Source organism: Tachypleus tridentatus, chromosome 9 (genome assembly GCF_004210375.1).
Source record: "Tachypleus tridentatus isolate NWPU-2018 chromosome 9, ASM421037v1, whole genome shotgun sequence".
In the NCBI taxonomy this organism is placed as follows: Eukaryota; Metazoa; Arthropoda; class Merostomata; order Xiphosura; family Limulidae; genus Tachypleus; species Tachypleus tridentatus.
The window spans coordinates 112,013,824-112,085,912 of NC_134833.1; the positions used below are offsets into that span (position 1 = coordinate 112,013,824).

The 72,089-nt window shown below is 33.7% G+C and overlaps 1 protein-coding gene across 1 annotated transcript; it reads left to right on the plus strand.

Annotated features, from left to right (window-relative positions):
- Positions 1–246: 246 nt before the first annotated feature.
- Positions 247–27,870, plus strand: LOC143226063 (protein Wnt-11b-like). Its single transcript, XM_076456502.1, has 5 exons — positions 247–945; positions 15,940–16,178; positions 18,401–18,678; positions 21,877–22,169; positions 25,960–27,870. Exons 1-5 carry the CDS (start codon positions 869–871, stop codon positions 26,132–26,134), a joined length of 1,062 nt encoding a protein of 353 aa, XP_076312617.1. The 5' UTR covers positions 247–868; the 3' UTR covers positions 26,135–27,870.
- Positions 27,871–72,089: the final 44,219 nt, after the last annotated feature.

Genomic DNA, 72,089 nt, shown 5'->3' on the forward strand with positions numbered 1-72,089 from the left:
GACCTTGTTTGTTTTGGAATGTAGGAGAATATCAGGTCACTTAACTGATTAACATAATGCACATCTTTACTTATTTCCGACATTAGAACATTTTGTGGCCTTATTCAAGATGAGGAGCTCAGTTTATTACCAAGAGGACAAGATGGCGCTAAAGGGACAGCTACATAATTGGAGAAAACGATTGGTTAGGCAGAAATACAGATAAAGTGTTTACGGTTAACTTAAACCAATACTGACACAACATGACAGCGAACCACACACGTGAGGCTCCGGAAGCTGTAATTGGACTTCCCGCTGAGCAAGAGGCGGCCCATTAGCCTTGTACTTTGGACCTTCTATAACATACTGTTGAGCAGAGGTATGGTGTCAGTTTTTGGTGTTATCTCTCTTCTGGCAGGTAGAACACAACCACAGTGGAGCTGGGAGTGTCGACACAGTAGGAGAGCCAATTGCGCTTAATTTGTCCCAGTGCCGCCACGGTTTATACTTCATATTGCCAGCCGTATTAGTGTGTTGTAGAGCAGTCGACAGTCATGTCGTGACAAGATGTTATCGTTTTTATCTTACGTCTAAACTAAAGTTGTTAGTTCCAATCTTTAAAATAAACTACTCACGATCATAATATCATATTTGGGAAGTGACCTCTTTAATCTGTATGAAAAGGAATAATACTGACTGTATAAATTAGTTTCAAATTTGTATTTTATTAGTACGTTATAATGAATGTGTATATAATACCATGTTGTATAAACTGACAGTCTAATAGTTTTTCCCAGGATACTAACTTTCCCGTGTTTCTGCTTCCGGCAAGGTTTCGATAGCTTAGACAAGGAACTCTTTTATTTTTTTTCATTCTTGAATCAGCGCTATGCAGACAATAAGAGTGATCATAGCCAGCTTTGTTTCGGTGGTGCTTATATCTGACGTCATCACTATTCAGTGGCTGTAAGTATTCTTTAGTATGTTGCCTGTTATAACCATTGGTTAATTATTCTTTTACGTTAATCGATTAGTTAAAATGGGTCAATACTAATTAATCTATAAATTAAACGAAGATTCTTGCATTTTTATTGTTTAATTAAGTCTAGATACCAGTGATCAGATTTAGATGTGGTTCAGTACATTCATCATTTCAATGGTGAATTCAGATTATTTATAAATGAATATTCATTTACGTTGAGCAATATGTTCATTTATCAGGTAAACCGTGGCAGAAATTATTCAAATATTATTCACAAACTTAGCCAATTGCTTGTTGTTTAATTGTGTTTTTTAAATAATTTAATATAAACTAGTTGACTTTACTTTGGTATCAGTTGGATATCCATTGTTTAATTAAATTGAATTGTTTATATACGAATACATTTAAATTGGATTTGACATTTATTAATTCATTGAATTTACATACAGTAGAACATTAATTGTTCAAATCAGTTTACACCTGGTTGAAATTTTACCGGATCAATACATCAATATGCTAGTTTGATGCTCATTAGCTCATTCAATTTAATACGATAAAACACTTATGGATTCATTAAGTTGAAATGCTACTGTTTGAATAAGATTACGGAGGGCTAAGTGTTTTGATTTTACGTAATATTGCTCGAAACTGTAGCCATGATAGATATCATTTCTGTTGCTTAACGAAGCCTGTTATATGTTACTTTACAATATACGAAACTTCAAACTTGAACAATGTCAGTTTCTTCATCAATTACTAAAAACATATATCTATAAAATTATGAGGCACACGTGGAGAACAGTTATTTAGTTTGATGACTTAATGAAAGCAAAATAAACTGGACATGATTTAAACACATGAAATATTAATTTCTCGCTTATTATTGTCCCTCGGTCCGATAACTCAACGCAAAAGTGGTTTGTATTCATGAAATGATAAGTATTATCTCATGTTACGTACAAGGTTTACATATACAAAATATTTTAGATTATTATGCAACAGATGTGCAGTGTAATTTGGCTGACAATTTGGATAATTATAGGGAAAGTAAGCTTCATTATTAACTTATAAGAAACTCAAAGCAAAAAAGAACGAAATATTTTGCATAAAATACGTTATGTACAAAAACGTTGAATTTAAGGTTGTCGAAAAATAGATGAGAGTGAAGTTATTACAACAACACACTTTTCAATAAAATTGGTTTTAAACCGTCAAGTGTATATTCGTACAAATGTTAAAAGAGCCAGTGTTATGTGGTCTGGAAGCGAGAAATTGAAAAGGGTATGTTGACACTTTGTATTCGCAACCATTTTTAATTAAATTTTAAAAATAAACATTTTTGACTGCTATAAAATTGAAATTGTAACTCTCAACTTTTCCAAAACGGTGTTGTTGTTGTTGTTTTTTTTCATTTCTGTAAACCAAAATCTAAAATCGTAAAAACTGACAATGTCAAATTGAGAGGTTGCACTAAGTAATTTGCCTGGTTCTAACTTTACAGCTTTCACAAAATTCTAGTTGCAACAATTCTTTATTAGCCTTCTTCACAATGTTGAAATTTCGAGATCTCATTGGAAATAGGAACATTACGTTAAAATGTGATGCGACAGCCATGCGGGACATACTCTCAAAAAGAACAGAAAATTGTCTTTAATTTATTTGAACATACACCCACTGTATACGTATCCGTAGTACTGAAAATAAAGGAACATTTCTGAACATTAGGCCAACCAGTATGTTTCAGTTTAATTTAAGTACGATGTTTAGCTAATTTTTCTTTAAACATAAGAACATTTATTCTAAATGTGCTAAAACTGCTATTGCCCCAGTGGCACAAGTCTGTATACTTTTAACGCTAGAAACCGTGTTTCAATACCCGTAGTGAGCATAGCACAGATAGCCCGTTGTGTAGTTTTATGTTTAACCTTGAACAACAATAAAACTACTGTTACAGGTTTGTTAGGATAGCAGTTTTATCTAAATATTTTTTGTGAAATCATTAAAATTGTCATGAAATATATTAAATTAAAAAATCATAAAGAAATATATGGTTGAACAATTTGATAAATTTAATATATCATGAAGTTTTAAGTAATTTAACTTTAAAAGTAATATGAGCGAATAAGCTGAAGAATAACAGCTTCAAATAAACACAAACGCCAAAATAACGGAGTTGACAAGAAACCAAAATATCTGTAAATAAACAACAACATGAAAAGAAAGCAGTTTTGAAATATGTTACATTCTTCTGCGACCTACATATGTATAAGTTCAATGCTTAAAAATTACAAATCATCTCTAACTAGTTCTTATACTTTGGGAACAACAAATATATCAAAAACATAATTTCATAAATAAGCATTTTAACTTGTTTGATGGCCAGCTGGTTAAGGCATTCGAATCATAATATGAGTGTCGCGGGTCCGAATCCCCGTCACACCAAACGTGCTCGCCCTTTCAGCCATGGTGGCGTTATAATGTGAAGATCAATTCCACTATTTGTTGGTAAAAGAGTAGCCCAAGAATTGGCGGTGGGTGGTGATGACTAGCTTCCTTCCCTCTAGTCTTACAGTGCTAAATTAAGGACGGCTATCCCAGATAGCCCTCGTGTAGCTTTGCGCGAAATTCAAACAGTCAACTTGTTTGTACATTTTGTTTTTCATAGTAACTTTAACATAAACTGTTTAATATATGCAACTTGAATTCTACGCTAGTTCTATCTATTGGATTTGTAAAGTTTAAACCTTTATATATTATCCATTAACGCCATCTTTAAGCTTGATTGTCTTAAAGTAGTCTCTTAGTCATCAAATTTAATACTGGTTGTATATTTCAACAATGAATTATATTAATTTAAAAACACATGCCAAAGAAATCACACAACAAAATAAGAGTATCTTGCATTAAAATAAGATGTGTTAATAAGGTTTCATAGGGTGAAGATTGTTAGAACATTAACAAATGCTTATTTAAAATGTGTTATGAGGTATCAAAATACTACTTATCACAGTTTTAGGTTAGGTGTATTAATAATGTATAACAGTTTTTAGGTAAAATGTGTTAATAAGTTATATTTTTTGAAGAAACTGTAATTCTTTTTTCATTAGTGAGTGACGAACGCAGATTTTAACTTCCAATGCAGTAGAAAGGCGTCATAAAATTTTATGCACTTGGCACAGCATATTCTTTTGTTTATGTATGTACACACACACACACACACACACATATTTATATTTAAAACTATTAATTTCTGTTCCATGTTTATTAGTTAGTATATAATGTACAAATAATGAATTTTGTTTTTAAAAAATAAACAGGCATAATTTAATTATGAAATAAAGTACAAAAACAAAGATACACCTAATTCGGCCTTAAATTGAAAATTTAAAAAAATGCTATTACATCTAGACGTATTCGTTTCCGATTTATGCCTCTAAAGAAGGACTGTTTGTCAGCTTGAAAGCTTAGGCTTAATAATTGTTTATTCTTTTATCATTACATATTCTTTATTTTAATTCCGAGAACACAATTCTTACTCAAATATTGTGTGACGTTGAAGTTTTTACTAGCTGTAGGACCCTACATATGCAAGAACATTTGCTGTTATATCCCCAAGCACAGCTTAACACCTAACATTTTGACATAAAGTGACAAGAATAGCTTCAACACTAAAGTGTAAAACTTGAGAAAACCATGTAAATTTGAAGTTACTTTTCAGTGAGAACAAGTTGATGTATCAGGATTTACAATGTGTAATTTTTTCTATTCTAGAAACTTCATTTTTGTTTTTGCTGCAAACCTGTCTTTTAATTAAACTTATGTTCCTGAAATATTTATCAATTACTTTTGATATGGAACTTACAGTTATGTATTGCTCCTTAAGCATACTATTAGCATTTGTAAATTTTATACACTCTTATTACAGCAGTTACTTATACCTCTCTTACGTATGCATATTATAGACATAAAAATAAGTTTTATATATTTTTAAATTAGAGATACATTGATAAAAAATCCTAAGTTAAAATACATTTTAAATCGAAGATCTAGATCCAACACGTTTCGGTGCCGATTGGCTTTTTATTTTCATTTGACGAGAATCGAAGTTTATTTATAAATAACAGGACAACAGCAACGACAACGAACATTTGACAACTGTATGTCCAGGAACAAACATTTAATTCTTGGACGTTTTGGAATATTCATAATCCATCTTTAGCAAGCTTCTATATATGCTTTTTAATTTTAATTTGGGAGTTTTAACCTAGGATTTTAAACCAATGCGTTGTTAGTTTTAAAGATGAAAAAAGATCCAAATATTTGAGTCTAAGGAGTTTTTCTTTTTCAAAATAAAACAGCGTCATTTGTAGTTCAATGAATTTATTAAAAACATTTTATGAAGGAAAACAGCAAACAACAATGTATTACTGTCGACACAATTATCAATTATTAGAATCCTTCCTCTTGCTGAATCATTTTTTCTTAATCTGTTAGTATATGCTAGTGAATTGCTTAATAATGCTTGCAGTATAACTTATTTTGTTTCTATTCATAGTGCATCAAACATTTGTTAAAGTGTCTTAAATTAATGAAACATTCTAATTTTTATTAATATCTAAATACAGTTATCATTTTTCAACAGTTCTGTATATTCCATTAACTATTAGAAAACGAAAATGTTAAAAGAGCTCAGTAAAAGTATTCATCGTCATATTACTGCTTTATTTGAAAAATTGATGTAGCCAGTGGGATGTTTTCCCGAACTCCAAAGTACAAAAGAAAAGTTGAAATGAACATGGCAAAAACACAATGAAATAAAGAGCTTGAAATAAAAAATCAAAGTTTCGAAGAAAGAAAGAAAATACAGTGTAAATTAAACGTGTTTATAACAGGCTAAAATTCCTTTTTGATAGAACAAATTCCAGAACAACGTGACTTATGAATTAACAAAACTACAGTGAAGTGAAAACTTGTAAAGTTTGGACCATATGAAGGAATTGTGACGTCGCAAGCTTCTGCTAAAATTAAGGCTAAATGATTAGAATGACCCTAATATACAAATATTATAACATTCATGTCTAGAAGATTTGTTTTACCGATAAGTCAAAATTTTAAAGAAGTATGTGAGGTGACGATCAGGTAAGACAGGAGCACCAGTTGCATGAACTCTTTTATTAATTGTTCCCCGCTAGGACAGCGGTGCATTTTTGGATTTACAACGCTAAAATCAGGTATTCGATTCCCATCGTCTGATAACCCGATATGGCTTTGCTATAAGAAAACACATACACCTTTATTAATTATGGTGGAGAAAGAAAACTTCTATAATTCATCTATAGCCCATTTTATTTTGAACAACTGACCAACAGTAATTGTTTCCATAAGGGTTTTGTCCGTCTTTCTTAACTAAATAACTGGATTGACCATCTTCTATAACGCGCAACAGCTGAAAGTGCGTAGCGGGTTTAGCACCATCACACTCTCGAACCCTAGACCTGATGATGCGCAATGAAACAAGCAATCACTAAGCTATACTCCACCCGTTTTCTAAAGACTAAATGTACAAAAATGCGAAGGTAAGATTGAACACAATTTTTCCAAAATATAAATCAAAGAAAAAAATATTGAAGGTAACCATGAAACATATAAAACGACGTTAAGAACAAAAATCGGCGACATTTCTAGATGGGTGAGGCCAGGTGTGGCTGCGTAGTTAGCGAATTTCGATAGTGGTTTTATAGTCTTACACATAAATAAATAAATAGTATAAATAAACTAGATAGTGAAGAAGCTGTATCCAGATAAAATAGGAACAACATTTTATATATTTTGGTTGAAGATTATATTTATCTATATAAATACTTTCTGTTGTGGGCCCGGCATGGCCAAGCGTGTTAAGGCGTTCGACTCATAATTTGAGGATCGCGGGTTCAAATCCCGGTCGCACCAAACATGCTCGCCCTATCAGCCGTGGAGGCGTTATAATGTGACGGTCAATCTCACTATTCGTTGCTAAAAGAGTAGCCCAATAGTTGGCGGTGGGTGGTGATGGCTAGTTGCCTTCCCTCTTACACTGCTAAATTAAGAACAGCTAGCGCAGATAGCCCTCGAGCAGCTTTGCACGAAATTCAAAACAAACTTTCTGTTGTCTTTCTGTGTAATTGCCTCACAAGGTACGGGTGGATCTTTAACAAAATTGATATGGATGTTCATTAAGTTAATGGGGGATCACATACACAAATTTGTATTGAATCCCATGCCTCACTGTTGACGTTGTACACTGACTATGAAACCAGTCTCTTCTCTGTCATCGAGCAAGTGGATATATGTTGTTTTTGAATAGTTTCACATTGGATTAATCTGTAAAAGAAAACATCCATTTTCAACTTTACTCATTCCAATGTTTGAGGATTCTTGTTCATCAATATTTTGGTTTAGAACTTCAATTTTGCTCGTTTTTAGCAGCTTAGTGCACACTGGACCATTGGCACTAACATATACCTTACTGCTTCCGAAGTAACATTAACATCTAAAGCTAGGTTGAGGACAAGCACTGTACTCTACCACCGAGTATTAAATTTATTATATTTCTGAACACTACGTTCGTTATTTATCTCCTTATAGATTTCCTAGGAGAAGAGAGTAATAGCATGCCATTCATCTTTTACCATTAATGTTTTGTGTGGTTCTAATGATGCATATTTTAATAGTATCATGCAGGAGTTGCTGATAAATGTTGATTTAATTTGGAAAAGAACAAAATGTTAGTGTATAACTCTCACTTCATTTCTTTCAGGTAGTAGCCTATAAAATTGTACGCATCAATCAAAGCAAACTTAATTACACCCAGTGCTACTTGACATAATGTTCTAAAGTTTTTGTAGTTATAGTCTTTGTAGCTCTTCTCGTGCAGAACAATAATTCTCTACGAGTAGTAATGACCATAAGTTTTCTGGGTTATAATAATTATTCTTTAAGCAAATTTATTTACATGTTACGGTGAACATAGTTGTCAGAAACGTCGAAACCTAGGGTGCTGGGGATGCAACTTATATACAGTGAAGCGCCATTAAGCCGCGGACCAGTAAACCGCGAAATCGCTTAAGCCGCTGTAGCAAGTCTTGTCCCAAAATTTCTGATGTATTAATCAAAACGTTTCTCACACTCTCCTTGTCTTTATAACTTCAAGGGGATATTTAAAAAGGATTTGCTTTAATTTGGGAAATAAATAAAATATATTACAATAGAAATCGACCATTAATCTACCTTATCCGCTCTCTATGTCAGCTTTATGGAGGCTGCCATTGTTACCGAATCACACCACTCCATACATTAAAGTTAATCCGCGGTAAATCCGTGAAAAAAGTGATCCATAATTAAAGTATTATTTTTAATTCGATAATCCGATATTTCTATGGAATTGTATAAATATTGGCCACAAACCCAATAGAAATCACTTCAGTTTCTGAATTAATAGTGAGCATATCATATTGACAAGGCGGCCTGCATGTAACACGGGAAGACGAAATTTTACAGGGAAAAGCGAACCATCGCAATGCATTGGTCGTTTGTGTTAAAACGGCACTTGTCAATTGTATCTGAATAGTCTATACATTAATATTATAATGATCACGCAATGGCCCGGATGAGGCTTTTCGGCGGAGCTGTTGGCGACTTCGGCTTTTCAGTAGCAAAGGTTTAAGCCGCGGATCACTTAAGCCGCAATTAAACAGGTTGACCCCCCAAATACCGCAGCTTAAAGGCGCTCCACTGTATCTAGGAGCATGCTACCGTTAGACTGACAGCACGGGAACTGCTAAAGTCAGCTCCTCATACTTCCATTTTCTCATTGAAAAATCTGTATGTCTACAAAAACCTACACTTTCAAACTGCTTGTTACACCCATGATTCGTCAGGTTCTTCAATAATAATTCTTTGAGCAAGTTCCTCTAAAATTTGTAACAATCGTAATTATTTATGTTTTACAAATTAAACAGTTCAACGTTGTGGTAGCTTGTTTCACTGTTACTTTTTGTAGTAACTGAATAACAAAAGAAATAATTTCAAAATTTTAAGATGCATTTCTTTAAAAATTATTTATTATTGAGAACAGATATATGTAAGTTAAATCTATAAGACATTTTAAAATTTTCTGAAGTGTAAAACAAAACTTCCAACCACAATTAAGCAACAAAAATAAAGTAATGATTTTTTTCTTCTAATTTCACTGGATTTATTGAAAATAACATAACTATATATCGTGTGTATCAGTATTATTCAAGAGTTCCCCAGTGGCACAGCAGCATGTCTGCGGATGTACAAAGCTAGAAACCGGATTTTGATACCCGTGGTAGATAACGCACAGATAGACTATTGTGTAGATTTGTTTCAAACAAACAAACGAAAATTATTCAAGAACAGAAAAATATATTCCAAAGTATTGCTAATTTCCGGAAAAATAACCAGTATTTAGTTTTCATTAGCGGTGAAAAACTAAAATAATAAACTTTAATCTTCCTAAATATAAAACTAATCAATCAATTTTTACTATAAAACAAATAATAAAACATTAAATATATTTTAAAACTCTAAATCGTCGACTTGTTTACTACTGATGGGATTGGAATGTTGCAACAAATTCAATAATCTCACTTTTTTTATTGTTAAGACATTCAGTGTAAAGAACTTACAAAAATAATTTGGCAAAATTACTCTCATTTTCTATATAAAATATGTAGGAAATATCAGTAACAGTTAGAGTGGTTATTTGTATATTAACTGTGTTTTATTTACCAAATTTTTATGTTACTCATTTGCTATAGAATTCTGTTACCAAAAACGTTACAGACCCACAAACCCTTTGGCGCAGTAATGGTTTATAAAAATGTGTTTAAATATTCAGTTAAGATTCATTACCGATCGTTAAAAGTTTTTCGAGTATTAGTAAATTCAAAAAATGAAAAAAATTACAAAACATATGTTTAGAAATTTGTGGTGAAATAATATTGAAGTTAAAGGAATTAATCAAATATTTTAAAGACTCTTTTGGTGGCGTATGACTTCATAAAAAATAGTCTTCACTGGGTGACACTAGGGTGCTATAATAAATTTTGTTCACAGTAAACGCAGTCTTGGAGTAGTTCAGTTTTTATCTAAGCAGTTTATGCATTATATGTTAGAAATAATTCATTATATCATAAAAATCTTCTGTAGCTATATCTATTTTTGTAACAAAGCTGTGTATAGGGGGCAGAATCGGGGACCACTGGGAAAACGTGTTCCCAATATTGAGTAGATGAAGAAATGCCTCCTTTGAATGGGAAATAAAGATTTGCGTATAACTAATATAGAAAGTTGTTGTTTAGATTTTGAATTTAACAGTCATGGTTAGCACAGCAAATAAGGTGCCTCCAGTCGTTGATGCTCACTCCACACCAAAATAATTCAAATATGTTCCGTTGTATTTGAAGCTATGCAGATACGAAACTATGTGATTTACCTAATCTAAATCTTGTATTAATTAATTACACAAAATAATTGACAAACAAGCTACATTGCCTTCGCTGCAGATTAGGTTGGGGGCACTCCACTCGTAATATGAGGGTCGCGGTTTCAAATCGCCGTCACACCAAACATCTTCGCCCTTTCAGTTGTGAGGGCGTTATAATGTTACAGTAAATTCCACTATTCATTGGTAAAAGAGTAATCCAAGAGTTGGCTGTGGATGGGTGATGACTTAATGCCTTCCCTCTAGTCTTACACTGCTATATTAGGGACGGCTAGTGGTCACTCCCCCACCTGTAGATTTATGCGAAATTCAAAAACAAACAAGCTCACAAAATTCAGGTCGCAGCTGAAGCAACAGGTTATTAGCGACTTTGTTCTGTAGTTAAAAGTCAGCCAACTCTGACTGAAGTTAATAATTAGAAATCTTTTTCTTGTGCACGGACTATTTTCATACCAGCTAACAAGTCAAATTTTCTGCACCTTGGTGGGACAGCAGAACATTTACGATTTGATTTCCCATGATAGACATAGCCGAAACCTAAATGTGTCTTTGCGCTAAAACAAACAAACAAATTTCCTTAAATACTAGATAATTTTTTCTTAACTTTGATTGATATATTGAATTATGGAAACAGACTTAATGAGCTACACTTTTTTTTCGACGAATTTCTCATATTTCGTTCTAAATAAAGGGAACGTGTTTAAAAGCTTAAATTATAAAGTATAAAAATGATTGTTTAACACGAATTATTTTTATTGCTATATATTTTCTCAGAAATTAAGCGAAAAGGATACAATTACTTGAGTGCATTAAGAACGTCCGTTCACGTCATTATGGAATAAGTACGATATTTAAAATATTAAATCCATAACACGAAGTACTTCTTGTTCTTTACGTTTCTTAGAGAAAGGCATTCCACAAGTACCATTCCAATGGTATTTGGCCCATTGTGATCCTTCTAAAGGACTAATAACAGCATAACACGTGATATTTAACTTCAGGCTAGTGGCTGTAATGACCCAAGTTCTCAACGGTTCGTCGGTTTCACACTAGGTTTTACAACAACCTCTAATTTCTTCCCTTCCGAAACGTTTGAAATGGAGAAGGAATGTGAAGGTAGCACGCCCCTGGGGTCTGACTCACTGGGAAGTGGGGGAGGTATATGTACCTTGAAACAGGTGAAGGGAGGGAAGAAATGATTCTGATTTCAGGACCTAGTAATAAACTTAGTCAACAAAGCCACTGAAAAAAAATAAAAAGACGGTCATATTGAAAAACAAAGGAAGAAACAACACGTGGCTGGTCATAAAGATGAATTTTTGTTCCTATCATTGGTGTGGAATTCCTTGCAAATGGACAACACTGTTTACTATCCATTAGAGAACGACTTCTAAACCATTGTATTCGACAAATCTTTCCTGAAAAAAGATTGTTTGGATGAGTGACGAAGGCTAGGGTTATGCAGATGAATGTATTGGCTATTTACTGGTATTCTCAAGTTGTTAGATATTTTTTCTATTTCATGCTAGTTATCAAAATCATGATTTAAGATGACGAATATAAACGTTGTTTTAACTGTAACGACACACAGTGTTTGAGCTTTTTTTTATTCTTAGATAGCATAATTTAAGTGCGCTTTTAGCATCGTATAATAGGCCATAGTGTTTAATATTACTTTACCTATGACATATTTTATTATTATTTTCCGGAAAACATATAAACATAAAGTTTTTGTGTTTTGGTAAGTTCTATAAAACTAACCGGAAGATGGAACTGTTTCAATGGCACTACGGTTGTATGGTTAACTAGAGGGCGTTCAGTGGAGCGCATACCTCCGCCGCGCAGCGTCAATCTCAGTTAGTCCTCAAAAAATTAAAACATATGTCCATATGTCCGTCGTTATCAACACGCACAAACCATTTGAGTAGAACAATGAAAAATAATATTATATATATGTCCACTAAGTTTAATAAAAATTCGATCTTTTTTGACTGTGTTATAGGGTAAAAATAGTGTCAAAAATCGTTTCCCATATTAATAGATGGTACAGCGTCTTTGAATTAATTTCCTTTGCGCTTCAGTAAAAATTATTAGAGCATACTAAAGTTTTAGTTTGTTAAAATGCATAAAATGCTTTATTGTTTTTGACCCACTGCATAATTTGATTACTTTTTTATTATTATTAAATCAGAAACTACTGAATTCACAAGGTTACTTGTATATTTCCCGTTACACAGAAACCTGGCATCCTGAACACTACGCGCATTTATGAATTGATGGTTAGGGTGTCCGACTCGCAATCTGAGAGTCGTAGGTTCCAATCCACTTTATCGACCGCGCTTGCTCTTTTACCCGTGAGGCGTTATAATGTCACGGTCAGACCCGCTATTCGTTGGTCTAAGTCCTAAGAGTAGCCTATAAGTTGGCAGGCGGTGTTGACTAAATGTCTTCCTTCTGATCAATCGGTGAAGATTTGTGCACATAACCTTCGTTTAAAGAAAACTAAGATTTTGCTTCTATAATACTTTTACCATTAAATGAAACATAAACTAATGACTGTTATACAAAAAATAAGTTGAAAACGTATTTTAAAATTTCAAGACGATGTTGTCTGTAAAAGTAATAATAGAGTTTGTTGGTCAGGTTTCTGCAACTTAATATTAAAATATAAAGTTTTCTGGGTTGTTTGTTTCGGATATCTACACAAAACTACACAGATTTGCTTCTAATATCGAACTGATAGGTTGCACTGATTGTTTGGAATTAAGCACAAAGCGACACAATGGGCTATTTGTGCTTTGCCCAACACGAGTATCGAATACAGGTTTCTAGCGATGTGAGCTCGCATACATACCATTGTGCTATTGGGTGTGAACTGACAGACAAGAGGGAAGGTGACTAGTAAACAACACCCGTCGCCAACTTTTTGACTACTTTAATCGTTTAGTGGGATTCGATGTTTACTCTTAAAACGCATCCATGTTCCTATGAGCCTAGCGTAATTTTGAGAAAACGGGATACGAACGTGGGTTCCTCATATTGACAGTCCAGCACGCTAAACACTAGACAACGTTAAGTTCAGGATATATTAAAATGTTCTTTTTATATTTTTGCTATATTTTGTTCAGAAAGAACCAGTAAATGTATCGTGCCATTCAAGTTGAAATATTTTTGTTCTTTTTAATAAAAATCTCATTATAGAGATCAAAACAGCATTCAACCAGATGCTGCAGAAAGACAGCATCAATTGAAGTTTTGACCCCAGTAATACCAAAATTGCCTACCTGGTAACCATGTACAGAATAAGCCCTGATGTAGTAGTACTTAGGAACGTTCACTTTTATGACTAACTCTGGAATCCAACTGTTTGTAGTTTCATTCACTGAGATCAGAAAACTAATTAAATGGCTTCACATACATGAAGCGAAGTTTACAGAATTACATGGTTACCTAGCGTAAAGATCAATAATGAGATAACCAATAATCACCTCTTTGAAAATATAAACTGTATTATCAATATACTGAGAAACTAGTGATAAACCCATCATTACTAAATATGGGCTTAAATTTTAAGGTTCACTGCAACGTAGCAACTGTTTAAAACACAAAGAAAGTACTCCAAAAACTTTCAATGAAAAAACATATGTTGGTAGAACCAATGCAGATATAAACGATCCGAACATTTCAGCAGACTTATTCATACATGGTAACGTGCTTAAGAAATAGAAGACTATTAGACATGCTAATGAGTAATACTAGTAAATTATCCCTTAAAAATTCAAGAAAGGCATTACTGAATAACGCAAAAACTGTTACACGTCCTGTTTGAATTACTGATCACTTATTCGTTCTTGTACGTGCTTAGTCGAATTCGTGTTCACAGGTAGGATGTCGAAAAATTCTCAGAAACGAAGATTCATTAGAATGAATGAACTTAGGTTTTCATCAATATAAAGAACTCTACGTCTACTGAACCAGGAAGAGTGGACAGAGCCTATTTCATCCTGATTTGAAATCAGTAAATTAATAAATAGTCAGTGAGCTATAAATACCTTGTTATATTGTGATATTCTAAGCATTCCTCTATCTGCATTCAGGCAATTCTATAGGGAAGATGTGTGTGTATGTGTTTTCTTACAGCAAAGCCACATCGCGCTATCTGCTGAGTCCAACGAGGTGAATCGAACCGCTGATTTTAATGTTGTAAATTCGTAGACTTACCGCTGTACTAGCGAAGGACGTATAGGAAAGGACAATATTAATTCAGTTTAAATGTTAATCGGAATTGGTCATTAACTTGTACATGTTTGATTCTTATTTTATGCTAGTCATTTTATCGTAAATTCAGTATAACTTATGTTATTATATATATAATAAGAAAGTTAAAATTATATTGAATTTACGATGGAAATTGTTTTATATTAATTATGAATTTTATAAAGTTGAACTTCATTTGTACTTAATAATGACTACAATATTACATTTGTTTCTATAGATTGTTCATTAAATCTAGAATTTCTATTTGTTTATTGTTGCCTTAAATGTCATCGGCTAGCCTTGTAACAATAAATGTATAGAATCTGTCATTTGTATAGGTATATGGGAAAAGAAAAAAACGCCCAAAATATTAATCTTTAAGTGTTTGTTATCATTTACTTTAACAAACCCAACAAATTTAGTTTATAACTTGTATGACTGACTGCATGTGGTACTTGCGCAATTAAAACAATTTTTTTTTGTTAAAGAAATGCGCAGAAAGTATTTCATAATACGATTGCGAACTGTATTGAATTTTATGTGAAATTAGTAAAAATGATACTAGAATATAATTTTTAATTTATCCATTTCGAAGTTTGAGTTCGAGAATCACAGTATATTATATGTAGTACGTTCACATGTAAATAATGTCTCAACCTCTTCTGTATCTGTCGTACCTCAGCTGACCTGAAGAGCACTGGCTATTACGTGGTCATTACGTGGTTCATATATCATATACTATATTTTTATTCAGAATTTTTTGTCAGTAATTATTAATATTGTCTTCTCCCTTTGACAATGTGGTCGTTTTATCCACTCCGGGGTCAAGAAGACTAGCTTACTGGTTCTCCAGTTTTTATGAATAATGACCAAGTTAATTCGAGAAAATGATAATGATAACTAATAATACACAGTATTAAAATAAATAAATAAAAAAGTGTTAAATAATCATTACCCTAATTCTCATACATTGTGACATAAACGAAATTGCTAAAAATTATATTTCACCAATGAATCCAGTTCACAGTATAACAGCTACAGTCAGGTAATTTGCTAATATAATGGTTTCTCAACCACTGCTATGTTCGTGGTATTCCAGCTGAGCTGAGAACCTCGGCACTCTTTATGATAATATAAGTATGGCTGGAACTTTATTAAACACTGTTTTTCTTTCACTCAAAAGTTGTTAATAAGAGTGTATTGTTTTTCACAGCGCTATTGGCAAAACAAACAATACCTGGGATAAAAAATTCCATTGTGTTCGCGCCCGAAGACAAAAAATTCTGCAGGGCAACCAAGGGCGCCTTTGTAAACGTAATATGGAACTTATGCCTTTGGTCGTAAACGCTGCCCAGGTGACCATGAGAACATGCCAGGAAACGTTTGCGGACAGGCGGTGGAACTGTTCCTCTATTAATGTTATTCCTAGCCTTACCCACGATTTGACTGCAGGTACGTACGTTACAAATAAACTCTTTGTTAATAGTATTCCGAGTTTTGTTATTCCAGACTCTTACCTGTAGACATATCTTTTTATCTCATGCTAACTTATATTATACTTTCAGATATGCATACTGTAATATTTTCCATGTGTTAATTCATTTTATTATTAAGTTACAATCAACTTCACATATGTATCCTGTAACCATTTACCTGTGTTTAAAGTACAGCTTGAGGCTCATATGTCTGTGTTACTTTCTTTTATTACTAAATAGATAACACATGACTTATAACCCTCATCTTTAGTATCCTGTTTTGTTACTTCTTACACTGACACAATATACAATTTCAGGTATACTTCGTGAAACAAACCTTTCCGTATCTCGCTTTCTATTACTTCTTTCCCCGAATACTACAACAACGACAATGAAATACGAATTCTAGCTTCAGTTACAGTTCCTGTGAATGTACTGTTTGGAATAATACATAACCTATTTCAAATACGCATAGTTAAGTTATATATCTGTTTTATACTGTATCTCTATTAATAGGTTTACTTACTCTTAAACTTCATTTAGGTAGCTTGTGTTAATAAAAGACCTGTTTTTAGGTAAGTATCCTGCGATGTTAGGCAGCTTTATCCTGCTTAATTTAACTTTCCACTTTTTTATGTATTGTGTAATTCAATTTCAACTAATGAATGACCATTATTTGCACTCGGGCCATCATGGATTGTTTGCTTTCCTTATCAACCATGTATTTAATATCGATAATTTCGTCACTACAAGCCCCCAGTGGCGCAGCGGTATTTTTCTGGACTCACACTGCTGAAAACCGGGCTTTGATGCCTGTGGTGAGCACTGCACAGATAGTCCATTGTATAGCTTTGTGCTTAATTCCAAACAAACAACAATACACAGTGGATTTGTTTGTATAACACTCATCATAACATCTACAATGTTTTCTCTAAGGTTGTTTTAATGCAGCTACTCTATTTTTCAGTCACTGGTAAAGTGTATTGGTGTTTGCTTTACCAATTTGTTAACAAGCTCGTGGCCTTGATTTTACATTTTTGTACTATTCTTTCAATGCTTCTTTCCGTTTTTTGACTTCATGAATTTTTATATCTTTGCTAACAATCTTCAATTTTTACGACTCTTTAGATCTATTTTTTCATCCTCTTAAGATCACATGATATGCCCCGAACTCTCAACCTGATACATAAGAGGTCAGAGAGTCGCGAGTTCGAATCCCTGTCACACCAAACATGCTCGTCCTTTCAGCCGAGGGAACGTTATAATGTGACGGTCAATCCTACTATTCGTTGCTAAAAGAGTAGCCCAAGAGTTGGCGGTGGGTGTTGATGATTAGCTCCCTTCCTTCTAGTCTTTCACCGCTAAAGTAGGGATGGATAGCGCACATAGCCCTCGTGTAGCTTTGCTCAAAATTCAAAACAAAACCAAAAGAATCATAATCTTCATTACCTATTTGCAAGGCTACCAAATCATTTGGGGGTACTAATATATCTTAAGATGTCACATAAGTAATGTAAGAAAGAAAACGGTTTTCTTTTGGCCTTCGAGCGATAGAAGTCTTTAAGCATTTCCTAATTTCATGCTTTTGTCGGAGAAAACTCTCAGTTTTTCAAAACTGAACTAAAGCTCAGTCAGCATGCTTGGTTTAAGGATTACTAATTAATTCCTATTCAAACCATTTTATTTTAAAATGTAATTATATTTATTACCCAGTTAATTAGCTAAGAATTATTTAAAAACAAACAATCAGTGACATCTGTTCATTCCAAGTCACGTTGGCAGCTCACTATAGTAATTACTTGATGTAGCATCTGATACTGCTTTAACAGCTTCCCTGTATTAATTACTTGATGTAGTATCATGAGACTGTTTCAACAGCTGGCACAGCTTACGACGTTATTTTCAACATTTTCCAGTGATTCATACCACAATATTTTTCTGCTGTTTATAGATCACAGGTCCTATATTTTCCTGAAATGAACTCTAGTAGTTTTATAACCTATGTCATTCATCAGCTAGTGTGGTTAAACATGTTTCATTTCTGCCATGAAGCTTTGGTAAACAAAACAGTTGAGAATTCTTTGTTTCGAATAAATGAGATTTTTCTAACGTTTTCTGAAAGTATCATTATGTATATACATATATTCATAACATTTCTTGGCATTATCGGTAACTGTTATTTACTTGTTCCGCTTTTAGGTACTCGAGAGCAAGCTTTTGTGTTCGCGCTAACGTCCGCTGCTGTTGGTCATACCATAGCACGCGCTTGCAGCTTGGGAACGTTTATTTCTTGTAGTTGTGGACGCGTGCCTCGAGAACCACCTAACGGAAACTTCAAGTGGGGTGGATGTGCTGATAATTTACGTCATGGCCTCAAGTTTTCACGTTCATTTTGTGATAGTCCTTGGAGGCAGAAGGAGATAAAAGAAAAAATAGAGGCTATCATGAACAGACATAATAACAAAGTAGGAAGGCAGGTGAGTGACAGAATTTATAATATTATGTTATTTCTAATTCTGTAAACAACTGTGTTAAGAAACCTATGTTGTCTTATAATGAAAAATCAGAAAAACGGCAGAGCATTAAAGTTATCTCAGGTAACTCATGAATTCACTCGCTTCCTAGCTCATGAAATATATTTTTCATCGATAAGAACTCACTTGCGTAAAGCAAAAAGTTAATATCCAATGGAAGTTAAGCTTGTCGTCACGAATGAAATCCATCTGAAGATTTTGAAATCATTCTCTCTGCATATTGTAGCAAGGTATTCACCGTACTGTTTTTCAATACCTTGAATAACTACAACAGTATTCACGATTTATGATCTCATTGATTGATGACCCTAACAAGGCTGAAAACTACATATAATATGCAATACTCAGTTTTCCTTATAATCGTATTGTGAATCAAACTAAAAGGTGATTCCACTTACGTTATAAAGAATTACAAAAAGTTTACTATCAGAAGACTAAGGACGCATCGCTTCTTACGGAAGACTTGTCTTGTAATAGGAGAAGTAATAAGACAGCATCTCGGTTTCTAACGGTTATAACTATTTTCTTTTAATATATAGAATTCGTTGTTTTACGAACTATAAAGTGGACAGCTGAGGTTATAAGAGAGAATGATACAATTTTTCACTACTTACAAGTGAATTCTCTAACAATTAGATATCCCGTTTTTCACATCAAATGATTGATTTCTGATTCATTTTGAGGTTTTGAATAGAGAAGTGATGCAAAATTTTGAAATTTACTTCCTTGATATTTTTTACTTATTATGTTTGTCTGTGTCCTTCATTGAAAGTGCAGTAAGATTACGGACTTACTCTAAGCTCTGGGACTCGATTCCTTCTAATGAACACAGGAAATAGCTCATTGTAGCTTTGCTCAGAAAGAAATAATATTTTTTGTGTTACTCTTAAGCTTACTTACATGGTTTTCACACCATGATGTCTTCTGTAATTACTGACAGATTACAACACTCTCTTTCTATCCATTAGATCTCTGATTTTATCAGATACCACAATTTCGGTGTTAAGTTATTCATGAAAAACACACCTTTTATAGAAGGACGGTTTTATCACATTTCACTCACTCACGTTCACATTGCATTATTCCATTTTTTCATTTTTATTGGCATTCTCTTTCAAGAAATTCTGGCCTACTTAGTGCCTTTATTTTTAATGTTGACCTCAGGATTTCAAATGACGAGATTAAGACACTCTAGGAAGCAGTGCTTTTTTTTATGTTCACGCTGTTTATCGGATTACTCCTCGTAAAACCGGGCACTTATTACCCTTCTCAAAATTATGGTCAACTCTAATCATTTAGCAAAACCTCTTTCATAAAGGCCTGTTTTTTTATGATTTCTCTTTAAAATCCAAATACTTTATAGTACAAAAAATAATAGGTCTAGTACACTGAGCATCTCTTCACTCCGTGACAAATTCATGTTTCTCCCTTTTAATACATCTTAAATCAAAATTTAAATACCCAGTAAAATTCTTACTATCAATTACACAGGCGTAACAATTTAAATTTCTTAAAATTGGTTTGATTTTAATAGCGGATTTTCTTAAATTTAGGCACACAAATTTCGAAAATAATTTCGTTTTTTCTATCACGTAAGAATTTTTACAAATCGAGATGAGCAAAAAAAAAAGCAAACAAACAAACCGTTGTATAGATTAAGTTATTATTTCGTTTACCGTAACGAACATTTTCTATCATTATGTTTTTGTTCTAGAACGATCGATAAGAATCACACATCGCGATTAGTCTAGAGAAATCTGTAGCCAGTGGTTTTCAGCATTTTAAGCATAAACAAAATGTGACCCGAGATCAATTAAAATGATTCATTGATGTCAAAGTACATATGACGTTTTGTGAAAAACCTGTACGTGATAAAGAGAAATGACTATCATTTTCGAATTCAGCGTAAAGGAATTGCTGTAGAAGATGTAAACATTTCAAGACAGTAAAACCATCGCAGGTCCGTGTTTGTGGAGACCGTGCATTGTTGGACACAGGAGCGGATTGACACGTTGCCAATAGCTTTGATATTCTGTCGTTGATAGTTGAGATATCTTGAACATTAACACGTGCCACTTGCTGTTATAGTTTCATTGTTATTGGAAGTCTCTTTGTGTGTTTTTTCTAATTGCAAAGCTACAACGGGCTATCTGCTGTGTCCACCAAGGGGAATCAAATCCCTGATTCGCTGTCACAAGTACAATTGAGTATGTTGTACAGTATGTATACTTCTGCCTTTTTTTTGTTAGTGGTTTGCTTGATATATATATATAGAGAGAGCTAGAGAACCAAATGCACTTCATTCATGTTGATTTTAATTTGAACGTCTATCTTGTGTATTTAAATGAGTCTAAAATAACCACATTGCTCAGCTTACCGATGATTATCACTTATGTCTTTAATATCTATACAGCAGTGACAGTTAAGCCTTATTGTTCCATCTGTTATTACAGGGTTTGCCAGTGTCTAAGTCTCTAAACGAGTGCACAACAGTAACAACACGATAGGTCCGACATGGTCAGGTGGTTATGGCTGTCGACTCGTAATCCGAGAGTCGCATGTTCGAATCCACGTCACACCAAATATGCTTTCCCTTTCAGCCGTGAGGGTGTTATAATGTTACGATCAATTCCACTATTCGTTGGCAAAAGAGTAGCCCAAGAGTTGACGGTGGGTGATGGTGACTAACTGCCTTCCCTCTAGTCTTTCACTGCTAAATTAGAGACGGCTAGTATAGATAGCTCTCGTGTAGCTTTACGTGAAATTCAGAAACAAACAAACAACACGATATGCCTGTTTTTCTACTCATAAGACTGATCAGTTATTCATCTCCTGACTTAGAGCTCTTATCAACACTCTTAAAAGCTGATCAGTTCTCTAACTGTTAACAAGCGACCCGTGCACATAGAATCACAAATATATATGGTTTAATTTGTTGACAAGTTACCTATACAAGAATAACCATACAGCTTAGGTTCCAATTTAATTACTGATAGGCGACCTGTACATGTATAATAACACAACGTAAGTGTTATTATTTAATTGTTGACAGGTGATCCTTACATGTATAATCTTACACCACAAGTGTTATAATGCGTCTGATTATCCTAGTATGAAACTGATCATTTTATTTTCTGACAGATAGCTCGTAACAGTGTGACTACACAATGTAAGTGTCACGGTGTATCTGGCTCTTGTAATATAAAGACATGTTGGAGGGCTTTTCCGAAGCTTTTGGAAGTGTCTGAGTTCCTAAAAAGGAAATATTACATCGCTACAGAAGTTATCAGCCAGAGAAGAGGGGAACAGCAAAAACTGATTCCAGCCAGTAGTCAAATGGGAATGTATGGGAAGACCGATTTGATATTTATCACCAAATCTCCAGATTACTGCCTACCTAATTCAAAAGTTGGATCTTTGGGCACCAGGGGGCGGTAAGTCAAGTTTCCTACTACACTTAAGAAAGCTAATTAATTAACAAAATCCTTTTCTACCTTTATGTTATCTCATGATTTACGATCTATGTTTTTATATAATAATTCTGTATCGAGATGATACTCAAAGATTACTTTCAAATGTTTGATATCCTTAAATGTAAAATTCAAATGACTAATTTTGATTTCCACAGCTATTTTATTTTAATATTATTTCTGAATAAAATCGCTTTGATGCTTTTTGTAGATTGTGAAAAGTTTAACTTTCTGAAAACCTCACTGATTCTTAGTCGAGAAAAAGTAGTTACGGATTTTTTTTTGCAGCTAAGTTCCTCCCCTTCCCATGTGACACAGCGGTATGCCTGTAGACTTACACCAATAGATATCGGAATTCGATACCCATGGTGGGCAGAAAACAGATAGTCCATTATATAGATGTGTGCTTAACTTCACACAAAACAAACAATTTAGTTAAGATGTTTATTTTATTATGAACAAACAATCCAATTACTTAGCTGTGAGAACAGTTTCAGTTGAGCTTTATGTATACTAGTTAATGGTTTCAAGCGTATTTTAAATGGAAAGTCGAACATATCTGAGTGTGGGAGAGCACAGTTTATTACAGTAACGAATTAAATCTATTGAAGTGTAAAAGGGGACAAGAGGGACACAAAATAATTTGCACGTAATTTATTTTGTGCACCGTTTACGTAATTTAATACATAAAAACACAATACAGAATTTACATTTTACCTAATTCTCAAGTATTTATTATTCACTGTGTTGCACCTTTTCTAAGTTGTTAAGAGAAAAATTATGCTTTAATGTATTATTGCCTTTCATTATACCTATTATTATGATATATATTGCACTGTAATAGTGCATTCGGACAACTAATACATCAGTCGTAAGATGGATCAAAATATGGTACGTAAAAAATAGTGAAATATACAGCTGAGATGTTATTGAGATAAACAAAACATCAAGTATTTAAAATTATCATAATTTGTATCAACTTTGATGTAACATTTTCGAGATTTAACATTAGTTTAAAATGATTTTTTTTTAATCTCGTGGCTTTCCGTTTTTGTTATAGGTTTGTTATTACATTTGTCATTGATCTGTATATAACATATGGCCAACACAACATCGTATGCATGTTTCATGGTAAGAGAAGGTTACGTGATGGAGAAATATTTCAAATGTTATCAATCATTATTATTATGGCAGATGAGGAGGTTCATACTTCTATTTGAAAGGGCATAAAAGGAACTTCGGGTGATGAAGATGTCTTTTCTCACCATCGTTCGGATTGGTGATTTTGCGACTTTTGTTATTAGCGTTACAATAGATAGCCATGTCTTCACGTTTTTCAGAGAACAGGTTCGCCGGCGGCAAAATTGTTTAACCAATCCGAAGAATACAGTCCTCTTTAGCTAATTCAGCCTTCAAGCTAATGGTAACAGAAAATAATGAGCGTTTTCATTCCGGGCATTACATAAACTGAAGACAAGACTCCATTCTTGACGTTTCTGAAGCGAAAATTTCTTGCTTCCGTTCAGCAGGTGTTTTAATGAGTGCATCCAGGTGCAAGCACATTTAGTGTGCGTTGTAAAAAGTAGACCTAGGTTATACAATATAATCAACTAGGTTATACAATATAATCAACTGCTTTCTTTTCTTTTTCTTCTTCTTTTTTAACATCAAAAGCACAAACGCTATTATTGCATTCTTTTATTGTAACTTAAAGTCTCTCAATTAACTCGCAGGTGTTCTCAAGAGAAATGTGTACCGTCTTGTCGAATATTTGAACACTCGTTAATACAAATTCTTACAGTCAGATGGGATGCCAAAAAACTTAAAATTGCTTTACAGATTACGTATACAAAAGCAAGCTAATTGTTTCGTTTGATTTATAAGCATTTTTCTTTTCTATTAACAGACTGGATTCGCTAAGTACATCCATATTTTTTATTTCCATAGCTTAATCAGACATGCCAAAAACACGTTCGTATTTTTCTCTGACCTCGAATTCATAGGATGTGCTATAAATGTTCGGATGAGCCTTAAAATATATAACAATTCGTTGTGCAGAGCCACAAAATAAGAAAAAACCAACTTGGCAGGTTGAAGAATTAATGCATTCATACGATTATGGTGGGCTACAAAACTACCACATCGTTGAAGCTTTGTATGTTACAGAACTCTTTAAATCTTACTAACTTCTTCAACTATAGAATTACAATTTTAGAAGCTTGGAGTCGCAGGGATCGACTCCATTTTAAACATGCTATTGGTCTAAAGAAATACAACATTTTTAGTTGGTTGGTAGATTACAGAACTACAAAAGTGTTTTTCAAACTTGGTGGGCTTCAGAATTGCAATATTTTCGTAACGAGCGATTCTGACATCTATCAGTTTGTTACTCTTAAACTCGAAAAAGGTGTGTAACATTAGCAAATTTATAAAAGTTCTGAAAATATAATATCACAAACCCAGGAGAAGACGCATTATCAGTGTATCATCTTTAAAGTGAAGATGTGTATTATCCACGTAATATCACTACGTTATTGATACGTGACTTATATGAGTAAATATGACGATGTAGCATCATTAAACTATGATCTTATGTATATTTCTTTGCAATCTCATTAGATTCAGATTATTTATATTTATTTTCTCAGCATATTCTGTGATCCAGATATTGATATTTCTTTAACCTTGTTTAGACAACTTTAGCCTTTAAAATTCGTCACATAATTGTATTTTTTCGTGTAATTTGTGCCTGAAATTTTAGAAGAACGACAATTTATAATTGTTCGTTATTCTAGAACATAGTTAAATTCATAGTTAACTACACGCATATTCGTCGCGGCATAACGGCTCTGAATTGTTTTTGTTTTTTTTAAATCAAGCACAAACTTCAGCTTTGCAGGTCCACCAACTCTTGACCTATTTAAGATCTAATTACAGTTTTGGACTCAAGAGATCAAATCCTTTCAATTGATTATTTAACGACGCCCAGGGTTCATAGATTAATTTACTCTAATTCTGTTTGAAATAATTTTAGTTTTAGGATAGGTTAGTGGAGATCTTGATTAGTAATAACATCGAATCGGGTATACGTGCACCTTACGATAGTTATCGCTAGGGCACAAAAATATAGTTAATAAAAGGAAAAAAAAAAAACATCTCGTAGATTTATTTACTCCTGCAAAAAATAATTTCAAGTGCAACGGCTATTGAGCATTCCGTCTTGTTTATAACTTCAGTTGTTTGATTGGTTGTTTGCTTTTAGTGCAAAGCTACAGAGTAGGCTATCTGTCTTCTGTCCGGCGTGGGAATTTAACTTAGGAGTTTTACGTTGTAAGTCTGTAAATTTACCGCTAATCCACCGCAGGGATACAATTATAAAGCAACAGTTTTAATATTTTTCTTTACCATTAAAATAGTTCAATTATATCTTTCTTTAAAGCATGAATGCTTTGATTTAATTTAATCGAAACTTGTTTCAAGATAAACATTTAAAAAAATTGATTGGTTAATACTTTATTGAAAAACAACCTATTTATGTTTATTTTTATTTTTAAATTAAGAAAATAGAATGAAAATTATGAGATGGCTTGAACTTTAAAATTATGCGGACAGTCTAACTTGGGATAGGATTTGGATACTTGTCTGGAACCAGATTTATGAACAGCTGTTTAAGAATCACAGTTGTATTAAAATCAAAATATGCTTGACGAAACTATTTTCTTACATACATTAATTCAGTAATATTTGCTTACAGGTCATGTAATAGAAGCTCTACCGGCACTGATGGCTGTGATTCCATGTGTTGTGGGCGTGGTTTTAGCACCGAAACAGTTGTAAAACTAGAACACTGTCATTGTAAATATTATTGGTGTTGTTATGTCAAGTGCAAAACTTGTCGCAGTTGGGTTGAAAAACAAAGGTGTCTTTGAAGGACATGGTATTCCACAAAGTGTATAAAATATTATTCTCAAAGATTTACTCTCTAACACCTTAATGCTATACAAGAACGGCTGCACATCGACTTCAGGAACTGAATTTAACACAAGTCTCATTTGATATTATAATTGATGACTGCAACAATAACTGAGAGATTTCGCTTGAAAATCACATGTACGTGTTAGTGCTATATTTAAAGATCTGGACTTTCGACAAAAGAACATCAATTCAACGCTTCAAGTCTCATTAGGTAATATATTTAAACAGTAGAATCTGACTTCAAAATTACCTATTGTACCGTCGATTGCAGGGCCTGACTTAAACACAACAATATTGTTAAGCAACATTTTCGAAAGTTCATAAAACTGGCTGTATAAACTGGCTACAAAAAACACGTGTTTCTTGGTATTGTGTTTAAACGATTGCACCATCAACTGCAGGACTTGGCTTTAACACCTCAAGGGTCATTAGGCAACATATCTCAATTACAATAGCATCGAGAAGAAGACCTGGTTTCAACATCACAACTTTTGGCAATATATTTAAACAATTGCATCTACAGTTTCCAGCTTCAACACCACAAACGCCATTAGGTCGTGTATTCAAATGATTAGGTCATTATGCCTCCACACGGGCGGTGTCAGTAGGTAATATTTAAATAAACAAATAAAATGTCAAGTAGACGACTTGATTTTAATTAAATAGGCGTCACAAGGTGGCGTATTTAAAAGACTGCAAGCTAAGATGCAGGACTTGGTTTAAACATCACAGATCTCACAGTCCAATAAAGTCGAACAGAGGTCCCCAGAAGTTCTGTTGAACACCAGTTTACTGACAAAGAAAGTACTCGGCTACTCAGTTGACTGAATAATCATGGCAAAGAAAACATATAATATAGCAACCGTGTGACGCGTTAGCTTGGAAATGCATAAACGACATAACATATCGTTTAAGATATGAGGGGTGCGAGATTGAGACTGTTACTGTAAAATAATAAGATTTATTACTGAAACGTATTATAGAACATAAGAATACAAAACAATCCCTGTATAAGACATTAAAGTATGTTTGAACAAAGGTTTAACTAATAATAATGGAGTAATTAACCTTAATGCATATATTGACTGTTACACATATCATAAAATTTACCTATTTCATAAAGACATTATATTTATTCTTCAGTTAAAAACGAATTATTTTATTAGTACGTATGTAAGACTTTTTATATCTGACAATCCTAAGTCTTTTTTAATATTACCAGCAACAAAAAGATGTTACTGTCAACATTTGTGAAAAAGTTAACTTGTTAAAGTGTTTGATAATTATTTCTTTATATATTTTTTTACACATTGTATAATATTTTAGTTATCAATATATATCCAAGCATTATTAAGAAACCCAATGATCCAAGTTTTGTTGGATGAGGAATATTTCTTCATCAGGAACGATAGGAGTATTCAGAATGACATATGCAATAAATGTAACGAAAAAACACAAACAACAACAGACAAACAGAGAAAGAAATGCGGATATTGTGATTGTATGTGAGTGAATTATGATATTAATCAGCATATAAATGGTTCAAATTATTCTAGAACCCTGTTATAATATTTAACCAAGTAAAATATTTTTAATATATATTTTCTGGAACTTAATTGTACTTTTGCTTAATTTGAAAAGTGTTCTACAATGTGTAACATAAGAGGGAATACACGTGATGACATGTAAAACCAGATAATAAAGTTTTGTTTCTTATGATTGTTGAAAGATCTGATGAGGTTTAAAATTAAAATAGAACAAACTGGACGAACAAAACTGATATTAACTTCTTTTTTTTTTCAACTTCACTTCCAAAAATTGAATGGGAAATATTTTATATTCTCATCACCTCATTTTAAATGGAGTATATATATATATACATTAGTTTTTTGTCCAGACTACGTTAGAAAAGTTCTTTGCTAATGATGTTTTTATTTTTGCTACTGGATAAAAGATGGGCAGTTTGGAATTGTCTTTTAGATATTATTAACCCAATTAATTTTAATAAGAAATTATGTTGAATTACTTATACTTCGGATTTAGCCAATATGTATGCAGTATATGATTTATTGGTTCTAGTACTTTTCAAAATACCTGCCGTATTACTAAGGAGAAAAAAAAATCGTTATTGCACAAGAAATAAATTTAACTCAAAAACTAGTTGAACTAAATGAATATAATATTTACAGAATTCAAATGTTACTTTTCAACAATACAATTCAAGACATTCCGTGTATGTCGTGGCTTTATTATTGGTAAGAAAAAAAAACATAATCTAATTTAACATTGAGTAATTAATTCACAATAAAGAATTTCTAAAACTGCTGCTCTTCTGGTGGCCCCGGCATGGCCAGGTGGGTTAAGGCGTTCGACTCGTAATCTGAGGGTCGTGGGTTCGAATCCTGGTCGCACCAAACATGCTCGCTCTTTCAGGCGTGGCAGCGTTATAATGTGACGGCCAATCCCACTATTCGTTGGTAAAAGAGTAGTCCAAGAGTTGGCGGTGGGTGGTGATGACTAGCTGCCTTCCCTCTAGTCTTACACTGATAAATTAGGGACGGCTAGCGCAGGTAGCCCTTGAGTAGCTTTGCGCAAAATTCTAAAACAAACAAGCTCTTGGTGGGTAAATTAATGCTTTGTTAACTGATTTCTTACAGGATTGAAAATAAAGGTTCAGACTATAAATGAACTGAATATTTTATGTGCTGATTTTGAAATTATTTTGAAGTAAAATAAAATTGCGTCAAATAAAAAAATCATTATAAAAATAGAACCTATGTATGAGCATTGGGAAATAATGTAATTTTTATTAAATATGAAACAAAATGTAAAATATTACGATTATTATTTAGTGCATCTACTCTTTGCAATATTTATGTCAGAAACATAGTTTCGTATCATATTTACTTGGTCTGAAATCTGGATCTGAGGGACTCCACTCCTGGCAAGAAATGTGGTTGAAGATGTCTCTAGAAATATTTTGTTTGGGACACTTTTCTAGGGATATATTAGAGCTCAAACACACTTGGCCTGTGATTTAGGATTCGGACTGAATGACCAAGAGGACCTACTTATTTTTTATGAAGCCACTGTTGTCTGATAAATTGGTCATTGACGTAGACAAGTAGAAAATGTGGTTCGAGAATTATGATGTATCGAGCAGGATTGATCATTCCTTCGCATATTATCAGCTGTGAACCTCCATTTGCTAAAATATCATCCCAAGCCATACAAGAAATACCACTAAATTTATTGTACACAGTTCAACAAATGTTCATGGGAGTTAGTTGTAAAATCCAGATTCGTCCACATTTTTCTTGACGTACGATATTGCTGGAGTGAGAAGTTACTTCAATCTAGGTACTCTGCCATTGTAGCTCACGCTGTGGACATAACTTCTGGTGTAACTAGAGCACACTAACATCTGTTCCACAACACTACTGGCCAAGTCGTACAGAATCTGTTGTTTTTCTGGTTGCCATATTCACTCTAGACAGCTATAGTGCAAGTGATTTCGTAATGTTACGATTAATTCGTTAGAAAAGTGCGTTCGTAGAATGGCCGTTTGTATTCTGTGGTTTTAATAAAATAAACTGTATTTATACCTCGGGAAAAATGCATATGGCATCTTTGAGAGAATCAGTATTTACTACCGTGTGTGTTTACTTATTGGTAGGATGTGATTCTTTTTACATCAATTTATACACTCATTTGAACCTATCTCATATGCGCTTTATTACCAAAAGAAATAGAAATGTACACCTCCAGGTGCTAATGAACTTCCCTTCCCATTGATTCTACAATTGAATCTCATTGTGCAGTTAAAGAGGAGATTATAAGGGTCAGCAGCTTCAAACCTTACAGCCCTACAATCCGGATTTCGATACCTGAAATGGGCAGAGCACAGATAACCTATTGTGTTGCTTTGTGTTTAGGTTCAAAGAAACAAAGCTCCGTAGTCACCTAGCTGGAGTCAAAATGTCACAAGGAAAGCACCTCACAAGCCAATGAAAAATGATTACACAGACCTGTAATGGTTTTGTTGTCTTAAAACGTTTACATGTTTTATAGTAATTCCTTTACGCTGAATCCGAAAATAATACCCATTTCTCTCCATCGCGTATGGATATTTTACAAAACGTCATATGTACTTCAATATAAATTAATCATTTTCATTGAAATTAGGTCACAATTTATGGTTAAAGCATTGACTGTAGATTTCTCTAGACCAATCGCGATGTGAGAGCCTTATCGATCATTCGAGAACTCAAACATAATAAGAAATTTTGATTGTTGTAAAGGAAATAATAATTTAATCTAAATAAGAGTTATTTTGCTCTTCCTGATTGGTAAAAAATCGTTGAGTAATAGAAAAAATGAATATTATTTTCGGAATTTAAGTAGCTAAATTATGGAAAATGTGTTATTAAAACTAAACCTACTTTTACGAAGTTTGAATTCGCAGGCCAGTGTAATTAAATGGAGTGCTCCGTGTTAGTATCTGACACAACAATCTTACCTGTTATACCCAAATTCACCTTCCATATTATGGTAAAGTTTGGTTTGGTTTGTTTTGAATTTCGCGCAAAGCTACTCGAGGGCTATCTACGGTAGCCGTTCCTAATTTAGCAGTGTAAGACTAGAGGGAAGACGGCTAGTCATCACCGCCAACTCTTGCGCTACTCTTAACAACGAATAGTGGGATTGACCGTCACGTTTTAACGCTCTCACGGCTGAAAGGGAAAGCATGTTTGGTGTGACGGGGATTCGAACCTGCGACCCTCAGATTACGAGTCGAGTGCCTTAACCACCTGGCCATGCCGGGGTCACAAAGAAATTACCGGTATTTTGATACTGGAATTAAATTGTTAAGATGCTTTACAATCATGGCGCCTTATTATCTGAGGCAAGTGAGAAAATGTGAATATCTTAACATTTAACGTACTCTTTCTCTCTTGGAGATAAATATTATTTTTACTTTAGTGATTTTATAACAGAAACAAAAAAAAACATTTAAGGACAATTTATCAAAACTTGCGAAATACCTAAAAACTTTCATGACAGTAGAAAAGCTTGTTGAAACAGATCTTTTGTGTGTCTGAAAATAACTATTCAATGCACATCTAACCTTAAACTATAAAATATTTTATTAGTATGTTGTTTAAGAATGAGCCCATAAGGCTTATTACCTAACGATTTTATATGCCAGCTTATTTCAGAAATTACTTAATGTTTGTAAAGTTTAAACCTAAAAGTATTTAGAAAGCAGACTTAGATGCTGTAAGTATAGTTACTTCTAAATCACTCCATATATTGTTTTTTTTAAGCAAAGAAGCTAATAAACAAGTCGAAAAATCAATAATCAGTTAATCATTTTGACCGTAATTAAATACTGATTTTACCGACATAATGGTAATAAACAGCAAATGAAAATTCAATTTCAAAAGAAAAATAAGTACATTTGTTTTTATTTCGAGTACTTGGCCAGGTGGGTTAAAGCATTAAATTCGTAATCTGAGGGTCGCGGGTTCGAATCCTTATCGCACCAAACATGCTCGTCCTTTCAGCTGTGGAGGCGTTATATAGTTACGTTCAATCCCACTATTCGTTGGTAAAAGAGTAGCCCAAGAGTTGGCGGTGGCTGGTGATGACTAGCTGCTGTCACCTTTAGTGTTACACTGCTAAATTAGGGATGGCTAGAGCAGACAGCCCTCGTGTAACTTTACTCGAAATTCAATAAACAAACAAACAATTTCGAGTACTTTGGAAAACATCAAGAAGAATCTTTGGAAGTTTTTATTTCTTATCATTAGGCGCTCCAAACGATTTTCTAACATCAAGTAGAAAGAAGAAAACGCCACTTTTCTTTTGTTTTTTCGTCCAATGTCCATTCAAGATTGGTTCTCACAGGTTTTATAGTAGCTGGAGAACTTAAAGTTTACTCACATGGTTAGAATTATTGTAATAATTCATATATTAAAAGATACTTTTGATGCCAGTTCGTAGAATATGTTACTGATGTGGGTTTGTAATTAAAAAAAAAATCTGTGATTTTTACGCCTACTTTCGTAAAAAAAAAAAATTACTTCACTAAATCAAATACGTCAGTGTATCGAGGATGTGTAGAAATTATAATTTGTGATATAACTTTGCAATTACTATTTACGTACTTTTATAATTACGCTATTATCATTATTACTTTAAATTTCAAGAACTATCTGCTATCCTTAATTTAGCAACCATAGACTAGACCACCCACCACCAACGCCTGAGCTACCCTTTTACCAAATGAACAGTAGGACTGTCTATCACATTATAATTCACCGGCTAAAAGTGTGAGCATGAGTTATGTCTTACGTTCTATATAAACATATCGTTTGATATGTTACGTGCATCGTATACGACGTCACTCGGGAACTAAAGACATATTTCTATAAACCTGGGCAGCGTGTAATTAATTAACGGTTTGCAACAAGTGAGTTTTATAACGGTAAAAAAAAAAAGTTTCAGTTTTGATGACAGTTCAAGACCATAACGAATGTAAATATCTTCAGTTATAACTGATATAAAATAAAGGACAATCAGTAAGCATTGAACAAAAGATTAAAATAAGTCACGGGGTATATTTGTGGTCTTGGAGGATTTTAAGCTTTTGATGTTTGGGAGGAAACAGGTTTTTCCTCTTTCTGGATAAATCCGAGGGCTTATGATGTTTAAATATGATGTTTGATCCCAACTGTGATAGGTCGTTGTGCAGCCTTGTGCTTTACAGTAAACACATTTTCTTTAAAAAAAAACGGACCCCTTTATAACATCACAATGTTGTTAACACTTATAAGGTGGTAAATAAAAATGTTCAGTATTCCAAGAACTGCAAGATTCAGTATCAATCTTTCTCCCTTCCCCTCAGCAACCAGTTGGTAAAGAGATAAAAACCTAAAAAAAAAATACGTGCTCAGCACGTTGTGGTCCGCTGACTAATGAGTTGAGTAACTCTAAGAAATACAATCACTCCTTGGTGGTTTTGTATTCTATTGTTACTTGTTCAGTCATGTCAAGGTTATGAAGATCTTTTCCTTACTAAATGGCATCTCAATTCTTTGATGCCTAAGGGATTCTTAAGACTGAGTTCTTTTTCATTAAACAAGACAGAAAAACAAACAAACAACTGAGCGACCTCATACCCAAGGGTAGAGCACAATAAGCTTCATCTTACTTCATCATTAGCCTTAAGAATAAATAACAAGGCTTTTATTCACAGTACTCAAAGTGAGATCTAACTTACTTTTATCATAAGCAAGTGTGTAAGAAACAACAACAAACAAAACACACTCACTGAACTAATGTCTGTAAGAAGATCAGTGAACAATAAACTGGGAGAAAATTTAAGACAACAATATTTGTTTCGATAGTAATTGAACATTGAATAGAGTACTCATTAACCCTCTATTGCACATTGTAACCTACAGTTAATGAAATTATATTTGTTGCATAATACACATACGGATTATTTAATTACGTAGGTGAATGCGCTTACTTTCAGGTAACAGTCTAAATAAACCATGCAATTATTTTTACTGGTTCTCAACTGAACGATTTTACTTCTATGTAACATACCCATTTATATCTTACCAAAATACATTTCTCACACATATTTTGTGCAATAAATCTTTTTCAGTAAAAAAATTAAACAGAACATTTTTTGCCATGTTTTCATAATGCGTGCAAAAAAGGGATAAAACTAATATAGATTTCAAAATATTCAACTCATATAAAAACAAAGGAAGGATATTCAATACATTCAAAGCTGGTTGGAAAATAAGTATTAAAACAAACGTGTGTACAGTTACAATCAGCATTCCTGTTTGCAATGTGTTTGGATACTTTTTTGTAGATCTTTAAAGCAAATTTAGTTACTGAACGAGCTCATCACCAGTAAAATAACTTTGTAGTTCATAAGATACAGATGACTTTATTTTAGGAGTCGACTAAAATAAAATAAAAATTCCCTTCTCGTCTAAGGTGTTAGTAATGGATGTAACAGTAAAAACATTTCATTGATGTTGTGATATTCCTATATTGTCGCTATTCTCTTGCAGAATTCTTCTGCTCAGTAGAAAAACCTTCCTCTCTAAACATATCTCATTTATTTTCATTATTTTTCAACAAAGACCTCAAGTTCAAACACTTTATGTTTCATCCATTTATCTTTCACTAAGTACGTGTACTACACTTTTTCTCTAGAGTTCATCCAGCTCATAAATGCTTTCTTCCCCGCGACATTTTTTCACTGAATGTTCACTCTGTTCTGTCAAAACTTCTATTCTTCTTGCCAGACATATGATTCAGAGATTCTGCTCGTTATTTGATATTTTTCACCAAACGTTTTCCCATTAGTATACTCTTCTTTAGTTTTTTTCTGTTCTCTACTTGTATTATTCAACTAACTTCTGTTCTAAGTCACACTTCGCGTTTTTCTCTCAACGTATTGTTTTCTCTTCCACAGTTTCTTTTACCTATAGTTCCAAGTTTCTTGGTATTTTGTACTTATTTTATTATTTTATTTCTAGATATGTGTTGCTTGGTGTCGCTTTTTGAATTTAGGAATTTCTCTCTCTGTGGTCTGTTTTATTTGGACATATTCCATTTAGTGTTTTGTTTCTACTATAGCGTATTTTCGATACACTTTCCTCTTCGATTCAAGTGTTCTCTGCTTTTCTATAATTTTTCCACAAACACTATCCTTCTTCTGTTCCAGAACTCCTATAAATACTGCCTCTTTCTCTTCCGTCGTTATAATTCAGATTATCTTTCTTCTTGGCAAGTGTTCTTCTACTAACAGTTTTCTTCCTACTCTAGTCCTCTTTTTTTCCTTCTATATATTTCTAAAGCTCTTCTATATATCCTCACTGCCTCCTTTGTTTTCCACTGCTATCCTCCTGCACTCATTTCTTCTCCTTTCCCAGTTGTCTTTGCTACATAATGTTTTACTTTTCCATTGCTCTGTTTCAGGTTGTTTTTTTCTCTTCTAGTGCTTGTCTATATTTTTTCCAGTTCTTCTCCAGATACTTCTTAAATTTTCGATGTTCATCTGTACATTGTCACCCTTATTTGTAGTGTTTTCTTATTTATTTTACTTACTTTATAGTATTATCATACTCAGTATGTCCCTTCTGCTCTTCTCGTGTTTTATGCTCTCTATTCATTTTCATTTTCTATTATATACTATAACTATATTTTTCATCACACTGTTATTGCCTGTTCATGTGTTATTTTATACGTTGTCCCGTATCTTCAACATGTGGTACCACTTGTAACATTATGTAACGCTCTTTCATCCACATTTTCCTGTACATTTATTGAGGGAAGTCGCATGAGGAATTACTGTCAATTGGAAATCGAATAATATCGTAAGATCAAAAGCAGTCGGCAGATAATTGTGAAATCAGAGTATTCTAAAACTACATATTTAAAACTATAGTGCTATAGCAGAAAAAATACTTTGCTTTAGTACATGTTTATTAAACAAAAACATATATGCCAATCATGGTTTATACCCCCAAAGTATCAGACTCAAAGTATCAAAGTTTAAACTGGAACGCGATGTGAGTTTAAAGTGCCTTTCATGTGAGACAAGTTTAGCTTTAATTTAGTATTGGACGTACAGGCTATACCAACACACTGCTCAGAATGTTAATGATACAGAATCTTGGCAAATTATGCTTTAAACATTGCAGGGCGCCATAGATTAAAGACATGGTAATCAATAGGTTTGCTTGAAGTAACTAATAATTATTAATTGTTATTTCAAGGTCGGGTATAAATATTATTTTTCACTCTCACTACTCTGTTATGGGGGCGTCACGTGAATATTTCTAGAGGCAAAAAATTATTCAAGAAATAATTTAACTAAGTTCAGTACTTCTTCGAACTGTCAGAGAATTACGCCTATAGCGTAACTTAAGTATGTTTGTGTCAGTTCATGTTTAAAAGTAAGAAACAATGTTTGTTAGTGATCAACTATACATCTATATTAGAAAAGTCGAAAACACTTTGATGCAACTTAACTAGTTTGAAATATTACTCAGCTTCGTTATTGTTCATGTAGCGTGTCTAAAACATTTTTCATCATGAATTCGAATGATAAAGCAATTCATGTATTGGAACATTAGATAAATTAAAGCAGTTACTTCTAATATTCGCAAACAGTAGCTCTCCCACTAAAGAATGAAAACAAATTAATGCAGAATTCAAAATGCAGTGATAATGTTTTATGTCTTCTGTTTTAGGTGGGAAACAATATACTATATAAAACCTGAAAAATGAAACACAATGAGTTTAGATTAATATGAAAGGCCATTAAAATCAATTGGATTTTACTCATTGTTAACTGATAAGCATGCATATCTTTATTAGGAAGGGCTTCTTTCGCGTTTCCTTTACTTTAGTTTCAGTTTTCCTTTACCGACCAGTAAACGGTCAGATATGCTTTTATTTATCTTATTATTTAAATCTGTTTAAAAATTTAAAAGCTGAAACTGAAAAGCCCAATATATTATCAACTTTTAAGAAATCAATATGATGGTTTGTTTGTTTTTGAATTTCGCACAAAGCTATTCGAGGGCTATCTGTGCTAGCCGTCTCTAATTTTGCAGTGTAAGACTAGAGGGAAGGCAGCTAGTCATCACCATCCACCGCCAACTCTTGTACTACTCTTTTACCAACGAATAGTAGGATTGACTGTCACATTATAACGCCCCCACGGCTGAAAGGGCGAGCATGTTTGGCACGACGGGGATGCGAACCCGCGACCCTCGGATTACGAGTCGCACGCCTTAACGCGCTTGGCCATGCCGGGCCTCACTAAGAGGGACCTATAAATTGTTGGATAAATCTTTGAATAAAAAGATTAGATTATGTTATAAATATGTGATAAGAAATATTATAAATCACTTTTCACACAAGAAAGGTAATTTTGATCAGTCTTTTTGTAAGTTGTTTGACTTGGTATCTACTACTGCTAGAATAGATTACAGAGAGTAAGTTGAACTGTATATTCTCCATGTGCTTGTAACGTATTTTTAAGGACAAGCATAAAGCTGAAATGTATAGAAAAAGAGTTTGGAAGTTGGAAATTCACTTCTGAAAACATTACTTAGCTGTAATCTTATTTGTAGAAAAGTCTAAACGTTCAAGATAAACTTTTCATAACAGGAAGCAAATGCCAGGTGGTTAGGGCGCTCGACTCGTAATCTGAGGGTTGCGGATGCGAATCCCCGTCCCACCAAACATCTAGTCATCACTACTCGCTGCCTTCCCTCTAGTCTTTCACTGCTTACTTAGAGATGGTTAGTACAGATAGCCCTCGTGTATTCAACAACAACAAAAAGAAAGCAAACAAGACAGTGGAGATGGCATTTGCATCACCCCCACTTAATAGCGCAAACACACAGGGTACCAGAGTGATAACAGACACACACACACAAAAAGAACAAATTACACGCAGTTATGCTTGATAACTCATATATGTTGCTATATATTTACCCCCCCCGCTAGTACAGCGGTATGTCTACGGATTTACAACGCTAAAACAAAGGGTTCGATTCCCCTCGATGGGCTCGGCAGATAGCCCGATGTGGCTTTGCTATAAGAAAACACCCGCATGCTATACATTAATTCTTTACTTATTTGATTGTTTTTAATGCAGTCTTTCAATAGACATAGGAAGGTTGTATTTGTAACCAAGTTCTAAATACAATTAGATTCCCGCTGTAATATTCATTATTTATCTTTTATTGGCTGGTAACTACTGTTTCACCCTGTGAAACTATGTCGTCGCAGTGATATTTTTGACATAATTTTATGCTTTTAGAATTTTCATGTAATAAAAAGAAGCCAAAATAAAAGAAATTCAAACTTCTTTATTCTGATGTTTACAAACATTCCCAGAATTTGTGATTCAGTCTTTATATAGATATTGTTATAAAAGGAAACCCCGTGTAGTATTGTAAAGTTCTAACGACCTGTTTAGGAGATATTTAAAATACCATTTCAATGAATAATACGAGCCATACCTACATAGGGAGTACTATCGCCTGCGTAGTAAATTATTCATCACGAAGTTTATTTCTATAGATCACGTGAGAAAATTATATGTGGGAATGACAAATGACTTGTGTGAGAAAACTGTATTCGTGAGAAAAGTTATTCAGATTTTATTGGTGAAATTAAATATTACGCAAATACCAGATATAACTGCAAATTTTAAATATTCTCTGCATGGGTTAACTTGCTTACAATATAATTTGATATTCATTGACCAATCTAAAACTTAGTTAACGAAGATACTGTCAACATAACCTTACAATTATCAATCTTTAAGTAAATATACATATTCAAAAACTGTTAAAAAGTCTATGGTTATTGAAGAAAATTGTTTAAAATGTGTTTCGGTGTTGGTTGGATAAATATAAATAAAAATTTCTATTTGTAATCAAGTATTTCATTCAATGTATTAAAGGCTTTCATATTACGACTTCTGCTACAATATTAATTGGAATGAGAATTGAAGTACAGAACTGTGGAGAAACACATACATGGAGCAGGACAGCTTCTAAATAATTTATGCCCCCCGCTAATACAGCGGTATGTCTCCGGATTTACAACGCTAAAATCAGGGGTCCGATTCCCCTCGGTGGGCTGAGCAGATAGCCCTTTGTGGCTTTGCTATACGAAAAACACACACACACTAAATAATTTACAATTATCTTTCGAATTTAGTTTTGATTTTTGATTTTATCACCAATGTTATTACTTAAAATTCTAATTTTTAACCCCAAATTGGTTTACTTAATATTAACATGTTAAAAGTTTTTTCGTGCTTTCAAAACATTTGTTTGACATTTTAAACACAAAGCTACAGAGTAGGCTATCTACGTTATATTCATCAAAAATTTTGAAACCATGTTTTTTAACGTTATAGTCCTTTAGACTTTCCGCTGAGTCACCAGGAGGCCCATTTCAAGAGTAATATAATTTTTAAAGTACTTTGATATTTTTAACACCAAATTATTTCGTCTTTATTTTTCTTCAAATATTTCTGAACAATGGCACCAAAGTTACGAGCCATTCACCTAACAAAGTTAATATTGAGTGGGTATTTTGTTACTTTATATACATATAGATACTTCGAGTGAGCGATTTTCTATAATTATTATTGTATATTCATATATATATATGTTATACATACACATACACAACTTATTTTGTAGTACGCGCACTTTGAAAGCGAAAACCAAGAGACTTTCTCGTTTAGGTTCTTCCAGCTCTGAGAGTACACGCAAAAAGTAGAACAAAGTTTATTCGGTCCAGCCTTTTCATACCTAACAGTCCATGTGATGCTATAGATAAGACGTAAAGGCTCAACGTGGATAATTCCATTCAATCCGTTACTGGGAGAAGACCTAGAAAAAATGGAAGAAAAATTGTCTACTGTTCTGTTGTCATCAGTACTTTGTTCACTTCAGAGAAGCTGAAAAGGAGGTAAAGAACCGTTTTTTTTTTTTTCAGTATGGAACAGAACTGGTATGTTTGTCATCGCAACAAGAAGGCATTGAGATGAACTGGAAACAATTAACTGATAATCCTTATTCAAGAGAGTAGCGCTTTAAAAAAAAAATGGTACATTCTACCTTCTTATGTGCGTTCTGAGAGGCAGGCAAGACCTCCCAGCTGTAAACACAATTAGCTACCTTACTTACTCATACACGTTAGAGTCCATGGGTCATCCGACAGTCTCAGCCAATCAAAGGAACGTCAGAGATCAGCAGAACAGCTTTAGGCTGACAAACCGGCGATTATCTCTGGCATTCAGTCCGGTACATTGACTACTAGAATAAGCCATTAAGCGAAAGAAGATGAATCAATTGAAGATGAACAATAAAGGAGAGACAAAGATTTGTACATTCAAATATGTCATCTTGATGAAAGAAATTAGAAGCAGTTTGAAGTGAAGTATTTTCCTCTGAACTAAGATTTTTTTTCCTTGACGTTGATCACAGACTATGTTTCTTTTGGTTGTCTGGATTTTTAAATAGATATTCTAATTTTTAAAGCCCAGTCATGTTTCTCTAAAACATCCTTATATATTGCTCTTTCAATGTCGTTCAAATACCCTTCTTTTCCTGAAACAAGTGGCTAACTCTATTAAGTTTATTCATATCCTCTAAAAAATTGAGTATATAAAACATATACTCAATATAGAGAGCTACGTAGATGTATAGTTTTAAAATATTCATTGTGTATTGTTGGTGTTTCAGAGATCTTTTAGTGATATATACACGTAAGTTAAATTGGAACTCATTTCTGTAAGAGGAATATTGCATTATAGAATAGTCTGATCTATTTAAGAGTATGTCACGATGTATTGAGGTTTTGATACTTATAAATAAACATCTTTAGTCGGACACACTTTATGAGAAAATTCATGTATGATAATACAGCGATACGTTGATGCCAACGTGAGCCGTGACTTACGAATTACATTCTCTGATATTGTTACTCATGACAAAGAAAAAGATAAAATACAGGTCTATTTTTTTTTTAAAGTTATTATTCAAATGTTTTTTATTCTGTTTGTTTCTTATTATTATGAACATGGTTAGTATGTATATTTTTGGTCCACAGCGGATTTCCAAACATCGGACAGGTAAATGTTGACTGAAACAATATGTTACAACCCTTTCTGAGAAAGGATGCTTATACAAACAGCATGTTAAACAATGTAAGCCCAAAATGCAATGTTCCAAAGAGAGAGCCTAAAGTTCTTTCCATGGAATACAACAGAGCTTTAGAAGAGAAACGGACTTCATAAATCACATGTGATTTAAATCCGAAACAAAATCCTCACCTGAAAAATAAAGGCCATATTCACGAAAGAGAATCCTCTAGCTTAAAACCTTGTTACCAATATAAGAAACGAGGAGTTTGAGGCTGAGTCAGGTTCACAAGCCAAAGTCTTCTTGCTAGCTTTCACGGATATCTCAAAATCAACAACGGTATTCATAAGAAACGTGACCAAAGAAATTAAGATCACAGTAATTATGCTCTACCACATACCTATCAAATCCTTAAATGGAGCTGCGATGGAGTTTTATTTCTTTTGCCTGTTTAAACAAGGTCTTGGGAGCCGACGTTCAAGTATAGGTTAAAGGTCTGTGGAAAGTTAATCAAAATATTTGTTGTCTATGATTGATCTTTCTGTCCTTTATGCAATATTGCAACATTGGAAATTGTGGTGTTTGACTGACTTTTTTGTCCTCCACGGAAACTCGTAACAATGAAAACTGTGGTGTCAGACAATAGTGCGTAATCATGGCTGTCAAAATTAGCACGATCCACAGTGAACGAGGTAAATTTAAGGAAGTGAAACATTGCTCTTATAATGTGCTGTTAACCTCAGTAGTTACTAATTTTCAACTTGATATGTATAATCGAAGCTATAAATTAATAATACGAGGCAAGCGTCCTATTTTAAGTAAAAATCGGAAGCATGAGTCTGGCGATTAAATCATATTGAAATATAATGTTTTAAATGATTTATTATAAAATGGTTAGTAAAAGTAACAATATGATTTAAAGTGTATTTACGATAGCCATATAACTCATATTTAAACTTTCTTATATATACCAGAAATAAAAATCTTATAATACGTTTTCTAAGTGAATGGATCTACTTTCAAGAATTTTTTTTTAAAAGTTTCATCTTTCTTTTATGCTTTGAACTTTTTTATTAAATAAATACAAATAAAATTATTGTGTTATATGTGCATCAAATGAATATAAAATTTCTTTATAATAGCAACAAACGAAATCCACTACAATCTGTAAGTAGACCTACTTACTAGGCTCTGCATGGCCAGGAGGATAAGGCACTCGACTCGTAATCTGAGAGTCACAGGTTCAAATCCCTCTCACACCAAACATGCTCGCCCTTTCAGCCGTGGGGACGTTAAAATATTCGGTCAATCCCACTATTCTTTGATAAAAGAGTAATCCAAGCGTTGGCGGTGGGTGGTGATGACTAGCTGCGTCTTACACTGCTAAATTAGGGATGGCTAGCACAGATAGCCCTCGAGTAGCTTTGTGCGAAATTCGAAAAACAAACCTACTTAATGTCAACGTAGGGTAAAACAATATATACAAAAAAAAATTAAATCCTGTTTATTGTATGAAAAACCTCAACATAGTTTTTACAATGCTTTTCGATCACCCCTTCAAAACGAAACAACAAAAACGCAGTGGTTAAAATAAAAAGTTAATTATAAGCAGTATTAAAATGATTCAATTCTGCTTTTTTCTATTTTCTAATCTGGTTGAAACTATAAAAGCCTCAAGATAGTCATATTTATACTGTTTTCTATAGATATTCGTGGTACATTTGCAGTCTTACTATAGAAATAAAGATATCAAACATGGTTTTCAGTGAATACATCATAGTGTATCTGTGAACAAAATGAATTATTGAAAAACAACAACAAGAAAAACATTTAAACTCTGGTTATCAAAGTGAGTACTCGACACTGTCAGATAAGAGTGCATGAAATTAATAACCCACGACTTTGGTTCGTCACGACAGAGCTTGGATCTCAGTTTTTTAATACTGAGAGAAAACACTGTAGGCTTAACAAACTTTATTCTATAACCCCGCCTCGTGAAGGGGCAAATGAATAGTGTCTGCACCCAGCATTTAGCTCTCTTTTACCCAGCACATGACCTCCGACTGGGTGGTCAAAGTCTTCATCTACATTCAAACGATACCCAGGAAAAAAAAACCTGTTGTCGAGAGATGAAATCTCATTATGACGGTTTCTTTCCTTGTAGACAAGGAAGGTATTACACTGAACAATCTCGCCACTAGGGTGGCCTTAGAAAAGGGGATGTACAGTTCATTTGTCACAAAGACAGGGGCCTGGAGGTCTTCCCTACCACACATCTTAACACAGCGTAAATTTAGTTAACTTTCATTAGGATAATCAAGTGATCCCGCAAGATACATATAGTTTCATGTTTTTTCTTTTATTTCTGTTGAAATTTCTCAAACTGGTGGTTTGTATAAAAGAAACTAATCTGAAAGAACCAGACTTTAGAGATTATGTTCAGGCGACTGCTTGAAAAATTATGTTTATATATATAATTTAATGAAGCGTGATATATATTGCCAATTAAATAACAATAAACTATTTATTAATAGAACTGTAACATTTAATGTTAGGCGTAATTTGTGTTACTTTTTACGTAAAAGTGACGGTTATAGCGTTTCTATAACAAAATGTGAAGTGAATTGCGAAAATTAACTCAAAGAATAAATATCATGTGTTGCTTGCGCAACTGTAAAAAAATATTCAAATCAATTTTCTTCACTGTTTGAAAGATCAAGTGTGTGAAGATTCATTTGTTGTGTTAAAATTATTTAAACTAATAGTTGTTACTCGTCTAAAGTTAGTATGCTTAAGATACGGACTGACCATTTCGTGATGACGAGAAATGTTAGTATTTAAGCCCATAGATACATAATAGGCTATCTGTGCTCTGCCAACCATAGTATTGAAACTCAGTTGCTAGCGTTATAAGTCCGTAGACACACCGCTATACCTCCGGAGGCCCCGCGAACGATAAAAATTGTTTGAAACTTGTAATACATATCATTTACATGGAACCAAGGTTTAATCAAAGAAAAGTAATTTTTCAGTTGGTTCCTATGTTTAGCCGCAAAATAGTGGTCCATAGAAGGGCTAAGAGTTTTTTGTTTTTTTCTCAACCACAAACTTGTAATTCATAGGTTGGTAGAAATCTTCATAAAATTAAATTAAATTGAGTACACGCACACCTAACGCTTGGTATTACTGGCGCACAAACATACAGCTAATAAAATGAGGAGAAAAAGGTTTCATAGATTAATTTCAAGTGCCGCGGCTATTGAGGATTCCCTCTTCTTTCATCTTAAAGTTATATGATACTGTTTACTGACATAATCACTATAAGTTAGTTACAGTATAAGTATTTAATTGTTTATTTCGCCCTAGTCATAAGTTCTTATGACTCGAAATCCAGTACAGCAGATGTTTGTCACAAAGTGCCGAATGCCGATTTCTCCCCATCATTTGTTAAACGAAACACTTTAAAATGTCCTTATCATATAGCAGTAGTGAGACAGTAGTTGTAATGTTGGCTACTTTTAAGCTAGGCAGCAGACTCACTTATACTTGCAAAAGCGGGCTGAACGTTGGATGTGTTTTGATACGTGCATTGCAGAAATAGTCGTACGCGTTTCTGCCAGCGGTAACACTCCTATTTTCAAACAACAATAAGTACAAAGTAGGTAGATCAGGAGAAGGACAAAAAGTTGGAAGTAGAGAGTTTTGAAAGTAGAGATAATAAGTTGTTGAATAAATAAAACTTGATCAACTCTTACACATTCTTAAACATGCCTGGTAACATAGGTTATACTTATAATTGGATATAATATCGATTAATTAAAACCATTTTAACTTCACTTTGTTTGTAGTTAAACTCAAATCTATAAAATGATCTATCTGCTGTGTCCACCACAAGTATCGAAACCCACCTGACATGGACAAACAGATAAAATGTTGCCTATAGAACTTTACTCTCACAAACTCAAAAAACATCACACAGTGTATGTGGAAACAGAACAAAGGAAGGTGTAGTTGTCAGAAAATGGTGTCTAACTCTGGCTTAATATTATCACGATATTTACTGGACCATTGTCCCAGAGCGTTTACTTTGTGACATCTCAGCAGGACCGTTTAGGTTTCACACAACCTCTAGTAACACTGCACAACAAAGTTTTTGCTTCTTGAACACTGTTGGGTGTTCCTTATAGATTTTTGGCCGCTGATCAGGAAAATCACATGCAAATTTGCCCATCACGTTCTGTTTCATCGAAATATTCAGTTTCACCAGAATATTGTTACAATGGAAAAACGATATCAAGGCAACTGGAATCCATCAACGCTTGCTGACTACTGTGGACACTGCAACGTGATGCACCGGACATTGAATACAAACGAAAATCAGGAGCAAAACACTTTTAATTATATTGAACATAATAGCGTTTTAGAAACATAAACGCAATTAAATAAGTTATTGCCGGTAAACAGTTAACTGTCTATTTCTCAGAGTTCCTACGTGATGAAGCAAAACCACAACTATATTTGTGCATACCCACCAGGTACCTGTCACAATGAGCAAAAACTTTTCGGGAAGCAAAACGTTTCAAAAAAATTGTTGTGCAGTGTAATCTATGACATCTCAGTGGACCCTTGTGATGTCCAACCAACTTGTACTGGCTTATTGAAGATCACAGATTCGGAGCATATACTCTGTTATATCTCAGTAGGACCCACCTAAGGCCCATTATATCTTTACTGTTTGGTACAGGAGAACAGAAACAAGATGTTCAACTAGTCTTTGTTTGTTCAATAAGCATCTTTAAATAATGCTATGTGAGCAACCAATGGTACTGAAAAAGATAAACGGGTAAAAATAAAACAAAAACAGAAAACGAATTTACAATTTGAAAAGAAATGAAAAAGTTTAATTCTATTTTCAGACAGTTTTAAGAATGACAATGTTTCTAACTCAAGAATCTTCAGCTGCTAGTTCCCCTCCACTCTCAGCCTCGTTAATTCTGGTGGTGAATACATAAATTTTGAATTCTCAGTTAGAGTGGTACAAACTCCTTCGGGTGCAAGGACAAGAAAACTTATAAGAGTGAATTAGTGCATATTATTGAGAATCAAATTAGTGATAAGAAATATTTTCATTCAAGAAATTAGTTTTCACTTTATGATTAAATCCTGCTTTGAAGAAAATACAAACTTTCGATCGTATAAGATCATACTGAAGCTGTTATACAGTATTACTATTACAACCAGGTTTTTGGGAACTCCAAAACGTTAATTTTGAAAGTACTGAGTCCGACTTAGCTGTGCATGCAGCAAAGTGTAATAATCGTTGACGATCCTGTGTGAATTATTCAGTTATTCCATAGATTTTGAATTTTAAAGTTTATTCAAATAAAACCCGTCACGCAAAATCACATAATACATTTCTTAAACAATTTTCGATTGGCGTGAAAAAGTTATAAATTTATGAGTTTATTTAATACTTTAGTACATATTTAAATGACACTTTAGACGATTTTCAGAACTTTTTCTAAAGCAGTTGTTTATTATTTGAAAACTTAAAATGATAAGAGTTGTAAGAAGTTTTACTGCGATGTAGAATTAATCTAAATGTTTTTCATAGTTTAATGTACTTTCATTTGGTTCATTACAATTGCTAATTTTCAAATAAAATTGCGTTATTAATAATTTATTTTTCGCTAGTGTGGTGATATTGAATGCTTAAAGTCGGGTAAAAATTTGAAAAATAGTTAAACGTTCGTCACACTCTGCTTGAATAAGGCACAATTAGAATAGCACAAATATACGTGTAATTGTTTCAATAAGGTAATTTGTCGTCAACAGGTGAGCAAGAATAACACAAAAGTAGGTTTGTTTGTTTTTGAATTTCGCGCAATGCTACACGAGAGCTATTTGCGCTAGCCATCCTTAACTTAACAGTGTAAGACCAGAGGGAAGACAGCTAGTCATGACCATTCACCGCCAGCTCTTGAGTTACTCTTTTACCAACGAATAATGGGATTAACCGTAACATTATAATGCACCTACGGCTGAAAGGGCGAGCATGTTTGTTGTGACGTGGATTCGAACCTATGACATTCAGATTGCGAGGCGAGCGCCCCTAACCAAGTGGCCTACCAGAAACGAACCAGATCAACCGACTATACTGTTAGAATATGGATGGTATAGGTAATTCTTGGACAATATATAAAAGGTCATAATGGGAAATCTCCCTCCAATAACATTATGTCATAAGAAAGTGTTCATCTGTATGTGATTAGTTCCTTTCTTCAAACATGATTAGTGGTTTATTTAACTATGCTATTTTGAAATACACTGCTGGCCAAAATATTAAGGCCAATGAATATAAAGAAAAAATTGTTAGACTCAACCACTAATTTGAGTAGAGTTTCGAAAGATAAAAATAAGAAAAGGGAAAATAAAAAACTTTTTTAGCATTTAATAGGGAAAATGTGAACACTATGAAATTAGCCTAAACATTAGCTGGTCAAAAGTTTAAGACCATACTAAATAGAAGTCCTAAAAAGGGTAGGAAATGCCCAACAAGAGGTCTCTTTGGGTGAAATTCAAAACAAACAAACAAGTATGAATAGATATCATTTGCTGTTATAAAGTTGCACTTCATGTTTAATTATTTTATGTACAATCAATAATCCAGCTAATGGGGTAAGCACTGGATTAAAACATTTGAGTAGTTGAACAGTAAACACCTGAAATATAAGTGTTATAATGAATACGAACATGAATCAAAATGATTGTTTGTTTTTTTGGATGTTCCCAATGGGTAGTTAACAACACAATATGAAATAAATGCATATCAAATACAGTTATTTTCTGATACCCAGTTTAAAAATTTAATTTCTATGATACTGAGGGTTCATTTGTTAAAAGTGTCATTTAATTGTAGTCTCAGGCTTGCGAGATCTTGCGTTTGTTTGTGGCAGATTAAGACGAATGAAGAAGTTATTTAAGCTAGTGATTTTAAATTATACCTTACATCCAACAACTGACTAAAGGGTTGTTTGTTTCTTAAATTTTGAGCAAAACTACTGGAGGGCTATTTACGCTAGCCATTCCTAGTTTAGAAGTGATAAATTAGAAGAAAGGTAGCTAATCAACACCACCCACCGCCAACTCTTAAACTACTTTTTACTAACGAAAAATGAGATTAATTGTACATTATATCGCCCCCAAAGATGAAAGGCAAGCTATTCAAAATTACATTCCTTTGTATATTTGTATATGAATTAGACATTTTATGATCCGTTATGTGATGAGGAATGCAAATGATTAGTCTTTTGGCTTCCGCTCATAAATTAACTTTTAGTGGAGATAATTTTACATCTCTGTGTTCTATGACATTTCACTGTAATATGAACACTAAATGAAGTGTTACAGTGAGCAGTAGAGAAGATTGTGAGAAAAAGATGGATAGAAAAATATTTGAATGAATGACGAGATTATTTTGGAATTTCGCACAAAGCTACTCGAGGGCTATCTGTGCTAGCCGTCACTAATTTAGCAGTGTAAGACTAGAGGGAAGGCAGCTAGTCATCACCACCCACCGCCAACTCTTGGGCTACTCTTTTACCAACGAATAGTGGGATTGACCGTCACATTATACGCCCCCACGGCTGGGAGGGCGAGCATGTTTAGCGCGACGCGGGCGCGAACCCGCGACCCTCGGATTACGAGTCGCACGCCTTACGCGCTTGGCCATGCCAGGCCCGACGAGATTCTAAACAAACGGATGAAATAAAACATTTATGAAAAGGGGGACAGAAGTATAATGGATTTGGTAAGTTTAAACAAGCAAGCAAAAGATGTGCAGAAACGAGGAATCTGAGGCAACACATAACATGAATGAAATACCTAGAATGATAAAAGATATGAATAAGAAACGTACCACTTGTTTCAGTGGAGACGTCAAAATTAAAGACGATCATTACTTCTTGAAATTGTGTACATTGAAGTGAGATTGTTGAATCCTGTGGGAGAATCGTATGATGATTCCAGGGAAGAAAGGCTGGTAAAATCATTTAGCAACAGCTCAGAATTTCTGGAAAGAAAGAATAGAAAGCTATAATAAGTTAAGAAATGGCCATCTTGCACTAAACGAGATTCCAATATAATGTTTCAAGCAAATAAACATTTTAGTGATTAAATGTCTAACTACAATTTTTGAGTAAAACTGTAGAGAAGGTAAAATGCCAAAAAACTTTAGAAACTTTGTTGTTATACTGATCTCTAAGAAACTTAAAGTCTGGCCAATAAGAACTATCATACTTATCAGTTAAAGCATAAGATTCAGAAGGAGTTGTTAGAAGAGTAAAGTGATTTTAGAAAAGTTCAGAACATGAAACAGAACATTAAGATGGTTAACAGAGATACAGAAGCGCAAAGAAATCTTTATGAATGCTCTATTGACTTTGAAAAAAACGTAATAAAGATTCTACAGTACGTTGGGGTATATTAAGCAGATATGAAATCCTTGAAGAGCTGCTTTCGGAGTTAAGAGTTTGGTTTGTTTTGAATTTCACGCAAAGCTACACGAGGGCTATCTGCGCTAGTCGTCCCTAATTTAGCAGTGTAAGACTAAAGAGAAGGCAGGTAGTCATCACCACTCACCGCCAACTCTTGGGCTACTCTTTTACCAACGAATAGTGGGATTGACTGTCACATTATAACGCCCCCACGGCTGAAAGGATGAGCATGTTTGATGTGAGCGGTATTCGAACCCGCGCCCCACAGAATACGAGTCGAACGCCTTAACCTACCCGGCCATGCCGGGCCCAGGAGTTAAGAGTGTAGCAAATGGTTTGTAGTTGAGATACGTACGACAAGAACGTGTGCCGTTGTATTCAGAGTTGTTAGTTATTGGTAGTAAAGAAGAAATCAAGGCTAAGTGAAATAGAATCAGTGATAAAAGATATGCTAGTAATAATACAAAAATAGTGAATTCGAGGAAGAGATATAACGGGTACTTGGAATGCTGGTTGATGAAGAATAACATTTAAATGACAATAAACAAACAAAAAGACAATAGTAATTTCTTGATCTGAAGAAACTCATCAAACATGTATAAAAAAGGACGTATAGGAGTTTACTTATTTAGAAGCGAATATCAGTAGTGATGACAAATGTGGTTAAAAGAAACCAGCATTATTATATCTCAGATAATTTCTTAAAAGAATCAAACTTCAATTGAAACAGAAATTCAAAAAATGCTACTTGCAGTTAGTCGTATTCTAAGGAGCGGAAATATAGAGCCTGTGTGCTAAAAAACAAAACAACAACAACAAAGGTGTAAATATTTGATATATGGCTTAATAGATGATTCATCTACATACATGTGCTAAGACAAAAAAGATAACAGTCGTGTATATGCACAGAATGGAGGATGCGTTTTTCTTGGGCATATAATTAGATCTGAAACCAGGTAAGCAGGATTTTGATGGTAAAAATCAAAGGAAGACGAGTGAGGGAAAGGCAGAAACTCAATGGTTCATTGACGTAAGAAACTTGATTAGAGATAAAAAGACCGTGAATTAGGAAAGCTGGCGCAAGGAACAAGGAAGAAAGAAGACTAGGGAACAAAGTCGTCAATCATGAAACTTAGGCAGGTCACCATGATCAGTTAGGGTAGTCAAATTGTCATCAGTTTTACTATGAACGCATTTAAAATATTTAGTAATAGGTAATTTAAATAACTGTCATTATGGAGAGTGTTTGAAAGGAAATGTAACTCGGAAGGCAGGAGGTGATCTAAGTGCAGAAAAGTACGAACTGGCTTGTCTGTACTTCCTCAAAGACAGCGTATTAGATAATATATGCTATTTAACTGTGAGTTGTATATTAAACGTTAAATGTAACACTTTCTGTCCTATTAACAGCCAGTAGTTTGTTTAGAAAGTATTCTATGACCATTAAGATAAATGTACGACAAACTGATCTGTAGCAAAATATTTAAACACAGGAAAGAGTAATGTGGATTAATTTGTAGAGGAATTCCTAAACAGAGTCATAATTGATGGATTGGTTTGTTTTGAATTTCGCGCAAAGATACTCAAAGCCTATCTGCGCCAGCCGTCCCTAATTTAGCAGTGTAAGTCTAGAGGGAAGGCAACTAGTCATCACCACCTACCGACAAATCCTGGGCTACTTTTTTATTAACGAATAGTGGGATTGATCGTAAGTATACAACGCTCTCTGGGCTGAAAGAGGGAGCATATTTTGGTGTGACGGGGATTCGAACCCGCGACGTTCGCATTACAAGTCGAGTGCCTTAACCACCTGACCATGCCAAGCCATAATTGACGGATGTAGAAGAGTTCAAATTTCAAAATTCAAATATTTTAATACCAATATTCAACGTAAATAACTACTTTTATAAAACAAACAAATTGGATAATTCACGGATTTTTATTTTTGTTCCCATATGGGTTTGATTTATGCTGTATGAGTTTTAAGTGTAAATTAATATAAACTTTGTAAATATTTTGAAAAATTAACCTTTATCGTTTTCAAATATGACTGAAACAGCTTACCGTGTGTTCAGTGTTGTCCTTTGACTACTGATCCCTTTAAAATTATCTAGACATTTTAACTGTTAAACTGATTTATATTTCAAAGCATGTTCCTTTTATGTCACTTCCTTCTACCTTGACCTTGACATGGCCAGATGGCTAAGGCACTCGACTCGTAATGCGAAAGTCACGGGTTTGAATCCCCTTTACACCAAACATGCTGCCGTTTCAGTCGTGGAGGCGTTATAATATGACAGTCAATTCTACTATTCATTGATAAAAGAGTAGCCATAGAGTTGGCGGTGGGTGGTGATGACTAGCTGCCTTCCCTCTAGTCTTACCGTGTTAAATTTGGGACAGCTTACGCAAATAGACCACGTGTAGCTTTGGGCGAAATTCAAAACAAACAAACAAACAAACAAACCTTCTACCCTCTGGGGGGAGTCCGACATTAAAATTAATCGTATCTTTGTGTTTCTCCTTCTAGCGTTACCACTATTTCAATAGCTGATTTTCAGGTCTCTATTTAATCAGAAAGTTTTGCATAATTTGGTTTTTTAATTCTTATAAGCATCCATTCCTGTAAAAAGTTCGTGAAACCTTAACGCTAAGTGAATCCTTTAACACTGTTTCACCTTAATTCATTTTTCTTTCTTTCTAATATTCAGTGAATCGGTAGGAATTATTTGATGCTATTAAACGTGTTCTTAATTTATTTGTCTGGTGACGCTAAATACCACAGCAGCTAGTAGGTTTTTGGACTCATTGAAAACTATGTACATATAGAGAATAGTTTCCTACCAAACTCTCTCATTTTATCGCAAGTCTTACAATCCTTTGAATATGGTTGATTATTTATTCCGCCCATGTTTACAAATTTCCCGAGGTGATCTTCGTTTATACTTCAAAATTATATTTGAAAGATTCTTAGCACATTATTGAAAATTATAGTCATATCTTTTTATAAGACATATTGATGGAAGTAGATTCTTTTAGACTTAAGGATATTCTTAGAAACACACTTCTAAATGTGAACAGCAAATAGTTTTCATTTTTGACACGAAACTCTTATTAACACCACTGTAGTTCATTGTGAAGTGCTGCCATCTGATAGGTTTCCAAAGTACTAGCGCGTTAAGCAAAAATAATTTTGTTTATATTTTGTGAAGAAGTAAGTAGAAAAAAGTTGATTTACGTTATTACAAATCCATAGAACTCGGTTTTGTTGAATACAAAGATTTTAAGGTAAAGGTTTTAGACTCACAAGAAATTGTGTGTCTGTTGCAGTATATTAGTTTGATAATGAAACCCCTCCACATCACTAGACTTTAAGCTTGAGGACTTGGAAATCTAAAATTATTGTTTTATACTTGCGCAAGGCACAACGCAGATAGCCCATTGTGTAATCTGCGCTTAAAACAAACATACAAACAACTGATAATCATTTAACAATTTAATAGTTAACAACTCTGTGTCCACAGCTTTATTTTTATTTGACTGCTCATCAATTAATTGTTTTCTTTTACTGATGAACATTCATAGCTAGCAATTAATAACAAGTTAAAAGAAATGAAACACTATGAGTTGTAATAATAACTGTCATGTCCTTATTTAGTCGTTGAGGTTTTATTTCTACTAACAAATTATTAGAATAGAGGTAAACCATTTGCCACAATACTGTACTAAAGTCATTGTAATATAATAAGGTTCGATAGATTAAAGTACAAATAACAATACGTAGTTAGATTTCCTTTTTACCTCAAGAAGATATGCAAGACTCTAAGTTAAGAAACATATCAGGTCGATTTCAGTTCCTTCCTTCCAGGAACTGTTACTGATCTATTGTTTATAATAAAAAGAGTAATATATAATGTGCTGAGCTTTGTTTCTCAGGTGCAGTTTACTTGTGACAAAATTATCGGTAATCGTGGGCGTGATGTATCGTATACAAGAATTAAAACTAAACTAACAATCTTTTTTCCTGAGAAAGTACACTGGTCAGCTGTATGCTGATAATACTACTCAATATTGGTAAAGAAGTAACTGAAAATAGTTTTACTACTAGATTACAACTGCGCCAATTAAAGTCATTTTAAAAGATATTTTTTGACACATTTTTAGGTATTTTCATTAACTATTTAGAATAACGGCGAAGAAATATTAAGGATGAAAGTCATGATATGATTTTAAATCTTTGGGAACACATAGGCAGGTAAGTATGTTCTCAAAACATTCCAGTAATTTTAATTGTATAATACATCAAAACGTTCTTACAATCGTTTGATGACAACTTAATGATTAAATGTAAAGTCTGAATACGTTTACAAGTAATTCTATTGTATATAAATGAGGGTTTTGAATTTCGCGCAAAGCAACTCTAAATCTGTCTGTGCAGGCCGTCCCTAATTTAGCAGTGTAAGACTACAGGGAAGGCAGTTAGTCATCACCACCCACCGTCAACTCTTGGGCTACTCTTTTACCAATGAATAGTGGGATACTGTCACATTATAACGTTTCCACGGCTGAAAGGGCGAGTATGTTTGGTGTGACGGGGATTCGAACCTGCGACCTTGGATTATGAGTCGAGTGCCTTAACTACCTGGCCATGCTGGGCCATAAAATCTTCTGTACATTCAAGTGTGAATGTCAGCATGAAAAAAGTAAGATACACATTAAAATAAAGTTGTCTCAATGGACGTGTAACTACTGGAAAAGCATTGTTGAAAAATGTTACTGAAGCAAAATGTTGAAACAGGCATCGTACCTCGAACAGTGTAATAAAAAAAGCTGAAGATGTGAGGATTAAAAGTCATAGATAGTTTACTCGACGACAAAGAGAAAAACGGTATCATATTTAATGTACAGTACCTACAATGAAGTATAATAGGGAGTCAGTTCAAGTATAGTTCTGTATCTCAGCCAATGATATAAGCCAATGATATAAGTCATCTACAGAAAGTTGATGTTATCTCACTGTGTCAGAATTAGAGACAAATTTTGATCTATCATGTCATCGTCTCATAAACGTTACTCATGGAGTGTGGATACAGCTTTTTACAAGACAGGGATCCCAACCTTACGGCAAATGTGATGCAACGATATATGGACGGTAAACAGGCTAAAGAAACACTTCCAATCATGATTGGACCTGCGCAACGTCCCGATATGAGCATTCATTGAGAACACATGAGATTATATAAAGACTGAGATATGCGACAAAACAACTATGCTGAATTGTGAAGAGTAATACAGGTACTTAGGTCAATATTCCACAATCGTATAGAATAAACACTAGGACAGCATGGAAATAAAATGAAATGCTTTCTGTAAAACAAAGAGTCCACAGAGAAATTACTAGTGCATTGCGTAACTTATTAATCCCACTATTCATTTGTAAACAAGAGTATCCGAAGAGTTGGTGGTGGGTGGTGATGACTAACTGCCTTCCCTCTAGTCTTACACTGCCAAATGAGAGACGGTTAGCGCAGATAACCCTTGTGTAGCTTTGCGCAAAATTCAAAACAAACAAACAGTTAACCTTCGTTAGTACTTTGTATAAAGAAATCAACAACTAGTAATTAACTTTAAAGTTAAATTGATTTGTTAGTGGCTATATAAAATCATCAAAAGAAACGATGGTATTTTACGACGATTATTTAGAAAATGTTCTTTAAAGGATAATTTAACCAAGCAATCCCTTTAGCCCCACGACTATGATTCATTTTCATAATTCATAATTTCAGTTTCATAATGAATAGACCAGATTCAAGTTACTATCTGTACCAAGACAGATTATGACGTCTAGCTAAGTTCTGGGTAACGTTTACTTTGTTAATTTCAGAAAGTAATTCATCAATAAATAATTCTAGCTGTTATATTTTGTTAATATATAAAATTATTGTTTAAAAATATATATTTTGTATAAATAAGTATTTTGTGTCATTGCTGTATTATTTTTGTTTGCCTAGTTTGGAATATTCAACATAGTCAATTTGTATATTCATAAATCTATAATATAAATTAACCTACATAGAGATCCTTACTCTATCTTAGTTCGGGTCTTTCAATTGTTTCATTCGGGCTTGGTACAGGATCAATAAGAATTGAAAATATAATTTAAGTCGCATCTCTGGCCCACTTACCATAACAACCTCTTGCAAAATGACGAAAGTTCTATGTGTTATTTTTACTAGTAATATTTTACAGAAATTTTGGCTACAGAACATAAATTTTATAGTGTGAATACCAGTTTTCATTAGGGAAATGATAGCTCGTAGGCCTAAAGCTTGTGATACAAGCAATAAAAACTGTAATTTTTTTACTTATTTTAAATTTGTCCAGTTCAAATCCCAAACCAAAGGTGTGTGTAAAGAAAAAAAAAGTGTCATCTTGTTTCTCTCATAACACTGTTCAAGAGGCTTTTAATACAATACAAGAACTCGTCATTTGGGCTGCAGGATGATAAATAATATTTTTTCAGAAACATTATTTACAGATACCCTTAAAACCAAATGGGGGAATATGGGAAGTTAAAATGTCTCACATCTCTGATAATAAGCACGTAAAGGGAAGATAAAGTAAAGGAATATGGACAAGGAAGGTTTACAGTTTATATGATTTTTATCAAATGTATATTAAGTTTGTATGTTTACATTGCGTTTAAATCATAGCTTTTAAAGCCTTTTACTGGATATATATTATATATATGTATATTCATATACATATATATATGTGTATATAAATATAAATTCAGAAACACAATCCAGCTAAACTTATTAGTTCTGATACTGAAGTAGATCCATTTAGGAAATGGACTATGTGCAACATGGATCTGAAGTTCTATGTTTACGTAACTTTCAATCGAAATACATAAATCAAGAACATGAAAACACTTTTCTAGTTTACGTGATTGTTTAACAAATATTTAGGTTACTGAACCTTAAGTATTCTTGAAAACTAAAAAAAACCATGAAGAACATGTTATGTCTTTTGTTAATTAAGCATATATTATGTATGACTTTATGGATGTTTGCATATTAAATTATATCTTTTAGATATTTGGTTAATGAAAACTAAGTGATACATACCATTACTTTTTACTGTACTTTCAAGTGAAGGAGTTTTCCTCGTGTGTTCCGAGTGAACGTAAATAATGATGAACAATAGTGTGTTAACAACACAGTGTACACTATATGTAGTACATGTAATGTGAGATTCGCAGGTTCAAATCCCCGTCAGAACAAACATGCTCGTCCTCTCCATCGAGGGGGCGTTATAATGTTACGATCAATCCCACTATTCGTTGGTAAAAGAGTAGCCCAAGAGTTGTCGGTGGGTGGTGACGACAAGTCGCCTTCCCTCTTCTCTTACAGTGCTAAATTATGGATGGCTAGCGCAAATAGCCCTTGTATAGCCTTGCGCGAATTTAAAAAAACAAACAAACTTATTGCCGACGAGGCTTTTTGCCTAAAACCAGGATTTCATCACGCCGGCCGAGATATGATAAACACAGGTGTGGTTGAGATGCTACTTATATTAAAAAGTTGTCTGAGCAACAGCTGTTATGATGTAACTGTATGAGTAACTAACGAAACTAAAACACATCATGCTTTTGAAGTAAGAGCAAATAAATCATTGTTGGAATAACTAAAGTTTATGGATACTTACATGTGTGGCCTTACCTTTTCTTATTTATTTTATGCAAAGTGTCATGTTTTGAGTTTACACGAAATTGTAAAAGATGGAAGTCAATAAAATTATTTTGACTTCCTGGAGATACCATTATTTTTAGTAGTATTCGATACTATTAATATGGTAGCAGGAATTTTACGCAGTGTTTTGAAGCTTAAATATCAACACCATCTTCGATGTAATCTTGATATAAGAATTATATTATAGTTTTAGTGTGTTATCATTATATGGAATTTTGATGTTCTCCAAACCTTTTTTATTTTATTTTTTGTGGTATAACGACGGCATGAAATGTCGAAAATATCAAAGTTTAGGAACCTTGTCAAAACTAGCTTATAGGAAATAAAGCGTGTTAGAAATACAATAAACGAAATAAACAGGACAAGCAGGAGTGAGTGACGTGTTGGTAGAAACGTGTTGTTATAACGCTCCCAGGGCTGAAAAGGTTTAGTTTGAATTTCGCTCAAAGCTACAAGAAGGCTATCTGCGCTAGCCGTCCCTAATTTAGCAGTGGAAGACTAGAGGGAAGACAAGTAGTCATCATCACCCACCGCCATATCTTGAGCTACTCTTTTACTAACGAATAGTGAGATCAACCGTCACATTATGTCAATCACACGGCTGTAAGGGCGTGCGTGTTTGGTGTGACGGGGATTCGAATCCGCGATCCTCATATCACGAGTTGAGTGCATTAACCAACTGGCTATGCCAGGCCGACTGAAAAGGGTAGAGTGTTCAGTGACAGGGTTTGAACTCGTCACCCGCAGATTGCAAGTCGAGTACTCTACGTAGGTGGTAAAAAGCAAAATGGGATGATACTTCAAACAACAACATGCACAGAAACTAAAAACTAAAGCGAGCATTTAAAGGTTTATTAATTATGTGAAGCATTCACATATAGAATTGGATCCAATGGACCAGCATTTTAACTTTACAATAACGTTACTAAATAGTTATAATTGTTTGCAGTCGAACGAGAGTCAGGATGCTTGTGGTGATAGAAAACACTTTAATCTTAGAATTTATTATGTTTTCATTTTCAGAGTTATAGCAGTTATTATAAATTTAAAAACAGAAATCTAAAAATGGTGATTTCAAAATCAGTTGACAAGACAATGGGATCTGTTATAATAATGCTTAATGATATCAATAGTGAAAAAATATATCCAGAGTAGAATAGGGTACCAATAACCTGATCCGGTGAAACATTTATTCATGCAAGCTGTTCAAGACTGTTCTCCGAATATCAGCATTTTGCGCATAATCCTGTACAATCTTCACTGTCATTTGATATTTGTACTTTAGCTTTCATAAAGCTACAGCTAATTTTGAAGTTTTCCACGTGGTATGCTTCTTAGCTAGAAGATGTTTCTGTAATCTAGATGGCGTGTCTCTACTCTAGGCGTTGCACCTCTACTCTCTGTATTGTGCCTGTAGTCTAGTTGCTTGTTTGTTGATAGTGAAACGCAAAGAATGAGCTGTCTGTGATTTGTCCATCATGGATATCAAAAACAAGTTTCTTGTGATATACAGTATTTCCTGGCGTCGAACACGCTATTTTCCCCCCAGAATAGGTCTCAAAAATTCACCTTGCGTCTTCCAGGCCGGAGATTATGTTGCTCATAGGCCTAAACCTTACTAAGCTTAGAGGAATCGTTTCGATGCTAAACAGTAATCCAATCCCATGTATACGACCCAGAATGAAATGTATAAGTTATTTAATATTAGATAACAAATAAATAAACAAGAACAGGCCATCATGCTGTACTACCGGCACTCTTTTTAACTCCTTCGTCTCAGAATAACGTTATTACTGGTAATAATACAGATATTCTAGTGGTAATATACTCTTCAAAAAAAAAACGCAAAAGGGATATTTTTTTTATTTTAAAGAGAAATATATGTAATAACGCTACAAGCTCAGAGTATGTGATGTTACATGTGTTAAGGCACTGATTGTCAGACCAAAATGACAATAAAAGTTGTGCACTTTGAAAACGGAGGAAAACAACGGATTTTTCGCCAAAACGCATTCGTGTCCAATAAATTTATTTGAGAGATCTGCATGTTCTGCAAGTGCAACATGTGCAAAATCCCTATAAAAGTGACGGGTTCTCGGTTTCCATAGCTCAGTGTTAAGCTATTGACACGCAATACAGTTACGCCAAGACTGACTGAAGCACAACGCAACAACGCCATTGGTCAATTGGAAGCAGGCGAATCTCGATCAGATGTTGCCAGAGCTGTGAATGTCCACCCAAGCACCATCACAAGGCGATGGAATCGTCACCAACAACATAGATCAACTCGTGACCGTCCACGATTTGGCAGACCTCGTGTGACCATGCCCGCAGAAGATCGCTACATCCGGTTACGTCACCTTCGGGATAGGATCACCACTGCGACGTCTACTGCCTCAATCATACCAGGGCTGCGTAGAATTTCTGATCAGACCGTACGCAACCGTCAACGAGATTCTTAGGTCCCATGTGCAACCCATCATGGTGAACGTCAACGACGTTTTTCAACATGACAACGTCCGTCCTCACACAGCCCGACTCACCACTGTTTTCTTGAGACACCACAACATCAACGTTCTTCCCTGGCCCTCCAGATCACCAGATTTAAACCCCATCAAACATCTTTGGGACTAGTTGGACCGATATCTGCGACGGCGACAACCTCAACCGCAGACTCTACCTCAGCTTGCAGCAGCTTTGCAGGCTGAGTGGACAGCCATTCCACAGGATGTGATTCGTCATCTCATCGCTTCCATGGGCAGGAGAGGCCAAGCAGTTATTGATGCTCACGGGGGGCGTACTCGTTATTGACGTAGAGTGACGTTAAACTTCATCTAGTGAGCGTGGACTTCGCCTTTGCAGACTTTGGATGTTCAGCAGTGAATGTGCAAAGTTTCACACATGTCATACAGAACTACCCGGAATAAACTTGTTAACAATTTGTCTCAAATTTTGCCTTTTGCGTTTCTTTTTTTTTTGAAGAGTATATAACGTTTTCACTTTCAAAGGTAGATATCATAAGCATATAGCTTACAAAAAAAACTAGAAGTGGGCAAGAGGATTGATTTACCTTACGTCACAAAACAATCCACGTAATACTTTGGTAAGATTTGTGGAAGTGCTGCGATCTTTTTGTTATGTTTTATCTTTTTTCTCAAAATTTAACTAATCACAATGGGGATGAGTTTCCGACACCGGTGAGTGTTTGACGCCGGGAAATACGATAAGTTTAATCTGGATGAAATGAATGAAAAGTAACTAAGGTTCAGACACATTTATTAGTTTATAGTGACGTACTTGCTCAGAAGATCAATTAACAGATAGAAATACTAGATATACTATCTCATATTGAGTTAAACCATGGCAAGAAACGAACAAAACATTTCTCAAATTAATTATAAATATGTTTTAAATTTTCTTCTCTGACATTAGAAATAATTGTAGGTGATTTTTTACATATTATTATTTTGCAGTTATTACAGTCATTGAAAGCTCCCAAGTGTGTTAAGGCGTTCGACTCGTAATCCGAGCGTTGCGGGTTTCACTCCCGGTCGCACCAAATATGCTCGCTCTTTCAGCCGTGGGGGCGTTATAATGTGCAGGTCAATCCCAATATTCGTTGGTAAAAGAGTAGCCCAAGAGTTGGCGGTGGGTGGTGACGACTAGCTGCCTTTCCTCTATTCTTACACTACTAAATTAGGGACGGCAAGCGCAGATAGCCCTCGTGTAGCTTTTTGCGAAATTCAAAAAATAAAAACGAACAAACAAACGTCCTGTGTACAACAAGAAATGTAATTAAACTGTATATCATCATCGTGTTGTGTTATGAAATATTTCAATCTGTCTTTTGGATACTAAGTTAGTATAGAAAGGAGAAAGTCAAGATACAGTGGAAAGGAAAATTAGTGAAATAAACGTCCGCAATGGCACAGTGGTAAGTCTGTGAACTTCTATCCAAAAACCAGGTTTCGATACCCGCGTTTCGATACTTTGTGTAGTTTCAGGTCTACCTACAAACAAACAAACAGACACAAAAGTTATAAACTATATGTTTCAAGCAACCTGATTGTCAATGCCACAATGATATGTCCGTAGGCTTATACTTCTGGAAACTAGGCTTCGATACTTGTAGTAGGTAGAATACAGATATCCTTTGTTAGAACTTTCTGCTTAACTTCATTTCCACTCCTCCTACAGGTGTATAGTAACATAATATAATATCACATATCTGAAATTAAGTCTGATGAAAAATGTATTTTGATTTCATTAATTATTTTACAACCAAAGCATGAGTTGAAACAATAATAATTACAACATCAACGAATATCGCAACATGGATTAAACATGAAAAAAGAACAATGTTTTTAAAATACACATAGGTTTTTATCTGTTGTACACAGTAGTATATACTCATGTATCTCTGTAAACTATTTGTAGCTGCGAATGACAAAATCTTGTCGAAACGTCTTACAGTTACATTCAAGTTTATCATTACACATTCAAGTCATCTCGACACATTTCATTCACTCCGTTTCACCAGGTTTAACTGGCATCATTAAGTCACATACAAGAACTGAGGCTCAGATAAATTAATTGAAAAGGAATCACGTGAGAATCTATAACAATAGTAATGTACAAATTCATTACTTAACCAGTTGCAAACAATAACGTAATTTATCAACAACAGTCAAATGTACGTATAATAAATAAAACTTTCAGGCCTGGATCTCAGTATTGAAGTTAATTCTGTATATAGGAGAAAAGGGAATTATATATATATAAACACCTTTCTATTTGTTAATATATTAATAGGATTTCTTTTATTTTCCTCTATTAATATTTGTCTTCTCTGCTGAGGATTTTGACCTTAGCTGAATCAAAAGAATGACTGTATTCAATGTGATGGAAGTTTTAAGTGTTCACTTAATCGAGAAGAAAGTTGGATGTTTGTTTCACCAGTATAACAATTTGTACATTTAACTGTATACACATTTTCTGAAGTATTATTATCCATATACTTATAGCAGTTGACCTAGTTTTTTTCCAGGTAAAAATGTAAACTGTATTTTAATGTACGGTTTATATTTCCTGGCTGTTTTTATCCAGATTTTTTTGATAGCATGCGATACGTTTGGGATGAACGGTATAATACGGTTCACAGGAAAATATTCGGGAGAATCACTTTTTGTGTCAGTTTGTAGTTTATTTTCAAAAGAAACAATTACTTTATTAACAACAGTGGATGTGTGTGTTTTCTGATAGCAAAGCCACATCAAGCTATCTGCTGAGTCCACCGAGGGGAATCGAACCCCTTGTTTTAGCGTTGCAAATCCGTAGACTTAGTGTTGTATAACCACAGAGGGAAAGAAACTGTTTTGTACACAAAACTGAAATCTAAGATTTTCACTTGCTTTTTTCAAACAGTTGATATTGAAACTTACAATCTTATTTGTACGTGTAGCACCTTTTAATATATAAATAACTTTTGGTCATGAAGGAAATTTTAAGGAACATAAAGTTCAGTGTGAGTGTTCTTACGAAATAGGAAGGTTTGTAAGCCTGTGTTCGTCTTTTTAACAAGAACATTTAGAAATTATACTTTGTCATCAACTTCTTTTTCTGTTGTGAATTTTATGTTCGGGACTATCTGGCTTAGATGAAAGAAAAACTCGTGAATACCGTTAAAATTATCGAAGGTTGAAAAACATTGTTATTAAGATATTAGCACCAAAACAACAGTTTATAAAGGGAATTCGACATGACAATGACTTCATTTCTTATTATAAATATATTGGCAAGTACTGGAGCTAGATGATTTCCCATACTTAGACCTTCAGTTTGGATATAATTCACATCTTGAAACTAAAAAGTGGAAGATTTAGCTGCAAAGACAAATATTTTCCTTTTTTGTGTTGATGCTTAGGTAAAAGCATTATTTCCATTTTGTTTAGTCGTATGCTTCTAGATTACTGTAGTTATAAATTTTGTTATCCTCTGTTCTTATATCCTAACTATGATGGCAAATAAACCTGGTAAAATGTTATTAATAAAATAAACAGAAGTTTTACTACGTACAACGGACACAAAAACAACTTGTGTGAATATGAAAACAGGTGTTTAGAAGGTAAACATCACATCCGCTAACAATAATGCCAAATAATGAAATTTCAGTGATTATTAAGCAATGTCATCATAAAAATCTATTTTTAATTTACTAATAAATCAAAATAATAAATAATAAAATGATGAAACAACCAATCACATCAAGAAATAAGTTTCTGTTCAATTTATGTCTGGTTTTATTACGTTGTTGCACTTGTTATGAATAACGTTCATGTAATATATATCTAGTATATTTATGCAATTTATGCAATCATAAACGAGTATTGCACTGTTTGAATTGTTACCATAAATACCGTACGTATTGTATACCAGGTATAACTAGCAATTTATGCAATCAAAAACAACTTTTTTGATCAGTAGTTATGATTGACTTTTTACATCTTCAACGTAAATTATTTTTATTTTAATGATCCAATAAAAGTTTGGATATTTAAAAGAAGTAGTGTTGAGGTATGTTAATAAACTCAAATACTGCAATAAAGTCGTGTTTTTTCTGAATATGTGTCTACTTTTATTGACCATGAATAGCCAACGCAAGTCATGAAGAGTACAGACTCTTCGAACTATAGAAGGAATTTTATATATTTTTAATTATATGTGAAAAGTAGGTAAAAAGTATTACAACAGTAAAGAAAAGAAAAAATAATTACGTGATGCAATAGTGTAAAAAGGGCAGAATTTTTCAGTGGACGAAGTAAATTTACGTCATCTTAGGAGTACAAACATTAATACTGATAATAACGTTTTTAGAATCAAGTTTAAAACTGTCATAACTTGAAAGAGCATCAAATCATTAAACAGATAAAAGGGCACACTATCTGTAAGTTAGCAATAATATTTTCTTGGGAATATCACCTCCATGTTTATATAATTCCAAAATTAAGCGCATAAAACAAAAACTAATTGGAATTTGTTATACCTTAGTTGTGTCAAGGCAAAAATAGTGGAATAAAATAATACCAATTAACTTTTTTATTTTGTAATTATGTAGATCAGGTGTCTGATGGTTATCTATGTATGTTGGGCTCTCGTAAATGAGTAGCGTGTAGAGATGACTTCACAGTTCCTGACATTTCACTTCAACATGGATCGTTGTTAGAACCAACAACGAAGTCAAGCTGGTACAGATACCACTCCCTCATAGTTAGCGTGTTTATAAAATATACCCGACTGTTCGTCAGAGATATGTTTTTTGACAACATAACACACCCTCTACGTGCTTGACGGAACTGAAGTATGTTGAGCGTGAAGACCACTCTTCCATTTGTTAATTACCTCTTCTTCAAGGAAGGTGTTAAGTAATTTAATACCGTAGGACGACGTTATGACACATTAAGTTAAAGTTGAAGCTATTACACCAGCACACACACATACGCATATATATATATATATATAGCACCATAAAGGGTTATATATTTTTTATTAAAGGTTAACATTTTTAAAGTATTATCATATCTCCATTAAACCTATTTAGAAAAAGAATGATATCATTGTAATATGAAATCAGCGGGTGCTATGAAATGCTCATAAGATCAATAGGCCTATAAATATCTGATATCTCGTATACTCGATTGTTCCAGGATGTCGGTATGTGTGCAAGACATTCAACTTCATGTGTCATAAAGCCTTTGGTAATCTGACCAAGAACTTTACAGAATCCTGGATACTATGTGAGGCATGCTGGTTAAATTTATGAACTACGATAGTTGAAAGTTTATCATACCAAAAATTATGGAATCTGGGAAACATTTTCTGATACAGATAAAGAAGGTAGGTGGTGTTTTATTGATGATGAACTATTGTTTTAAACTTTCCGAAAACCAGGGTTTGAATAAAAGAACCCAAGCCGAATGATGTTAAGGTAAATAACAAGAATTGAATAAAAGTGTTCATCGTAACGACAGGTATGAAAACAGTAAATGTGAAAAGGACGAGAGCGTAATTTGTGAAATTTTTGTTACCTAACTTTTAAGATCTTTAATTAATAATAAGTATATATATATATATATTAATTTCAAGAATACGTATTTTAATAGTTAAACTAGATGTACTGATTATTAAAGAAATATCTTAGAATAGAAGTTAGGTAACCTAAATTTATTATTTCAGCTTTGCTTGAATTTTGTGCAAAGCCATCTATGCTAGTCGTTCTTAATTTTGCAATATAAGACTAGAGGGAAAGCAGCTGGTTACCAACACCCACCGCCGACTCTTATGCTACTATTTTATGAACTAATAATGGGATTGATCGAAACATTATAATACACCCACTACTGAAAGGACTAACATGTTTAGAATAACGGGGATTCGAACCCACAACCCGCGAATTAGGAGTCAAATGCCTTAACCACCTGGTCACGGCTTCTTTTCCTGTAAGATAATTATATGTCCGTCACCTCAAATTGAAGTTGGGGAAAGGAAGAAATTGCTATTATCAAACATATCACGATTTAGTTCATTAAAAACATTTTTCTGGTTTATAAAGATAACAGAAAAATGCGCATATTGAAGGGTTATTAATAATTTGAAATCCGTAATTATTTACATAACTGTATTGTTGTTTACTTTTACTTCTTTCAAACATGTTTATTTCAGTTAATGAAAATACGCGGTAGTTAGAGACAGCAGTAATGATATATATGATGCAAAAAGGGAATATTGATGTGGAAGTGTAATGTGGAGGTAAAAAGTATTAATATGTATGAGAGAAGAAACGTAGTGTAAACATGACGAAGCGTATGTCGCACGTAGTGTTGATGAGTAAGAGCGTGACACACACACAAAAAGACAAATTTTGTTATGATCCACTAGCTTAATCAATGTAACAATAAGACTACTGAACTAACTTTTGAGAACCGTGACCATCAGTTCTGCTGTTTCGTAAAAAAGAAAACGTAACGTTCTATCGATTTTTTCCAGCTAGAAAAGTTTGAGTGGAACAGCATTTGTTGATACAGTGACAAACTTTCCTTTTCTGTAGTTCGTAATCAGAGAAAGCAATAATGATTGTGTTTGCTCATGTTGAACTCTGTTTCCATATATTTCTGACTGCAATATTGATTGTGTTTGCTCATGTTGAACTCTGTTTCCATATATTTCTGACTGCAATATTGATTGTGTTTGCTCATGTTGAACTCTGTTTCCATATATTTCTGACTGCAATATTGATTGTGTTTGCTCATGTTGAACTCTGTTTCCATATATTTCTGACTGCAAATTATTCTTCTGTTGTTTGGTCAAATATGTCAGTGATTGGTCTCGAAGAGACACGATGAATACATGTTCGGATAGAAGTTAGAGACTTTTGGACATCACGTTGCATAATTTTAGAGGATTTCTTTATATTGTTATAATAAATAAGATTCATGACCCATGATTTCTCACAAGGCAACGATTCTTCACTAGTTTTAAGGTAAAAAGCGTTGTCCTTGATGATTTTTTTTATCAAGCTAAATTGTCTTTTTTAAAGAAACACAATTGTCAACACGTCTAGAATAGTTCCAAAATTAAGTGTAATATACAGTTCATACGTTTTATGTTTATTTTTTGTGACATTATTGTTATTACGTTCATTCAATAATTGAACTTTTGTTTTATCTTTTTGTATATATATATATGTACATATATATATATATATATATATATTTGAAAGAGCAAATAAAAATTTATAAGGAAATTTGTAGAATCCTGGGCTAATGGCATGATGTCCCTGTAGTACAAAAAGTGTAAATTTTAAAACGTCTCTAGCGATCGTCTTTTGTTAGAAAAACGGAAGTGGTGTGAGTAAAATCGCTTGACTTAATTTTACTACGGAACTTTGTTTTTACTTTTACTATCTTTCCATAACGACTGTTTTGTAGATCGGCGATATGTTTGAGGACTTATTACGCTAAAATATGGGTTTCGATATCAGTTGGAGACAAAGCACAGACAACTTTGTTCTTAATAACAAACACTTTTGAAGATCCTTCAAATTCAACTAATATGTTCGCAATAAACACTTCTTTTTTTTACTACTTGCATTTATTGTTGCAGCAGAAAGTTGTCTTTTTGTCGTAAAAAATAACGTATTGTTCGTATAAAGAACAGAATGTGATAGGAAAGCAGCTGAACTTTATTTGTTGTTGTACTGTCGAGGCAACGTGATGGTTAAAAAATCAAACTTCTTTGCGTAAAAAATGTCTTCATTCATTGTTTTAGCAAAATTCTAAGCATTTGCTGCTTGCATGCATGCCTGGTTGAAATGTTATAGAGGAATAATATTAAGGAAAAGACATTCGAATTTCTGGTTAGGATCCGGCATGGCCAGGTGGTTAGGTCGCTTGACTCATAATTTGAGAGTCACGGGTTTGAATCCTCGTTCCACCGAACATGCTCGCCCGTTCAGTCGTTGGGGCGTTATAATGCGACAATCAACCCCACTATTTATCAGTGAAAGAGTAATCTAAGAGTTGGTTGTGGTAGTGATGTTTATCTCTCTAGTCTTACACTATTGAATTATGGACGGATAAAGCAGATAGTTCTCGTATAGTTTTGTGTGCAATTCAAAACAAACAAACAGTCCGCCAGTTCATAGGATAGTCATTACTCCTGTTTGGGGGGAAGTCAAGTAGATTTGACCAGGCGGTATCTCCTTTCCAGCTTGTATGGTTTTACTTATCCATCAACAACTTCAATTTTGAGGTGTTTTTATATTATGACTGCTTCATAATTCCTAAGATAAATACACGTTTACTCAGGATATTCGATTTTCTTTATTATCATGGATCTTGACAAATCTAGGAAATATTATGTCCCTTTATCAATAATACAAGTTTTCTCTAAAGTTGCGCAACCAATTACTGACAACTAGACTAGTAACAGCTACTTCTTTGACAAACTGAAAACACAAGTGAAACTCCCACTCTTAATAAATGCACGTTTTGTGAGTTGTTTCCGACGATTTCCAAGAGAAGACCACGTGCGACATCGTTCTGCAGATTGTCAGAGACGAAAAGGTTTTTTTTCTAAATTGTTGTTAATTTCTTTTATGTTAAGTTACAGAACATAGAAAGAAGAAACGCTGAAGTATACGAGGTCTGATCAAAACGTTCTTAAGACTTCTTCTGTTACAGGTACCAGTACAGAGACATTGAGCTTCACTGATGTGTGTATAAAGTGATCCACCCACTAACAAGCCATTTCTCCAGACCTTATATCCATGTTGCACAAAACGTCTTCAAAGACAAACGTATCTCTTGCTCGTGTCGTGATAAAAATGGACAGTAAAGAAGAGCAACTTGTTTGTATCAAGTTTTGTGTGAAAAATGGTAAAGGAGGAACAGAAATCCTGGAAATGTTAAGAACTGTCTTTGGTGATGACTGCTTAAGTATGGCTATCGTTTATCAGTGGATAAAACGCTTCCCAGATGACCATGAATCTGTCAAAGATGACCCACGTTCTGGGAGACCGTTTTCAGGTCTCTGATGGTTACAAATAAAATGATGTATATACTTATAGAGATGATGGTTTCTAAGATGTACCGATTACGATAGAAATATAATACATACCTTACCACTATATGAACAATTTTTTTTTCGATTTGTTTTTATTATATCGTGTTTTATAGAGAAGTAATATGTAACGTGTTAATAAGAAAGACTACTCAAGATGTTATAGTTTACGGAGAAATATTATATTATGTGAAGTGTGTTTAGGAAAAAATAAAAACACATTTTGTTACAAGACAAATAAAATACGATGACTAGGTTATACAGATAAACAATGTTTCGTTATGACCTACAGAAATAATACGTTAGGCTGTGATTTTCCAAGAAGAAATATATTATATTGTAGTTTACAGAGAAACAAATATTTTATGTATTAATTTCCAGTACCCAGAAAATTATTATTATTCTTTTTTTTTTTTTTTTTTAGATTTTCGCAAAGCTACACGAAGCTATCTACTCTAGTCGTCCCTAATTTAGCAGCGAAAGAATAGAGGAAAGGCAACTAATCAACGCCATACACTGCCAACTTTTGGGCTACTCTTTTACCAACGAATAGTGGTATTGATCTTATATTATAACGCTCCCACGGTTGAAAGGGCATAAATTAGAAATATCAGCATATTAAACCACTCTGTAATCATCAAAAAGCATATAGTTATTCCCATATATTCAGGTATTTTTGCTATGTTATTGTGTATTTCTTCTACATTTAGTGTTCACCCCATTTTAAGCCGTCAATGCTAACAACATCTTAATTATTCTGTGGCGTCTTGGTTAAAAGGAGGTACCTCTCTGTATCATCATACTGTATAATTACGATGAGCTTCTGAAAATTATTATTTCTTTCGCGGTAATTCGGAATAAAGACAATTTTGGTTTGGAAGCAATAAAAATTATTAGAAATAGCCTAGTTAAAAGTTTATTCTCTTTTAGAGAGGAAACTACAGGGTCGATATCAAAATATTAATAAAATTAGAAAGGCATAAAGAAACAAAGGTTTCAGTGATCTCCTTTACCTGTATTCAGAAATATTTATCTGAAATTAAAACTAAGTAATAAAAAAGTGTCATACTGGTACCACAAAAGTATATTTTCGCTACACTGATACTAGAAACAATGCAAGTGTTTCTCAGTAATATGACGACGTTGAATCTAACAATTCTGAAAACAACTGACGACCTTATCTGCAGTGAAAATAATAAGTGTATCTTTAATAACGTTATTTATTCATTGATAATCGTTTATAATAATGTATAATCTGCATGTTGTGACAAGTTTATTTTATACTCACATTATGAGCAACAGGAATCGATGACTTAGTGTTCCCATAGTGCAAACCTAGAGCCTTTAGAGTAACTTTAGATGGGTCGATAAAAAGTTTCCATTCTTGAGGTAAACTGAATCTTTTTTTTCCTGGAATTAATAAGTTTTATTGCTATAAACAAGAAGTTCTCCATGCTGCTTTGATAGGGACAAATTATGAATCAGACTATTTATCTCTTCTAGTGTGATCAGATGAGGCAGTGTATTTTGAGTTACCTCACAAATAGAATAACTAGAACAAGGTAATTCATTGTCTCTTTCACAGCATAATATTTCTGTTTCCCAATTTCCTAGTGGATTTGGAACGGGAAGATCATTCCCTTGAGGTTTTTGCAGTTGCAATATCTAGCTTCCCTAAATACCAAGAATATTAATAACGTGAAAATATTGTTAGATGATACAATCGTGATAACTACAAATGGCATACTTTCTCTCTTCTTATTCAGACACTGTATCAAGTCAGATGTGCAAACTGTACAACATACATAGAAGCCTAATGTTTTTTCTTGGTCATCAGTTTTTCCCTAATATAACATCAGTAAACTACCTTTAACTTGTGTGTGGTGTTTTCCCGTCATGTGCACATTTGTAATTGAGAAAAATCCTACCCAATGGGCTAACTGAGCTATACCTACCACGTGTATCGAAATCCAGTTTCTTGCATTGAAAGTCCACAGACATAGCGCTGTACCACTGTGAGGTTTTTTGTCGTGAAACTATAATATATTTTCCACATAAAGAAATCTACGTTTACACACTGGAATTTGAAACGTATAAAACACATACAGTTTTGCAAAATGTAATCTTATCGCGGGCATGATAAGAGAAAGAAGCCTTTTGATACCGTGCACGAAGCGCGGAGAAGTGACCAACTGAGTGAGAGAGAGGCAACTGAAAGAGAGAGGTCTGAACTCGCTCATTTTACGCTCAGTCAAGAGACTTCGCAATTATTCTAGTAAACGGAAAATGTGAGGTTTTCGTAATTTCATGTCCGAGCAGATGAGCGTGGAAATTAAACTATAATTATACCGAGAAAAATAGAAAACATTAACAATGTGTTTGAAATGTTACACCAGTACACTACAGCCATTTTTTGAAGTTATCAGAAAGATATGCCATTAAACCATTAAACTGTCCAAATAAAGTTAACGTCACAACAAAAATATTTTGTATTGAGTTAACAGTATGGCATTCACAGAGTGGTGATAAAATATTAAGATATTATTATAAGTTAAAATCTAGAGATGGTGGACAAATTCTGATAAAGTTACTCGGAAACACTAAAAATTTTACCAGCAGTATAGTTTTTGTTGTCCAGTATAATAATGAATTGTGTCCACATTGCATCGCAATGATAAGTAATAATTGGCATATGTACGTTACATGTGTTGCAAATAATCGTAATATTTAAATTTTGATCACTTATCTTGGGAATATCCTGTGCATTATTAGGCTATTGTAATATGAGAAAGTTAATTTTAAATAAATTGAGCTATGTAACTTTATTAGTATTGTAGGTATAAGTATCCTTTACAGTCACTGGTGCAAGACGCAAAAAATGAACATATTTCTCGACTGAAAATAATTTAAGAGTCAATGGTATGTAATTTAATTAATATAATTAAATCTCTGCTTTTAAAACAGTACATGTGGACAAAATAAAGTATTAACTGGTGTTATCCAAAACATTTTGGATTGAAGAATTTTGATGAATTACCACAAAAAATTGTGTGAACATTCTGTATTTAGGTTAATTTTATTACACATATTTTTTTCATGTGATATTAATACACACACACACGCATATATATATATATATTTATATAATGATTATTAAGTCATATACTCTATTAGATAAATTAGTTCCTATAAGAAAAGCATATAAATTATACTATGTAACAATATTTTTACTTTTACAAAATTTTAACATTTGTGATACACAATGTTGTTCATTCAAAATTATCGGTATGTTTTTGACGATAAGGGACAAAAAATTGTTATTTTAGC

Coding starts and splice junctions, on each gene's coding strand:
- LOC143226063 (XM_076456502.1), top strand. CDS start 869: ATGCAGACAATAAGAGTGATCATAGCCAGCTTTGTTTCGGTGGTGCTT. Junction 18,679..21,876: donor ATAACAAAGTAGGAAGGCAG/GTGAGTGACAGA, acceptor ATTTTCTGACAG/ATAGCTCGTAACAGTGTGAC. Junction 22,170..25,959: donor TCTTTGGGCACCAGGGGGCG/GTAAGTCAAGTT, acceptor ATTTGCTTACAG/GTCATGTAATAGAAGCTCTA.